The sequence below is a fragment of the Apium graveolens genome, chromosome 6 (genome assembly GCF_009905375.1).
Source record: "Apium graveolens cultivar Ventura chromosome 6, ASM990537v1, whole genome shotgun sequence".
Taxonomy (NCBI): Eukaryota; Viridiplantae; Streptophyta; class Magnoliopsida; order Apiales; family Apiaceae; genus Apium; species Apium graveolens.
Window position 1 is genome coordinate 22769437 of NC_133652.1, and position 72089 is coordinate 22841525.

The 72089-nt window shown below is 34.6% G+C and overlaps 4 protein-coding genes and 1 long non-coding RNA gene across 5 annotated transcripts; 2 read left to right on the forward strand and 3 right to left on the reverse strand.

Moving 5' to 3' along the window:
* The first annotated feature begins 25647 nt into the window (after positions 1-25647).
* Positions 25648-27207, forward strand: LOC141664760 (protein FAR1-RELATED SEQUENCE 4-like). The gene is made up of 3 exons (XM_074470715.1): positions 25648-26350; positions 26660-26901; positions 27109-27207. Exons 1-3 carry the CDS (start codon positions 25648-25650, stop codon positions 27205-27207), a joined length of 1044 nt encoding a protein of 347 aa, XP_074326816.1.
* Positions 27208-27258: 51 nt separating this feature from the next.
* Positions 27259-28282, forward strand: LOC141664761 (protein FAR-RED IMPAIRED RESPONSE 1-like). The gene is made up of 2 exons (XM_074470716.1): positions 27259-27672; positions 27944-28282. Exons 1-2 carry the CDS (start codon positions 27259-27261, stop codon positions 28280-28282), a joined length of 753 nt encoding a protein of 250 aa, XP_074326817.1.
* A 19942-nt stretch (positions 28283-48224) lies between these two features.
* On the reverse strand, positions 48225-49232 carry LOC141664762 (uncharacterized). The gene has a single exon (XM_074470717.1). It carries the CDS (start codon positions 49230-49232, stop codon positions 48225-48227), a length of 1008 nt encoding a protein of 335 aa, XP_074326818.1.
* Positions 49233-49468: 236 nt separating this feature from the next.
* On the reverse strand, positions 49469-49966 carry LOC141664763 (uncharacterized). Its single transcript, XM_074470718.1, has 2 exons — positions 49873-49966; positions 49469-49758 (listed from the first exon to the last, which is right to left on the reverse strand). The coding sequence occupies exons 1-2, from the start codon at positions 49964-49966 to the stop codon at positions 49469-49471; spliced, it is 384 nt and encodes a 127-aa protein (XP_074326819.1).
* Positions 49967-50031: 65 nt separating this feature from the next.
* LOC141663650 (uncharacterized) lies at positions 50032-51485 on the reverse strand. The gene is made up of 3 exons (XR_012551589.1): positions 51325-51485; positions 50988-51239; positions 50032-50891 (listed from the first exon to the last, which is right to left on the reverse strand). It is a non-coding gene; the product is annotated as an uncharacterized LOC141663650 (long non-coding RNA).
* Positions 51486-72089: the final 20604 nt, after the last annotated feature.

The window sequence follows — 72089 nt, forward strand, 5'->3', positions numbered from 1 at the left end:
GCTTATTCTTGATCTGATTGTACCTTTTAATATTCTTTTCACAATAAGCTTGAATCAAATCAGCAGCTTGAGTCTTCAACATGGATGAGTATCCAGCAGTTCTTAAATGATGTTCCATCCAGACCAGATGCTTAGCTGAGTAGTCTTTAAGAGATTGTACATCTAGCTGACAGATTTGAAGACAATCAGACTTAAAGAATCTCACCTGATGAGGATTGTTGACTACTTGAGGACTAGCCCTGCTGGCAAACTCTTTAAGCCTTTCTCAAAGAACTTCATTCAATTCTGAGCTTCTTTTTACCTTGTTGAGAAGAACCCAAATCTCTGACAAAGAACGATTCTCAAACAGATGAAGTGACATCTTGAAAGATCCTTCACTCTGACAATATACAAAAATGCTCATCTCATTTAAGGATCTATCAAAAGCAGCTGTGATCCTTGAGACTTCAGTCTTGATAGCATTCATGTACATGTCATTGTTAGGATTTGAGATTTCCAGCTTGTCAAGAAGATGTAGGAACTGTCTATCATTGTTAGTGCTCAGCTGAGGCATATCAAGTACTCTCCTAGCTTCATCCCATTTTTCACCAATCTTCAGTCTGACATCTCTTCTCCTTTCTTGAGCCTTAATGTCATGAAGACGTTGCTTTTGAAGAGTTTCTGTTCTTTGTATGTCTTTCCTCATGTCAATGATCTGGGAGACCTTTTTGAGTTCAGCTTCTTTTCTTTTCATCTCTGACTGCTGCTGCTGAAACTCTTTCTCAAAGATAGGATCCACTGTAGCTTCCTCTTCCCATTCTCCAAAATCACTTTCCTCTTCAGCTTCAAATAAACCATCTTTATCTTCCAAGACTGGTTCAGTGGGAATGTCAAAAATATCAAAGTCATCATGTTCTCCACTGTAATAGACATCATCAGCCTTTCCTTTGTCCCCAGCAGAGGTATCTTTTTCTTTCCCCTTTCCACTACTCCCTTTCTTCTCCCCCTTAGTTGAGGGATCCTCTACTGACTTTCCCTTAGATCCTCCATGACCTCCATCACCTCCCGAGCCTGAGCCTCCACCAGACGGCCCTTCAAAGTAAGTCCTTTGTTCTTCATTGGGACAGTGAGAATTTTTGATCATGTAGTACAGGTGCTTCATCCCTTCATTCAGATGTTCCATACCTGTCTCTATCTTCAGAAATCTAGAGGAATCCAGTGAATGATTCATTTCAACCAAATCTTCAAGAGAAGTCATCCTTGTATGTAGAGAGCAGAAGTCAGAAATGTCATCAGCTGATAAAGTTGGAGTTTCCTGAATGGAATTGAGCTTTGGTGTGACAGTGTTCTTAAGATCTGAGATATCATTCCTTATGAGTGCCAGCTGATTGTTGACAGAGGTGGAAGAAGAAGACCGTTCAACCACTTGTGTTTTGAATGCTTGAGCTTCAGCTTGGCATTTAGCAAGTTCTTCTTTTAGAGCAGCAATTTGAGCTAACAGGTTTACAGTATCAGTGTCTGTGTGTGCTCTCACCTGAATTTCACTCGTGTTTGGTTCACTCACCTCACGTGCTTGTGTTTCTCTCAATATAATTGCTCGTGAGGAGTCTTCTTGTTGCTGTTCTTCTGTACCTGCAGTTAAAATCACCCTAGCCTCTTCAAGAGAGGTCAGTGGTGGTGCAATGGGAATTCGCGAGTCCCGATCCTCAGTCAAACCTATCATTTCATGTGAAATAGATGTCTGAATTGCTTCAGGGATAGATTGACCGAGTTGCCCTCCACTTTCTCCAGATAAATCTGCGAGTGGAGAATCCCGTGAGGGAGCCAGAGGTGTTTGATCTGGGAGGGGAGAAAATGACTCTATTAAGGGTGGCTGAGAGTCAGATTTTCCCTCAGAAGCATGTGACTGCTCTTCTGCCGTAACTATGGCAGGCACTGTAACAGACTCTATGTGCACTCCTCGCTCTGTGTCCTGAGTATCATCTGTGGGTATGTATGGTTCCATTGTGAGTAATGGAATTGTTCTTGACTCAGTACAAGATGCCATGGCCCTATGGTGAATTTCAATAGATTCATCCTGTTGAGAGAATGTCTCTAGTAACTGTTCATTGGCCATTTCAAAGTCCATGTCCTGTTGGGAGGACAAAGATGGGCTTTCAGATGCCTCAGTATAAGTTCTTCTTTTTTTTGGAGGAGGCAGAGCTGAGGGTTCACTCACATTTAACAATGCACTACTTCCTATTAACCTTCTGGCTAACATTTTAGACAGTGGGGGAGTTTGAGATAGAATGTGACTCTGTGTTTGGCTCTATGACCTGGGATTGAAGCTGTGGTTCTACAACTTCATGGTCAGCCCTATCAACCACTGGGGGTCTTTCAACAGAAGTAGGAATGGAGTGAGAGTGAGGAATTACTACCTGTAAAGGAAGAGCATCTGATGTTGGAGGAGCCTGGGTGGCTTGAACCACTGGAGGTTGAAGTTGCTGTTCATGACCGGGAAGATTGAAAATAGGTAAAGGAATATAAGTGGCCATGAAAGCAGATACAAGTACTGGAACTTGCATGAATTTAAAGGTTGTGTCTTGGCGGGTGTAAATCTTTTTGCTTACTGGAGGGGGTTCGGTTACTGCAGAGTTAGCAAAAAGGGCTTTGTGTTCAGGTGTGAGAAGATGATCTGCTATAAGCATGAGAAAACGAGCATAGTAACATGATACCCTACGATTTGTAGAATGATCACGTAAAGCAGTAATGAGACGTCTCAAGAGAATGGGAAAAAGTAGTTTGCCAAAATTGATCCTTTGATTGAAAACAACCGCAAGACCAATATACTTCAGAGTGGAAGTGATGTTGTGAAAGTTGGATTTAGTGCAGTTGGCAAACACTTTAGAAAGTGTATCGAAGAAAATATCCCATTCAGACACCAAATTGGATTTTGAAAGTTTGGTTAAATTGATCACCCCCTGATAGTGAATAGCATGGAAAAAGTTTGTGATATCATTTTCAGAGGGTAAATTACAGAAATTGTCCAATGGAAAATTTAATGCCTGATTGATGACTGATTCATCAACTACATACTGTGTGTTTGCCACGGTGAATGAAAAAGATTTTGAATCATCGGCCACAGTAGAGGTTGTGCAAATCAGTCTTAGCAGACCGACATTTAAAATCATATTTGATTTAATAGCAGAGCTAACAATCGAATGGTCATTTAAAAATCTAATCCACGGCTTAAATTTTTCTACATCACATTTTTCTGGATTAAAATAACCAACCTGATTATGCGTGACAATTTGGAAATTGAGAGCCATTTAAAATAATAATAAGACACACACTTTCAGAATTTTAAGAATACTATTAAGAAAATTCGAATTAATTAAGTTAATTTAATAATTCAAATCAAATTAATTATAATCGAAAAATTTAGACAGAAATGTATCTCGTTAAAATTCTTAACTCACAAACGCAGATTTGACAAGCCAAAAGACACAAATCAGAAATTAAAAATAAAATAAAATAAAATACCCAAAATCAACAAACAGAAACTGATTTTTTTTTATTTTTTTTTATTTTTTTTAACAAAAATCCAACAACACTTGTGTATGTATATACTTGTATGTATATATCACAGGAGTGATGATTTTTGTATGCTGAGTAAAAACTCAAGCAAGGAAGATCAAATGGCGAATTGGGAGTAGCTGTTCGAAGAGAGAGAGAGAGAGAAAGAAGGAGAATGTTGAAATTTTGAAAGAAAATGAACTGATGAAGATTAAAACAACCACAAAAATGATTAAGTAGTATAACTGGTATGACAATCCGGGATTGTCATACCGATTGTCATACCAGCTTAAAAACAGAAAAAGAAAAAAATAAAAGCAATAAAAGTAATAAACACTAAATAAATATAACTGGTATGACAATCTGATAGTCATACCGATTGTCATACCAGTATAAAATAAAAGAAAATATATATATAATGTTTATAACTGGCAAGACAATTGATAGTCATACTGATTGTCTTGCCAGTATAAAACTATACTGAAAAACACTGAAATGACAATTATATACTGAAATGACTTTCAGCAAGACAATTTCAATTGTCTTGCCGATTGTCATTCTGGAAATAAAACGTTTACAAACAGAATTAATATGTATATATGTGAATATATATAAGTACTGAAATGATTTTCAGCAAGACAATTTTAATTGTCTTGCCGATTGTCATTTCAGTAGAAAGACAATCAAATATGTACAGAAAATATGGAAACCTGAAATAAAGTCTTATATAAATAGTAGAAATTCAGAAAATATTTACAAAATTAAAATAATTAAAATATTTCAGAGATAATAATATTTTCAGTCCAAAAATAGATTTCTTTTGAATTTTAACAAATTAAATTCATAGAAAAATATTTTTAGAGAAAATAAAATATTCTGAGACATTAAAATTAACAATTTGAGTAAATAAATAAGATAAGATAATAAAAAATTCCATAGAAATAAGCAAGACATGTGATAAAATGATAAAATAAATTTGCAAATGAATTTTTCATTTATGAAAAATTCATTTGTAAATTCATTCAAGAACAGATCTCAGATATTAACTAAATTAATCACTAAAACTATTCAACATGCCCAATTTACCAACTAATCTGGTAAATGTGGATTCATCAAGTGGTTTAGTGAAAATATCTGCTATTTGTTCTTCTGTTGGAACAAAAAATAGTTCAACAGTACCACTCATGACGTGCTCTCTAATAAAATGATACCTGATGTCAATGTACTTTGTCCTCGAGTGCTGCACAGGGTTGTTGGTGATGGCTATTGCACTTGTATTGTCACATAAAATAGGAATTTTGTTTAATACAGAGCCATAGTCTCGTAGCTGGTTCCTAATCCACAAGATCTGAGCACAGCAGCTTCCAGCATCAATATATTCAGCCTCAGCCGTTGAGTTGGAAACTGTTTGCTGTTTCTTGCTGTACCATGAGACTAGCCTGCTTCCTAGGAATTGACAACTCCCTGAGGTGCTTTTCCTATCAACAACACTTCCTGCGTAATCTGAATCTGTATATCCAACAAGATTAAAACCAGATTCTTTAGGGTACCAAATACCTAGATTTGGTGTTCCCTTAAGATATCTTAAGATTCGTTTAACAGCAACGAGATGAATATCTCTAGGATCCGCTTGGAACCTTGCACATAAGCATGTAGCATACATAATATCTGGTCTACTTGCAGTAAGATAGAGTAACGAGCCAATCATACCTCTGTAGCTTGTGACATCTACCTTAATGGAGTTTTCACATGGTCCAAGCTTGACAGCTGTAGTTGATGGAGTCCTTGCTGATGCAGAATCCTCTAGATTGTACTTTTTGAGGAGTTCCTTGAGATACTTGGATTGACAAATAAATATTCCATCTAACCTTTGATTTACTTGTAATCCAAGAAAGAACTTCAGCTCTCCCATCATGCTCATTTCAAACTTGTTGTACATTAACTTAGAAAATCTCTTACAGAGATTATCATTAGTAGACCCAAATATTATATCATCCACATAGACTTGGACTAATATAGTATCATTCTTATGTTTTTTAGAAAAGAGAGTTTTGTCTATGACACCTCTAATAAAGCTATTTTCAATAAGAAATTTAGAGAGAGTGTCATACCATTTTCTTGGAGACTGTTTGAGCCCATAGATAGCCTTGAAAAGAAAGAAGACAAAATCCAAATGATCTGGATCTTCAAAACCAGGAGGTTGCTCTACATATACCTCTTCATCCAACTTTCCATTCAGAAAGGCGCTCTTGACATCCATTCGATAAACTTTAAAGTTTGAGAATACTGCGAATGCCAGAAATATCCTGATGGCCTCAAGTCTAGCCACTGGAGCATAGGTTTCATCATAATCAATGCCTTCAGCTTGAGAATACCCTTTTGCTACCAGTCTTGCCTTATTTCTTGTAACTACACCATCTTCATCTAGTTTATTCCTGAATACCCACCTAGTACCAACAACTTTCTTGTGTGTAGGTCTAGGTACAAGTTTCCAGACTTGTTGACTTTCAAACTGATTGAGTTCATCTTGCATAGCAATCACCCAATCTGGATCAGTTAGTGCTTCTTCAATCTTCTTAGGTTCCATCTCAGAAAGAAATCCTGAGAACAGACACTCATTTTGAGTAGTACGTCTAGTTCTGACTCCAACATCTGGATCACCAATAATCAACTCAAAAGGATGAGCTTTATTCCAGACAGTCTGTCTTGGAAGATTTGATCTTGATGATTCGCCTTGAAACTCTTTTGGATGTTGTGTCCTACTAGATGATCCTTCAGCATCTCCCCCTGAGTTGTTGCCATGTTGACTTGAAGATTCTCCATCAATAGCAGTGGTATCTCCATTGTTGCCAAAGTTTCCATCACTATTACCTTGAGTATCATCATGATTAACAGGTTCTTCACCAGTAACAACCTCAGGTTCTTGACCATATTCTGATTCTGAATCTGACATATCATCAAACTTCAGTTTCTCAGAAGGATCTTCAGTTTGGATACTAGGGAGTTTAGTGTCATCAAATGTAACATTGACACTTTCAGTTACTTTGTGTTGATCAATGATATACACTCTGTATGATCTTCTTCCATATCCAACAAAAATACCCTCATATGCCTTTGCCTCGAATTTACCACGACGCTCATCTCCATCCTTGAGCACGAAGCATCTGGCACCAAATACATGAAAGTATTTGATAGAAGGTTTCTGTTCATTCAAAATATCATAAGGAGTTTTCATGAAGTCTTTGTTGATTATAGTTCGATTCTGAGTATAACATACAGTATTGACAGCTTCAGCCCAAAAGTACATTGGAAGACCTGATTCACTTAACATCGTTCTTGCAGCTTCAATCAATGTACAATTCTTCCTTTCTACCACTCCATTTTGCTGAGGGGTTCTAGGAGCTGAAAATTGTCTGGTAATCCCTTTATCTGTACAGAATCCATTGAGAAGTGAATTCTTGAATTCTGTTCCATTATCTGACCTTATTGCTCTAACAGGGACGTTAGAATCTAACTCAATCATCTTGATATGATCAATCACAACTTGTGGTATTTCATCCTTAGAGTGAAGAAATAAAACCCACGTATACTTGGAATAGTCATCAACTATCACAAGACAGTAATACTTCTTTGACATCGAAAGGACATTAACTGGTCCAAATAAATCCATGTGCAATAATTGCAGAACACCAGTTATGAAAGATGTGTCAGTGCCTCTGTGACTTGCTTTCCTTGACTTTCCTTTCTGGCAAGCCTCACATAGTCCTTTTGGAGAGAATTCCAGCTGAGGCAGACCTCTTACCAATTCTCTTTTTACAAGAGAATTCATTGTTTTGAAATTGAGATGAGAAAGTCTCTTGTGCCATAGCCAACTCTCATCTGATGATGCCTTTGCATAGAAGCAATTGACTTCAGGATTGCTTCCAGAGTTCATGTCAGCTACGAACAGATTTCCTTTCCGGATTCCCATTAAGAAGGGTTTTTCACTTTTCTTGTGCAGAATCTGACACTTCAGCTTGTCGAATAAAACATTGTAGCCGTTGTCACAGAACTGACTAATGCTAAGCAGATTGTGTTCAAGTCCTTGCACAACATACACATTTTCAATGATAACATTTCCAGCTAGCAAACAGCCATATCCCTCCGTTAAACCTTTGCTGTTATCTCCAAAGGTAACCACTGGGTCAGCTTTCTCAACCACATTTGATAGCAGGGCTCTATCTCCGGTCATATGTCTTGACGATCCGCTGTCAAGAATCCACACTACCGGTTGTACCTGTTTAATGCCCTCTTTTCTTGACGATGAGGTGTTTGCATCACTAGCCATGAGAGCAAGATTCCCAACTTCTTCATCTTCACTGTCAGTATCATCCCAACTTCTTCCCTTTGCCAGGTAAGCCCTTTCAGATTTACTCTTTTGATTAGAATCGTAAGAGTTCTTCCTTGCTTGTTTTGGCTTCCTGCATTCTGTGGCAAAGTGTCCCAACTCATTGCAGTTGAAGCATCGAATGGTGCTTCGATCAACCATCCCTGTTTTATACCCACCACTGCTGGTGTTAGAGGATGAAGATCCACCTTTCTGGAATCTGTTGTAGTTGGACTTGTACTTGAACTTGGGATTCCTTTTGAATCTGACATTTGAGAATCTCTTGACAATCAGGGTCATTGACTCATCCTCCAGTTGCTCCAGTTCTTCCAAGGAATAATAATCATCTCCTGATTGATTTGTAGTAGGAGGATCAAATTCTGCTACTATCACATTATCTTCAACCTTGGAAGACTGTATCATTCTTTCTGACTGTTGAGATTGTTGTTGATATTGTGGTTGTTGTTGTTGTTCATCAGCTACTAGAGCAGTAGACGTGCTGACCACTCTTCCTTTCCCGTAAACTTCCTTCTACTGAATCTGCTCCAACTCATAAGTCTTTAACACACCATAGAGCCTTTCCAAAGAAATCTCACTCAGATCTCTTGCTTCTCTTATGGCAGTGATTCTATGTTCGAGATGAGTTGGCAGTGTTAAAAGGAACTTTTTGTTGACCTCCCTGATGGAATAGTATTTACCATTAATGTTCAGGTTGTTGATCAATGCATTGTACCTCTCAAACACTTCAGTGATTCCTTCTCCTGGATTGGATTTAAAGTATTCATACTCAGAGGTTAGGATTTCTAGCTTGTTCTTCCTAACTTCCTCTGTGCCTTCATTAATAATCTCAATAGTTTCCCAGATATGTTTGGAATCTTTACAATTCATCACATGTCTATTCATCAAGGGATTAAGGGAATCTACTAAAATTAATTGAAGGCTAACATCCAGGGAGGCTTCTTCTATTTCAGTAGGAGAGAAATCCTCAGGATCTTCCACATAAGTTCTCGCTTTGGTGATCACCACATCATTTTCTATTACCTCTGGTTCAATAACCATAGGAATTTTTGGACCCTTCTTTAACACTTGCAAATATTTGGGATTAGCAACTTGTAAAAACAGTAGCATCTTCTTCTTCCACATAACATAATTTTCTTTATCGAAAAGTGGAATTTTAACGGTTCCAACTTTTTGTGTAGTCATTATGAATTTTTTTTAGTGAATAAAAAATTCAAGAAGTGAAAGAAACACAAAAGTCTAGGATCTAGATTTGTACGTTAATCAGAAGGCTCTGATACCAATTGTTAGGTCCCAATTTGTTTGTAGAAGGGGGGGGTTGAATGCAAACAATACCGTTTAATCGAATAAAATGCGGAATAAAAATGTGAAACAAAATTCAAGTTAAATAAAACTTTTATTAAACTTGAAAGGTGTTACAACTACGGTATCGGTTACAAGGGATTAATCTCAAATCAATTATTACAAATCTAGAATAAATTCGACATGAACTTTTTCTGTTTTTGCAATTAAAAGATCAAATTCTAAATGCTATTTGAGATTAAGTTCTAGGGATTTTAATCCGCTAGATTGATACACAAGAACAGGATAAATAATTCTAGTGGATTGGATTTAACTTTTCAATCTAGAATTTTGATCTTGAATAAAGCAGATGAAAAATAAAATGTTGTGCCTTTGTTTTCTGCTGTGCTCTTGACTTGTGTTTTCTGTTGAATTATTGCATGAATGTCTTCTGCTATGTTTTTGTTGTTTAAGTAAACAGAACAATCCAGTTTACTCAGCAAGACTTTCGGCAAGACAATCAAATGAACTGGTATGACAATCCATTTGAACTGGTAGGACTTTCGGTGAGACTATCCTCTTGAACTAGCAAGACAATCCCAATAGCTAGCAAGACAATCAGAATGAACTAGCAAGACTTTCGGTATGACTATCAATTGTCATACCGATTGTCATAGTAGTTCAAATCACATTGTCTTACTAAATTATTAATAGATTTTAATCTAATAATAATTCTGAAAATCCTTAATATTAATTCTGAATTAATTAATCAATTAATTCAATTAATCAATAAGTTAATCTTTGCAGATATAATTTATTTTCTTAATTAAATTATTTGACTTAATTAATTAATGGAGAATTAATACTAATCTTGAGCAGCAACCATTCTTCTGAAAATCTTCTGAAAATTACTATCAATTATGAATCAATTCCACCACTCCAATGTTGACACTCGATGTACTGTCTGGTTCATGAGTGACTAACTTCCGTGACGTTTCTTCAAGCCTTGACCTTGATACTCTTGATTTTCTTCAGATTAAATCCTTGTAATTAATTGATACCCTGACGAGATCTCTGTCACTTGATTAAATCCACAATCTTGATTTATATCACTGAGGCTTGACCAATTTCTTGAGCTTCTTCCAGTGAATTAAGTCTTCAAGTCTGTAGATGAATAATGTTTCTTAACCCTTTGACAGATGTTACTTTGTGAGATCTCTCTGATGATAGATCCACTATTTACTTATTACATTCTTATTTGAGTTGAGTTATATCCTCGAATATACAAATAGGCTATGCCATATGCCTTTCAGTCCAAGATCAATAATGTATCCGCAACAACAAAATGCCAGAATGCCTGCACCTATGACAATAACAAGGATTAACAATATCAACCTCTTTCTTTTTTTTCCTCTTTCATTCTTGCACTCTTTGTGCAATGACTTGCCATATAAGCTTCTGTTTTTTTCAAACATAGAAGGATCATTAAATATTATAGTCAATTTCCATAAAATTTCACCCTCGAGATTATTACTGGACGAACTTAAGTATATTTTTACGCTAGGAATGAGCAAAAGATCTGCTGGAATATTTCTGGTCAGATTGTTTGAAGAAAGATTTAGCTCTGTAAGGTTTAATAACCTTGACAATGAGTTGGTTATTTGACTAGAAATTAGGTTTCCATCCAAGCACATTGAACTAAGCAGCAAACAATTAGAAATATTTTCTAGGATCACACCGGTTAACCTATTTTGAGCCAAATCAAGATCCCTTAAATGATATAAATCATAGATGGCATCTGAAATGTGGCATGTTAAACTATTTTCATGTAGCTTTATTACTTCAAGAGTGGAACTATTACCCAGTTCTAATGGGAATTAAGCCATTAATATGATTATTAGACAAAGAAGCTAGGAAGTTCACCATTAAATTCATTAAGCGGAAGCGATAAAACTCTAAGTATAGACAACATTCCAATACCAAATGCTTCTACGGAACCCATAACGACAAAATATCATAAACATTAGAATTATATCCAAGCAGAACAAAAAACACACGAAATTCTAAAAAAAATCTAATATGGAACCGTTACACTACAAGAATTCTAAAAAATGCTAAAAATATAAGAATATATAATATACTATAGAAATTTTACAAGAAATCAAAAAGTAAAAAATAAAAAACCTTATTAATATACTTTTACTGTATAACACATTACAAAAGATGCCATAGCAGGAGGAGAAATAACGTTTCCACTATTAAACACAAAATCAGATTTATTATTTTATGGAACCAAGACAATACTTTTCTATATAAACATAAAAGAGCTTATATCATTTTAAAATTTAAACTATAATTGCTTTCTACTATATAATCTGTATCTACAAACAACAAACACACATTATTAAAAGTCAGATCTAGTTCGTATATGTTAAATACACATTTCAATCTCCTGTAGAAGATATATAAAAATTAAATATTCCTTTACAATAGTATCAAGAATCAAATAAAAAATACAAACCTAATTTCTATTCTACTATAGAATCAATATCTCTGTATCCAAAAATAAAACTGAAATGGACAAGCATGTGAATATATGTCAATTTTTAAAATACTTCTACTGTAGAAGCTATAAAACAAGCGCAAATACAATTCAACAACTATGAAAAATCACATTCTACTCTAGAAACTTAAAATATAGTGTAGAACAAAAAAAACCTTACCAATTCGATTAAACTTCATTTAAGATAAATATTGTTATTCCCAGTGGACTAACAATGAGATTTACAGAAGGGGGTTGAATGTAAATCTCAAAACTTTTTCAAGTTTTGAGCAGTTTCTAAGGCTAAGTGTTTTTGAGAACAAGTGTGTGAATTGCTTGAAGCTAATACAGATAGATATATATATTCAAACACAAATGTAAAGAACACAAAGAACTTAAAAACTTTTCTGGTGGATTTGTTGTTCCACCAGAGATGTGTTACTTCAGAAAATCTGTGATTCAAAGAATTAAATCACAGCTGCTTCCTAGTACAAACTAGATGATTTTCTCTCTGAATTTTTCTAAACAGCTCTGGAAAATTCATATCTAATTACTAGCTGCTACTTGGTTTATATATCACCAAGTTTACAAGTGAAGACAAAACTGTAAAATACAATTAAAAAGATTCTTCACATGTTTCTTCTTCATTTCTCTATCAAATGCAATTTAGGCTTGGCTGTAGATCTTTGAATACTTCCTTGTTTGCATCAGAATGAAAATGCTGCATTTTCTTGATTCCTCCTAGAGGCTTCCACATTCCAGTTTGTCTCTGTCAACCCATGTACCTCTGTCAGCTTGTGAATTGTCACTATCAACTGCTAATGAACTAAGCATCCGTTGAAGCTTTCATCCGTTGATGCATTATCAGTTGAAATCTTTATCTGTTGAAGCACTTATCCGTTGATGGATATTATCCGTTGAAGCATTAGAGACATCCGTTGAAGCTTTGTTTCTTATCCGTTGAAGGTCTTCAATATCCGTTGATACTTCTTCACTTATACAAAATTACAAGGCATGAAATATTTACAATTAGCCCTCCTATTTGCATATCCACTAGTAGTCAACATGACTAATAATTTCCTACAACATCTAAGAATTACAACTTGAATCCAGAGAATGAAATGTGCTACAATACTAAACTTATTGCTAAGTAAAGCTACTCCTTCAACGGATAGCCAAGATGGTCTTATCCGTTGAGGCTACAAACACTAGATTTCTACTTAAGTGTTTTGTTTAACTTATCATCAAACTAATACACATATTCCTAACAATCTCCCCCTATTTATGTCTACTAGAACTGTAGGCATAAATTTGGGTTTAGCTTGATGATAACAAAATACTTGACAAATATATAAACTGTAATAAAGCAGAAATTCAAAAGTGCTACAAAAATGTGTATGCTGAGATGGAATTGAAGAATTACATTGTTTCCAAGGGTGCTCCTTTAGCCTGAGCAGATTAGTTTCTTTTCCTTTGATTCCTTATTTTCTTTCCTAGCCTCCTGTCATTCTCCTCTATTTGAAGTTGAAGTTGTCTGTAGAATTCAGCTTCATCTTCTTCATTGATGTCCAACTTAGATTGCATATCCTTGAGAGTTTCATTACTGGCAATCTTGAGCTGATCTTCAATTCTGAAAAATCTTCTGACTCCTTTGTTGTCTCTGAACTCCATCAATAGATGAGGTGATTTGTGAACTGTAATTCCTCTTTCTTGAATGAGTAATGTTCTAGGCAAGGCATTGGGCTCCCTCCAATTTTTCCTTATGTTGGCAATCTTGTTGAGAATCTCAGTCTTGGCAGTCCTGGTAAAGCCAGAATCCCTTTGTATGGCTGAATAGACTCTAATCAAGGTAGAGTAGCCTTCATTCAGAATCCTGTAGAGAGGCCAAGTTCTTTCCCCACTTCCTTTGTATTTGAACACTAGTCTTTCTGGTAGCTGTCTGTAGGCAGCTATTCCCCTTACTTCCTCCAGCTCATCCAGATAGAGTTCAATGTCTGAAAATTCTTTTATGTCACAGATGTGAACATAATCATCCTTAGAGGCTTGAGGCTTAGGCTTAGGCTTCTGTGTGAATTTGATTGAGGCTTTAGAGGGTGTTGATTTGATTCTTCTTTTCTGCTTCTTTGATGGTGGAGAAGAGGTTAAGAAGGTGGGCAATTTGATGGTGTCCCAATCAATTGGTTCCTCCTTAGGAATGATTGTTTCACCATGAATGTTCATGAAGGGGTCAGGCACAATGGGTTCAGGAATAGAGGGTAGTGGTTTGGATATTGATTGGGTTTCTTCAGTCTCATCTACCATCTTTCTCTTTGCATTGGCCTTCTTTCTGTTCCCTTTCTGCCATTCTTCTCTTTCCTTACTTCTTTCCTCCATATCAGTATCAACCATGTCCCCCATAGCTTCATCTTCACTTTTGTCTTCAATTTCTTTCTGTTCTTCAGCCTGACTTGACTTTAGCTGTTTTTCAAGCTTTGCTTGTGCTCTTTTGTCAGCCTTTAGCTGTTTGGCTTCTTCCTTCAACCTTCTAGTTTCTTCCCTCTTGGCTATTGAGAATTTGGGATGTCCTTGCATCACACATATGCTCTTTCCCTCTCTGAAGATAATAGCCATGTTCCTCCTTACAGCCACATCCATGGTCTCTTTGAGCTTTGTGATACTTCTACCCAAAAGCTTGTCCTCATCAGACTTTGGAAGAGGAAAATCCACTTCTTTCAGAGGATTCTTTGTAGAGTCCTTAATGGATCTGTTGTTGGGCTTGAGAACCATAGGTTTCAGATCCTTGGAAGAAGTCTCTCCAACCTTATTCCTCCCTACTGGCTTGAGCTCCATAATAATTGATTTCACTTTTATGCTATGCTTCACAGATTGTGATTGAGAAGTTGTAGAACCAAAAATTTATTGCATCTTTTCATCAATCTTCTTCCTTTGCTCTTTGACTTGCAATTCAGCTGCTGCTATCTGGATTAGATCAATTCCATCAAGCTTTCCTTTGATTTGAATAATTGAAGAAGTGGTGATGGCAGGAACTAGCACTTGAGATATTTGAACTGTTGTTGATGGCTCTCCTTCCCCTTCCCCTTTATTCTCCCCCTTTTTATTATCATCAAGGGTAGGGGTCAAGCCTTGTGCTTTTGCCAGCTGCATGAGTAGATTTGTTTGAGTTTGTTGATTCTGAAGAATAGTGACCATAGAGTCTTCAATGATCTGAACTCTGGTTTCCAATCTGACCAGCCTCTTGTCAGTATCAGATTCTTTCCTCAGTCTCCCCAACAAATCTTGCATAGTACCATAAGGTATGACTGAATCCAACTTCTCAACATTGTAGGATTTCAGATCAGCAATGTCCTGCTTGAGCTCATCCACACTTAGATTCTGTCTGAAGTGCTGCAACTGCAAGAGATGCAGAGATTCCAGATGAGCTTGAAGAATTGCCTTGGTACCAGCATCTGTAGTCTCCTGAAGGGCCTTCTGAATTGTCATGACTTGTCTAACCAAAGTGACACCAAACTCTCCTGGTGTTGATGCTTTTGCCCATGCTCATTCAGGAAGATCTGGAACAGAACTTGGGCCTGCTACTCCCCCTAAGTTCATGCTCTCATTCAAAGAATCAGAGTCATCATCATTAGAATTTACTCCAAATTATTCAGATGGCTCACCAGCTTGAGAAGGCAGCCTGTTAACAGCAACTTTGTCTCTGAGAAGAGATTCTGAAGTGTGCACAATGTTTAAAGTCTGTTCTGCCTCCACATTGCCCTGAGCAGCCAATAATTGATAGGCTGAAACAGGATGAGTAAAAGTGTCAGCATCCAAGGAAATTTTATCAATTACAGCTTTGTAATGTTGCTGAAATTGTCTTTCCTTTTCTGCATCATCCACTTTCATTGACTCACTAGCAATGGATGGATGCACCCTTATAGCTTCTGTACCTGCCTTTCTCTCATTTTCTCTATGTTCTTGCATCAGGGGCTCCCCCTGGCTCACGCACACCCTCACACCCTCACCCTCACCTTCTAAGGTGGCACTCCTCTCACTCACTTTTGCCATGCTGGAAGAAATAGCATGCATATGGTGACTCTCAACCTCTCCTTTTGCCTGGGAGCAACCCAGCCTCTCACTCAAAAGATCACTCCCTTCCCTCAAACCTAAAAGTGATTGTACAGTAACCATGTCAACGGATAACTGATGTTAAGCTTATCCGTTGAAGAACAACCACTTGTCAACGGATGAGAGATATCCGTTGAAGAAAGAAAAGATGTAGATATAGAAAGTGACATAATTGTTGAATCTGTGTGAATTAATTTTAAGTGAGGTGACACAGATTCTTCAACCATATCTGAAAGAATTGGCTGATGATCCAACAAATCATCTAAAAGATGATGATCATCAGGTTTTGAGTGGGGCTCCTCCCTGAGTTTTAATGAGGGAGAATCAGGAATTGATGTGAATATCATATCCACATCCAGAGAGGATGATGGAGAGTTTGATGATTTGTGTGTTTCTATTATGAGAGAATGGGGCTGTGATTCCATATTTGCTGGAATCACATCAAGCTGAATTTGAGAAGGCTCAGATACAGGTGGATGTATCTGTGCTGTGTGTGCCCCTTGTGTGGAAACTAGGGTCTTGGCCTTCTTCTTCCTTGAAAAGGCTTTAATTGGTGAATGTGTGGCTTCAGTGTCCCTCCCCCTTTTGTTCTGTGTCCCTGGTTGGGGACTATTTTCGATAGTTACATCCTTTTGGGGGGATGCAACTAGGGATATGTTAGACTCCTTTTGAACCACCACAGTCTTTTGAGAGACTGTGGCTTGGCTGGCTTGGGTACCACTCACCTCTCCCACCTTATCCTGGGGGGTTTCTTGATGTTCACCCATCCCCTCACCACTCACACCCTGTTCACTCCCTTCAGGGTTTATGGTTGTTATTACAACTGTTGTCTTTTGAGAAACAACAGAGGTAGTTTTCTTTGACTTGAGTTTTGAAACTTTAGTTTTGGTGGCTTTGGTAGGAACCTGTTTGGACAAAGACACAGATTCCATTGCCACACTGGAAGACAAAGAAACAATGGGGTTGGAAATAGTAGGAGTTATAGAAGTGTTTACCTCACTTACCTGTGGTGCATTTATGATTGGCAAATATACCAATGGCACCTGGCTGTTGAGGTTCATTCTCAAAAGGTCTGCAAGGACCCTTTTCTCTTGTGCCCAGCATTTGAGTTTGTTATTCTCATTTGATATAACCAATCCTTCAGCAATATGGTTAGCCAATAACATAAAGAATCTAGCATAGTAGATGTTATGTGGTCTATTAGCTTTGTTACCTAATCTGGAACCTAATTCTAGCATAACACAGTTGCTAAAATTAAAGTACCTATCAGAAACTAGCATATTGAGCATATTAACAAGAGATGAAGTTATGGCATCAGAATTGCTAATCTTCCCAGAGAAAACCTTAATAAAGGCATCTCCAAGAAAACTCCATTCTTTCCTAAGGCCTTTCCTTCTAATGCTACCTAAACTAGCAGAATCAAAAGCATAGCCTATGGAATCTAACATAGCAGATACATCTTTATCAGTGTGTGGTATTATGGCATTATTCTCAGGCAACTTAAAGCAAGACTGTATATCATCACAGTTAATACAATAATCCTTACCTTTGAGAGAGAAGGCAATAGTCATATCTGTGGATTTGAACTCTGCAGTTGTCCAAATCTCCTCAATCACCTCACAGTAGATGGTTGGGGCTTCCAGCATTGCATAGCTCAGTTTGCAGTTTTTGATGAAGTCCATCATCTTGTGATAATCAGAATGGGCTTCATTCTTTTCAACCAAGGCTACGAAATTATTCTTTTCATAAACAAATCATGTTTGAGACATAATTTTGACTACTGGTGCCATTGTTGTGAGTAGAGGTTGCAGAGAAAAACTTGAGAATTTTGGGAGAGAAGGAGAATAAAAATTGCAAGAAAGTGTAAAGTGAAAATAAGAGTTCAATGGGCTTTTATACTTTCTTGAATTAAAATGTAAATAAAATGATACTTTTAAGTAAATTACAGCCGTTCAAGAATAAATAAAACTGTAGAAATTCTAAACTGCCTTTAAAACAAATACATACAACAGTGTATATCTGTATCAACGGTTAAGTAAAGAAATCAACGGCTGTGACTTACTGAAAGTAACTGATGTGACACTTCAACGGATAAGGTAAATAGTTATCCGTTGATGACCAACACTATTTTATCCATTGAGGGATAAAATTACCTGAAATGTATTTATCTTTCAACGGATAATGAACATCCGTTGATAGAACAATTTTGGCTTTCAACGGATAGGGAATATCCGTTGATAGGATAGGTTTTTCTTAAAGCCAACTTTGTTCTTGCAGCAAATTCATTTCAGGCTTCAAGGCAGATTATATGGATGACATAGATTATGAATAATTAAGCATACCTAGCTCACTTACTAATCTTGTGAATGTTGATTCATCAAGAGGCTTGGTAAATATGTCTGTAATCTGCTTTTCACTTGGAACAAAATGAAGTTCCACTGTACCTTTCATCACATGTTCCCTAATGAAGTGGTACTTGATATCAATGTGCTTGGTTCTTGAGTGCTGCAATGGATTTTCAGTAATGGCAATGGCACTTGTGTTGTCACAGAATATTGGAATTTTGTTAACAGTCAAACCATAGTCAAATAGTTGATTCCTCATCCATAGTATCTGTGCACAGCAACTACCAGCAGCAATGTACTCAGCTTCAGCTGTTGATGTAGAAACAGAATTTTGCTTCTTGCTGAACCATGACACAAGCTTGTTCCCTAGAAATTGACAGGTGCCAGTTGTGCTTTTCCTGTCTATTTTACAACCTGCATAATCTGCATCAGGCTCTAGGTGCTTGCTTTAGTCCATAGAGTGCTTTCAACAGATAATACACATAGTCTGGAAAGTTTGGATCTTCAAATCCTGGAGGTTGGCTTACATAAACTTCTTCCTCCAATTCCCCATTTAGAAATGCACTCCTGACATCCATTTGATAGACTTTGAAATTGGCATGGGCTGCATAGGCTAGAAAGATTCTGATGGCCTCAAGTCTGGCAACTGGAGCAAATGTTTCATCAAAATATATTCCTTCTTGTTGAGAATAGCCTTTAGCAACCAATCTGGCTTTATTCCTTATGACAATGCCATTTTCATCCATCTTGTTTCTGAATACCCATTTTATGTCAATAGAACTCTTGTTCTTTGGCTTGGGTACCAGCTTCCATACTTTGTTCCTTTCAAATTGGTTTAGCTCCTCTTGTATTGCTAAAATCCAATCTGGATCCAATAGAGCTTCTTCCACTCTCTTAGGTTCCTCCTGTGATAGAAAGCTACTATATAGACATTCATCTTGAGTAGCCCTTCTAGTTTGTACTTTAGATGTAGCATCACCAATGATCAGTTCAAAAGGGTGATTCTTGGTCCATTTCCTTTGAGGTGGTAGATTAGCTCTAGATGAGGTTGCCTCAGTATTTTCATGATGTGAGATAGAATGTTGATTGGTTGAAACTCCCCCTGAGTTGCTGATCCTTTGAAAGGAATTGGGAGCTCTATCAACTGATGAAGTGAATTGATTATCCGTTGACAGACTGTGATTAACGGATGCTTCATTATGAACTTCAACGGATGATGCACTTTGTCTTTCAACGGATGCTGCATTGCTTCTTTCAACGGAAGCTGAATTATGACTTTCAACGGATGCAACATTCTGTGCATTATCCAAAGGCAGATTCTGAATTCTTCTTGAGATGCCTTCTTCATCATTCTCATCTTCACTATCATCACAATATATCTCAATGTTGTCAAATTTGAGTCCTTCATGATGTCCCTCATCTGTTAGTCCATCAATCTTTTTATCAAACACAACATGCACAAATTCCATGACAATGTTGGTTCTTAGATTGTAGACCCTATAAGATTTTCCAGCAGAATAGCCAACAAATATTCCTTCATCAGCCTTTGCATCAAACTTCCCTTTGTGATCAGATTGATTCCTTAAGATGTAACATTTGCAACCAAAGACATGCAGAAAGTTTAAAGTTGGTTTTCTTCTCTTGAATAATTGATAGGGAGTCATGCCTTTTGCCTGATTGATTAGAGAAATATTCTGAGTGTAACATGCACAGTTAACAGCCTCAGCCCAAAAGTAAGTTGGGAGTTTTGACTCTTCAAGCATTGTCCTTGCAGCTTCAATTAGTGATCTGTTCTTCCTTTCCACCAAACCATTTTGTTGTGGAGTCCTTGGAGCTGAGAACTCATGCATGATCCCATTTTCTTCACAGAACAACTTCATGGTTGAATTCTTGAACTCAGTTCCATTGTCACTCCTAATATTCCTTACTTTAAAATCAGGATGATTGTTGACTTGCTTGATATGATTGATAATGATTTCACTAGCTTCATCCTTTGATCCAAGAAAATATACCCATGAAAACTTAGAGAAATCATCAACAATCACTAGGCAATATCTTTTCCTTGAAATTGACAATACATTGACTGGTCCAAAAAGATCTATGTGTACCAGTTGTAATGGTTCATCAATTGCAGATTCAAGCTTCTTACTGAATGATACTTTCTTTTGCTTTCCTTTCTGACAAGCATCACACAGTCCATCCCTTGTGAATTCCACTAGAGGCATTCCTCTAACTAAGTCCTTTTTGACTAGATCATTCATTGTCTTGAAATTCAAATGGGACAGCTTCTTGTGCCATAGCCAACTTTCAACTGCACTTGCTTTGCTGAAAAGACAAGTAATGGATTCTGCATCTGTAGAGTTGAAGTCAGCTAAGTACACATTTCCTTTTCTAACTCCAGTTAGAACCACTTTATTGTCCTTCTTACTTGTGACAATACAGGCTTCAGAATTGAAGGAAAAAGTATTCCCTCTGTCACATAGTTGACTGATGCTCAATAAGTTGTGTTTGAGACAATCAACCAATGCAACTTCATCAATGATGACATTTTCTTTTGAAATCAAGCCATATCCCATAGTGAATCCTTTGCTATCATCTCCAAAGGTTATGTTAGGGCCAGCTCTCTCCTTAAACTCTGTGAGCAGGGTGAAATCTCCTGTCATGTGTCTTGAACAACCACTGTCCAAGTACCATAGATTCCTTCTTTGTCCCTGCACACAACAAAATCAATCAAGTTGATTTTGGTACCCAAGTTTCCTTGGGTCCAGCCTTGTTAGTCTTTTTCCTAGACTTCATTCCTCCTGCATCTTTTAAGTTAGGTAACTTTGGGTCAGCCTTGATCTCAGATGTGGTTGGTTGAAGTGTAGGGTTAGTCACAGAGTCATTTAGCACATTTGATTGATAAGGCATAGATTGTGCAAACATGTTATTCCACATAGGCATATTGTATGGCATGTGAGGCATACTAAATGCAGTAAAATAAGGATTATTAATATATGACATGTTTGCAAAATGTGCATGAGGATTCTGATGAGACATAACAGGCATGGCATGCAGAGGTGACATAGACATGTTAGGCATGGAGGAATTTGAAGGCATGGGAGTATTTTTAACAGATTTGCAATTATCAGATAGGTGATTAACACTTTTACAATGCACACAGCTTTTTCTAGGAGCATACCTATCAGGTGTATAATTGTTATGTTTATTAATCCCTACCTTCCCATTTCTTTTAGATTTTCTTTTAGTTTCCTTCTTATCCTCAACCAACTTAAGCCTATTTTTCAGCTGATCTAAAGTCATGTGTCCTATATTCACCTTACTGACATCTTTGGATGTGCTAGCTCCTTCTTTGACAAAGTTCTTGAGAGTTGAATCATTCTTCTTATAGAGGTTTTTATTTTTAAAATTACTTGCCTGTTTTAATTGATGAGCCTTCAACGGATGCTCCTTTTCTTTCTTCAACGGATAACTTTTATCATCCGTTGATTCCACATCCGTTGACAATCCATCAATTAATTCTAACTCCTTTTTGTTTTTCTTCCAGGCATCCTCACAGAATGATTCAATTCCTTGAACCTTGGCAATCTGAACGCTAACATCCCTAGATGTTTTCCAGGCCTTGATTACCTCTTGCTCATTTTCTAACTGTTTAGAAAGAATTTCTACTTTCTTAACAGCTTCTTCTAGTTCACTTTCAACAGTCAAGCATTTAAGTTTAATCTTTTCAAGCTCAATTACCTGATTCTCTAACACAACATTCCTATCACTTAAAAACACATTATTCTCTTTGATCCTAGTGTTTTCTTTAGTTAGTGATTTAAGGGAAACACGCAAATGATATAATTCATTGGACATATCATTTATGGCTTCATTGTATTCATGTTTAGAAAGCTGAGAGAGATCAGTAGTAATTACCTGGTTTCTTGATGAACTAGTTTCATTTTCATCAGAATTAGCCATCAGGGCTAGGTTGACATATTCCATATCATCATCTTCATTGACCCCATCTGCTGCCCAATCATCTTGAGTGAGAAAAGCTCTTTCCTTTTATTTGAGCAAATCAAAATACTTCTTTTTGTAATCAACTTGCTCAAATTTCTTTTTATCAGAGGTTGGCTTCCTACACTCACTTGCAAAGTGTCCACTAATGCCACAGTTGTAACATTTGAACTTTGATTTGTCCACCATGTTTTTGTTTGGCTTAGTGAATTTTGTATTTTTCCTGAACTTCATATTTACAAACCTCCTGGACAGAAAAGCCAGATGTTCATCAATATCATCAGAGTCATCCTGACTGGAATTGTCTTCATCGTCAGCTATTTGCTCTTTACCCTTGCTTGATTCTGATTTGCTTGTGCCAATTTTGAGACTTGGCATTGTCTTTTCCTCATTCCTGGCTTCAACCTTCTCACTGTCAGCTACAAGTGCAACTGATCCTCCTTTTCTCTTTCCCTTTTCTAACAGCTCATCTTGCTCCATCTCAAGTTCATATGTCTTCAAAATTCCATATAATCTTTCAAGTGTGAAGTCCTTATAATCTTGAGAATTTCTTAGAGAAACAGTCATAGGCTTCCATTCCTTTGGTAGAGACCTTAGAAATTTTAAATTGGAGTCCTTGACTTGGTAAATTCTCCCATACAGCTTCAATCCATTCAACAGTTTCTGAAATTAGTTGAAGGTAGCATTCAATGATTCTCCTTCTTTAAAGTAAAAATATTCATATTGTTGAATGAGAAGCTGCATTTTGTTTTCTCTAACTTGCTCAGTGCCTTCACAGATAAGCTGCACAGTATCCCAAATTTCCTTAGCAGTTTGGCTGTTGATGACATTGTCAAACATATCTTGATCCAGGCCATTAAACAGAATGTTCATGGTTTTCTTGTCCTTGTGGACCTCTTCAATATCTTCAACAGTCCATTCTGCCTTTGGCTTGGGAATAGACTGTCCAACAACAACTGTTGCAGTAGCAGCTGTTGCCACCTTGTGTGGGATGTGAGGACCATTTTCAATGCAGTTGATGTAGCTTTCATCTTGAGAGAGAAGATGTAAATGCATCTTCACCTTCCAGTGATGATAGTTATCTCTTTCCAGGATTGGAATCTTTACACCAATATCCTTCTTACTCATGATGTTAGCAGAATAGATCTTTAAACTCTTTGTATATTGAGAGCTCGCTCTGATACCAATTGTTATTCCCAGTGGACTAACAATGAGATTTACAGAAGGGGTGTTGAACGTAAATCTCAAAACTTTTTCAAGTTTTGAGCAGTTTCTAAGGCTAAGTGTTTTTGAGAACAAGTGTGTGAATTGCTTGAAGCTAATACAGACAGATATATATTCAAACACAAATGTAAAGAACACAAAGAACTTAAAAACTTTTCTGGTGGATTTGTTGTTCCATCAGAGATGTGTTACTTCAGAAAATCTGTGATTCAAAGAATTAAATCACAGTTGCTTCCTAGTACAAACTAGATGATTTTCTCTCTGAATTTTTTTAAACAGCTCTGGAAAATTCATATCTAATTACTAGCTGCTACTTGGTTTATATATCACCAAGTTTACAAGTGAAGACAAAACTGTAAAATACAATTAAAAAGATTCTTCACATGTTTCTTCTTCATTTCTCTATCAAATGCAATTTAGGCTTGGTTGTAGATCTTTGAATACTTCCTTGTTTGCATCAGAATGGAAATGCTGCATTTTCTTGATTCCTCCTAGAGGCTTCCACATTCCAGTTTGTCTCTGTCAACCCATGTGCCTCTGTCAGCTTGTGAATTGTCACTATCAACTGCTAATAAACTAAGCATCCGTTGAAGCTTTCATCCGTTGATGCATTATCAGTTGAAGTCTTTATCCGTTGAAGCACTTATCCGTTGATGGATATTATCCGTTGAAGCATTAGAGACATCCGTTGAAGCTTTGTTTCTTATCCATTGAAGGTCTTCAATATCCGTTGATACTTCTTCACTTATACAAAATTACAAGGCATGAAATATTTACAATTAGCCCTCCTATTTGCATATCCACTAGTAGTCAACATGACTGATAATTTCCTACAACATCTAAGAATTACAACTTGAATCCAGAGAATGAAATGTGCTACAATACTAAACTTATTGCTAAGTAAAGCTACTCCTTCAACGGATAGCCAAGATGGTCTTATCCGTTGAGGCTACAAACACTAGATTTCTACTTAAGTGTTTTGTTTAACTTATCATCAAACTAATACACATATTCCTAACAAATATCTTCTTGGAATCAACCTGAAAAATGTTTAAAATATTGTAAACAGATCTATTTCATCTCGAAAACCTAAAATTTACGAATTAAAGATTAACAGACCTATTTATGAACCTCCTTTTGATGAAATCTTCGATTATCAAGCTCAAATCGGTGATTTCTACTGATTTTATGCGTTGAATCTATTATTCCTTCTCTTCTGCTCTCAATCTCTCGGTGATTGTAAAGTTTGGTCGTACTGACGGTTGTAAAATTGTAGGGGTATGTTTTTTTAAATTAGGCTTAAAGTTGCTTATAATTACAAAAATGTCACTGCATCTTGGCTGTTAAAAAAGTGGAGGGCTGGGATGATGGTTCTCTCTGGTTCTCTATATAAAAAGTTCTCTCTTGATTGGGACTCTCTATATATATAGGTAAATAACCGTTTTCACACAATAACCGTTTTCAGTTTCTCTCTCTCTCTCTCTCTCTCTCTCTCTCTCTCTCTCTTTCTCTCTCTCTCTCTCTCTCTCGTACATCTCTATCTCTCGAAGCTCTATTTGGATACAATCTCTCTCGAAGCAATCTTTGGATACTATCTCTATTTCTTCATCTCAATCGTATGCGCTTGGATCATTAATTAGCTTTTTCAAGATGATAACAGCAGATTTGTTAAAAATTAGTAATAATCAAGGTAAATATGTATTGTTTTGTTTATGTTACTATATTTGTTGATTAAATTTGTGGTTTTGTTGATTTAATACTTTAATTCGATATAATTTCCAGTCAATTATTTTTTTTAACTTTTTTAGTGATTGTTTGCTTTTTTAAACTGATTTAGTGATATTTTCTGTGAATACTTGATATTGCTATAATCGAAGTTATTTTAATGTTGAACTGATTTGAAAGTTGAATTAGATGAAAGTTATATTCATTGTTTTGTGTATTATTTTGAGTATTTTTACTGATTCATTGTTTAACTGTTTCAATGCTTGAGTTAGATTTAGCTGTTTAGATGATGAAAGTTATATTTTTGTTGAACTGATTCGAAAGTTAAATTAGATGAAAGTTATATTCATTAGTTAGATTGAGTATCTGAGTTGTTTATATTCATGTTTCATATGAAAGTATTTAAAGCGTTAATGAATTAGTTACAGATTATATGTTTTAGTTGAGTTTTTCACTTATTTTTCAGTTATTTATACTTTTTATACATTTTTAATCCATTTATAATTATGTTAATCAAGGATATGTTTCTATGCTTAGGTTCGAGTTGTGGCGACTCGTCTCGGATTAATTGTGGTGTAATTAGTAGTGGAGGTTCAGAAGTTAGTGAAAGTTCAGTAACAGATTATATTGTTTCACCTGGTAGTATGAAGTATTATTTGCCTAGTTATGTAGGTAATATTAGTGTGACATTCGAGAATCAGGTCTTTGACAGTTTAAATAAAGGTTATTGTTTTTACAAAGAATATGTTCGGTTGAGTGGTTTTGGTGTTCGCAAGACAACAAAGAAGAAAGGTGTTTATCGGACTATTACACTTAAACATTTTATTTGTAGTTGTGAAGGATTCAACGATCCTTACGAGGAAAAGAAAGCTCTTAAGAAAAGATGCACAATTTCTCAAAGGTGTGGATACAAAGCCAAAATGATCTTGAAGTACATGGGTGATAACAAGTATTTTATTAAAACTTTTGTTGAATTGCACAACCATCCATTAGCTAGTGAAACTAGTCTGCAGTTTTTGAAGGCTAATAGGGAGATGAATATTAGTCTTAGAACTATTTGTTTTGATGCTTCGAAAGTGAATATTGGTGTCAGCAAAAGTTTTTATTTTGCGAAGGAAATGACTGGTGGTTATGGGAATGTAGGTGCCAACTTACGTGATTTTAGAAATTTTAGTAGGGATGTTAAATCATTTGTTGGTGAAAGAGATGGCAAATGATCATTGACAAGTTTAAAGTCATTAAGGAAACTTCGGAATCTTTTTATTTTTCTTATGAGGTTGATTCTGATGGGCACTTAAAGAACTTTTTTTGGGCTAATAAAATTGGTCGACGAAATTTTGAGCTTTATGGTGACGCGGTATCTTTTAATGCGACTTTTGATACAAATAAGTAAGAAAAGTGTACATTTTATAGAATAACTAGTAAATTTTTCTATAGTATTTAGTGATTCTGTTAGTAATTATTATTGATTTTTATGATACAAGTACAATATGATATTTGCCCCTTTCACTGGTGTAGATAAACACGACAAGTGTGTTACTTTTGCTGCTTGCCTTTTGTCACATGAGAATATTGAGGATTATACTTGGGCTTTAGATCACTTTGTCAAAGCTATGGGAAGAAATTCAATTGTCATTCTTACTTACCAGTGTCCTACTATGAAGGTCGCTATACATAATTCATTTTCTGACAAAAATGGTTTAATTGCTAGTAAGCATCATCTATGCATGTGGCACATTATGCAAAAATTCCCTATCAAGGTATTGTTCATATAAAGATTAATTTTTTTATTAATCTTTGATACATTTCATAGTTAGATACTAAATATTAATTACTGTATTAATATTGTAGTGGAGCAACTTTTAAATTATATTTTACAAGCAATCGCTAATGCTCTCAAAGAAATGTCACCTTAAAATGATCATCTTATATTACTGATAGTATGTTTCTTGTGAAAAAAATTACAGCTTGGTAATCGTTTATGTAAAGAGACGGATTTTATGGAGAAAATGAAGACTTGCATATGGTCTTCAATTTTAGAGACTGATGAGTTTGAGAGAGGCTAGACGGAAGTTTTAAAGGATTTCAAATTAGACGAGCATAAGTGGCTTTCAGATATGTATTCTATCAGATCTTCTTGGATTCCATCATTTTTTAGAGATGAGCCTATATTTGGTCTAATGAGGACAACATCAAGATCAGAGAGTGAAAATTTCTTTTTTGGGCAGTTTCATAGGCAAGGAGATACTCTATGTGAATTTTGGTTGCGTTTCCAGAGTGCAATGGAACGGCAAAGGAATGAAACTGAAAGGCTGGATCATGAGTCAAAAACTTGTATTCCGGAGACATTATCAACATGGTTTATTGAAGATGATGTAGCAACTTTGTTCACTTGTGCAATAATTTATAAAGTTCAGGAAGAAATAATTTCTTCTTGTTTGGATATGCAAATAAAGCGGATGAGTGAGGAGATAAATGGGGTTACGCACTTGGAAATCAGGGATGTCAAAGTTAAAGATAAACTATTTAAGGTGATATTTTTTACTGGTTTTAAAAAGGTTGATGTTTTATAAATGACAGTAAGTGCTTATATGTTTAATGGTAGTAAGTTGATTTAATATTGCTTGGTTTTATCTGTTTGTAAATATCTTTTAGTTGCCCTAAATATTCTTGTATTCAATTAAAATTATTTAAGTATATTTTAGTTACAGGCTTTAATTAGTTGTCTTTTAAGATTTATAATTATTTTTAATGAGTTCTTAATTTAGTTTTTAACTTTTATATTTGAATTTTTTGACGCAGGTGTCTGTTAGTAAGGATCATGTTATTTGTTCATGTAAAAAAATTGTAATGTGTGGAATAGTTTGTAGACATGCTTTTTGTGGTTTGAAACAAATCGGAGTTACGAAGTTTCCTATGAGCCTTGCTCTAAATTGTTGGATGAAAATTGATAATTCAGGGACTATGTCTAATTCAGTTTCAGTATCAAATGATTACATAAAGATGCAACAAGCCTCTCTGAAATTGACAAATATCTGGTATGAGTTTCGTCAAGCTGTTAGCAAGATTGGGATGGTGTTTGAGAAGCTCGATTTTGTGCATCAAACTATAAAACAGTTGAATACTGATTTGGATGCTTAAGGTGGTTGTGATGTATTTACTAAGAGAGATCACATTGCTGCTGTGGTTGGGGAACAACCTAGCGAAGAAATTTTTGTACTCGTGCCAAATGTGTGCAAGAACAAAGGAAACTACTTTAAAAGACTGATTGGCGCGAGAAAGAAAGCTTTGAATAAATCCAAAAAAAGAAGTCGGCAATGTTCGTTGTGTAAGGCATATGCTCATGATGCGAGGAGATGTGTTAAGAGGAATAAAGTTGTGGCAGAGTAAATTGTTGAACTATATTAGTTAGATTACTCTGATATAATAAATTTAGTTTAGAATGTAGTACCATTACTTTAAATTTTTTGATACAATTTTAAACTAGTCATGTCTCATAATTTTCTCTTTTATTATTTTTGGTTTGTTACTGGAAATCAGTATATACTATTATTTTTGTTATTGATGGAAAATCTGATTGGATTTTAACAATTATTTTGGAAATCAGTTGTGAATGTGATATTTACAAGAAAGAGAGACTGATATAGGGAGACAGGGAGGGAGGGAGGGAGGGAGGGAGAGAGAGAGAGAGAGAGAGAGAGAGAGAGAGAGAGAGAGAGAGAGAGATTGGAACAATTTAACCTCAATATCAAAATGCTGTTAAAAAAGCTCTAACTGTATATGATTGTCAAATGATTAAAACTGATTTGTATGATATATTATACTGATTAAGACAATAGACAATACTGATTTGTTGTTTATGTATTAGTGATTAACAACAAATATATTGATTGGTCTTACATATTTATACTAACAAGCATAAATATAAAAGACTAAATACATAATAGACAAAAAAAATAAAAATCGAAGCACTATTTCAGTTTTAATATGGATTCATTCAATCATGAACGATAAAAATAATCATAAAATTACTAATTCATTGTACTGCAATATAATTTCATGCTTGATTAAAATCAAAATCATGTTAAAAAAGTTGTAACTGTATTTGATTGTCATATATTTGTTTTATTACTGATTTGTAGCATATGTTATAGTGATTAAATCAATAGACAATACTAATTTGTTGTTATGTATTAGTGATTAACAACTTTATACTGATTGGTCTTACATATTTATACTAACAAGTCTAAATATAAAAGACTAAGTACATAATTCATGTAGTAATCAATAGACAAAAAAACAAAATAATCGAAACATTAATTTCAGTTTTAAAATGGATTCAGTTCGATCATGAACAATAACAATGTCAATCATAATCTAAAAAGCAACATTTTTTGGGTGTTATGACAGACATCCTAAAAATTACTAAGTCATTGTATAATTACTAATTCAATGTATTGAAATACAATTTCAAGCTTGATCAAATTTCTCAGTGAGGTTAGATGCAAATGTAACCATCTTTTTTTTTACTTGGACCAGCACTGTGAAGTTCATTATTAGCCACCTTCATCATAGTCTTCTCAGCATCATCTTTGAACAATTTCTCTACTTCAAATATGATTGCACTGCTCTTTTCATTAATGTGAGATGTCAATATAGCAGTGCTGTATTTTGTTCAAAGCTTTACCATTTGTGTGAACTGACCACACTGCAATGAAAAATAAAAATAATATACACAAGTTAAAAATCAAAAACTAATGTAAACAAATATTGATTATATATTTATCAAAATAACAATACCAAAACAAAAATACTAATCAAACTAACATATTAAAATAGTAGTGTTTGATTTTTCTTACCCCTTCAGTCTTCAAATTACTTTTCCAACTCTGTGTGTTTCCCATAAATGTCTTCATGTGTCTCATTAAAAAAATAGCACAGTCATTTGCATTTTCTTGTGTTTGCCACGACATCCTCAAGTAAGAAATCTTTAACTTGTGAAGCGTCTGAGACATAACTTCAAGACCTTTCCCTTGCAAATATTTGATGAAGTGAGAGTGCTGCAATTTAAGCAACAGGTAAGCTTATTACATTCAGTATGAGTTCCTACTTCTAACGCTAATTATATCACCAAGGACTAATTATAATTTTATCATATATATGTGTTGTATGGGTGTGGTAAACGCTCATATCATACATGCACATGATTATTATCAATAATGAAGGCAACCCGACAGCTGGATATAGACATAAGCAATCTCATACTATATTATTAATTTAGTGCTACATTATCGATTAAAATGATTAAGATAATTAGGTTACCAGAATATTTGGTATTTTTCCATAGTACTTCTTTGGTTCTTCATCACGCTTTATGTTGTCAATGAAAATATAAGATGGGTTCTTCAAATTATAACATATCAAATAGTAGTGCTCATATGCATATAAAGGGAAGAACACCTGTAAAGATACGAAAAAAACTTGTCAATTATGTGTACAAACTCAGTAACTAATTAAAAAGATTTAATCAGTAATATACCATGTCTACATATTGAAGTTTTCATGTGGGGTATTTCTCTAGAATAGCATCCATATTATTCAAAAAGATAGGATACGTTTGAGCAACTTTCCTATTTGGATCAAGGCTCCAATTCTGTATGTGTAATATCCCGTAATTTTTAAAATTAGATTGTTAATAGAATAATAGAATAAAAAGGATTAAAATCATATAATGATTAGGATATTAAAATTTAATTAGACTAATGGGCCTAAAATTTGGATCAGATTCTAATATGGATAACTTGTATGTTAAGATATAGGATTTTGTATCGTTATAAATAGATCATATTCGTCCTCCTCCTTTTAATTATTAAAATTCGTAGGCCTTTATTCATAAAAATCAGAAGTCTTGTAAAATTCGTAGAAAATTCATCGTAAGTCGGAATTCAGTGATCAAGGACTTTTCGGAAAGGTCTTTTCATTCTCTACAACTTTCCTGTTTCGTGTTTTACGAGAAAACATTGTTTAGAGGGTCAAAAGGGGTAAATTCAGATCTGGTCATGTTTTGAGGTAAGTTTTCGATCGATTTTGCTAATGTTTTCTAAACTATATGTTATGTGTGTATATTTGATTATAAAAATTTGGGCCAAGTGATGATATATTTGAAAGTATTATGTGTTAAAATATACGTATTGTTATGCATGTGTGGTGTACCAACGATAATTTTGGATCTCTAATTTGTGTCATGGTTTGTGAAAATATCGAATAAGAACTTAGAACCGTAGTCACCGGATTGTAGTGACAGTTTTCCGAAAATTTAGGACCGTTATCACCGGGTTGTAGTGGTCGTGGCATGGATTATGGATTTTGAATTATTATTTTTTATGTGCTATGTGTATCGTATGTATCGAATAAGAATAAGAATATGTATCGAAAGTGTTTGTTTCGTATATCATATTATATAGATTATCGTATTTTATTATATGTGTGTGTGTTACTTGGCCAACTAGTTGGATCGATTGGTCTCTTGCTGGGCTTCGCCGCTCATTCTTTTAATATTTCAGGTTTCGCCCTAGAGTTCGAATTGGATAATATTGGAGTTTCGAGGACTTAGATTGACTTTTGGACTTCCGGTTTTAGCTGCGCGTTCGTATTACAATCTTTGTAATTGAATTTTGGATTAGTAATTGTATTTTGTATTAGTTTCAATTTAGAATTAATAGTCCGGAAGTGCGGGTTGTTACAGTATGTAAGAATAATGTTAATTTAATGAAAAATATTGGAAATATTTATTTAATAATCAAAATATAGTAAATTACCAAACCACCAATACTACAAAAAAAACGCAATGGCGATTCTTCTGCCTTGTAGTTCTCAGTATCATTCAGTATTGTAGACCATGTGTCGACTACAGAGTAGTACACTTTCGGATCAGATTTTAATGTATACAAATGCTCTCTTATGCATTTTATTCCATTCCAATCAAATACCTCTTCCCTATAAAACGGAACATAAATAAGAACAGATCAAAACTTAAGGAAATAATAAATAAAGCACCTTGTATTCCACATATTTAATATTCTACTAATTTTACAGTTAAAAAATAAATGAATTACTTACAGTCCATATCTATTTGTCATTGATATGTATCTCCACATTGTAATATCTTCAGAAGTATATTTTGCATTAATATAAATAATTTTATTGATATATGGAGACTTTGCATATGGACCCAACTTTATCACTCTTGTACTTTTCTCTTTAAGCATCTGTTTTGGGGTCACAAAATCTTCATTTCCAATATCATGTTCATGTTCTTTATTAATATCGTCACAGACTTGGTTCACGATATTATAATCCACTCCAAGTGCAAATGATGGAAGAAATGCAAGATCTTTCTTCTCACTCTCAGATAACTCGATGTTTGGTATGATCCGCTGTTCCAAATATAATATATCTATAATATCCATTCGACTTAGAGGATCTCGATCCAAATTAACTACACATCACTCTCAGATAACTCGATGTTTGGAGTACACACCTCTTTATCAGCTATTACTTCTGCCCCTTGTGTTCTTTCATCACTAAAACTTGCAGTTGCATTCTTTGTAGCAATTTCTGCATTTGGATTGCAAGGTTCTTCACCATTTCTTGCTTCTTCCTATTTATCCTCCTCATTTACACTTGCAGATCCACTTTTTCTAGCAACTTCAGCATTTGTTTTATCGAAAATTTCATTGAACATATCTCTAATAACTCTGAGTTCCATATTATCTGGATATTTTCCATAGCACTCAAAAGATTCTTTTCAAATTGAATTTTTGAATTAATAATATTTGTCGCTCTGTCACGCAACAAATCCACATAATCCTGACAATGAACATTGTATTAAAAATGAACATTCAAAAAGTTTTCTTATATATGTTACATATATCAATAAACATTACTAACAGAATCAATAAATTAATAAATTACAGTTTAATGATTAGTGAAATGTACTTCTGTGACCAGTTACTACTTGTAATTAGCTTGTTGGTTGAATTTTACACAGTTTTTAACTTAGCTAAAATATTGGTTGAATGAACATGATTTAGTATTATAAATCATACACAGTTAATGAAGATAAAGTCATCTTGAAACACTTGATTACAATTTCATTATTCAATCGTGTATTAATCTATAGTACGATTATTAATCTATTCTGATTTATACGTGTGTGGTTGTCGTTGGAAAAGAATTCATGGAAAAAATACATGGCTTTCAAGAACACAACAGAAGTAGAAATGCACCAGATTACATACCAGGGTTCTAGAGCACAAATTACAGATTGTCAAGTTAAATTACTGGTCTACGTATGATTTTGCATTATGAATTTTTTTTGTCTAATTGAAGACACAAATGCAAATTAACCAATGAGAAATCAACTAGTACTATAACACGGAAAAAAGAAATTCTTATTGAGAATAATAAGAAGTAATAAAATAAATCAAGAAGTGTATGCGAATAATCAAGAAGTGTATGCGACTAATCTACAATATTACCTGCTCTGTCATGTCACTAAATTGTCTTCTGATTTGTCATCTTCTTCATTTTCAATCGGTATAGATTCATTCCACTCCTGACCATCTTTTCCGTGTTCACCCATTTCATCAGTATTGCAATTCTGTTGCATAAAAATATAAAATACAATTAGTTCATTGATATGTAGTAATTTAATCAGATAGAGATATAGTTTTTGATGTTTTCCTACTTTAAATATTTGCATATTTCACACTAGTTCATTGTTTTTAATATCATACTTCTGATTTTACCTTAATTTGTGGCCAATCATTTTGTCTGTCATCAACATGTTCTTGACTAGGCAAATTATCATCATCAAGAGAAGTATATTGATCCTAAGTCTGCTGTAAATAAAATAAGAAAGTCTAAAAATTTATTTTAAAAAAATATGAGTAAAATCTTTAAATTATCCATGAACTATGTTACCTTTTTTGACATTTCAGTAATATTCTCTTCATTAGGCCATGAGCCGTCATTATTGTCGATATCATTTGTTACTTTTGGTTGTGTTGATTTCCCATCATCATTCAACTATTTATCATCTTTCTCTCCTTCACTCATATTGTCATTCAATAAATTCTTCTATATAGATAAACATAATATATTATAAATATTACGACTAACTGCACTATATATATTAATATTGTACAATATGTAACAAATGAACATATAAATTATGTTTTACCTTCTCCAGAGTTGGACTTTTTTGTGATTGTGAATCTTGTGAAAAGTACTCCTTTAGCGTAGATAGAATTCTTCCTTTCTCAAACTCTCCAGTATAAACCTCCATTGCTTGCCTTTCTTTCAGTTTTTCCTCTGTCTATCCTTTAAAAGTGGGAAATTTTCTCTCAACTAGCTGAACAGCCCTGTGCTTCACTCTGCCAACATAGAACAACTACAAATCACAAATAAAATAAATGTGATTAGTGAAGATTAATAGTAATATTTATCAGTAAGTAATTATTTTAACGGAATAAAAGAATTATCTTACAGTAAGAAATATTTATGAGCCTCTGAAGAATGTTGAAGCGGTATTATTTTAACTGTCTTTTTCCATTACTAGATATTGAATCAGAAAAGCAGCCCAGTTGTATGAAACACAACTATCCAAGCCATCAAATTTTACTAATTTTTTATCAACGTACGAATGAGTAGTTGTTCCTATGAGAACGTTTGATAGAACAACTAAAAAATTGATTTTAAACATCTCTGTCACATTCTTTTCTTCTCTAATCTTCTCAACAACTCGAGCTGCTATTATTTGCTCATCTCCAAATCAAAATCAAACAATTCACCAAATCCAGAATTTTCCACACATTTTTTTTATCATCGGACAGATGAAACACTACTTCGCTAAAAAGTCTTGGAGAGTTTCTAATTACAGCTTTTTTCTGATTGTCATTTTCCTAATAGAATTCAATCATCACAAAATTAATATTGCTAGCTAAAAAGTAATGTCTAGTCTCTTTACTATGAATATGATAATTATACAATGTTCTTTTTGTGATTTTTTTGTTATTAAATACTGATATATGACAATTAAAATACATATAATACAATTTAATACCTGATCATCCATATTTGATTTTCTTTTGTAGGTTTTTCTCTTCTTTTTTTGGGTTCTTGATCTTTATTCATCACTAATCTCTGAAAAACAGGAATATATATATAGGGGGCTACTCCAATAGAAACCAATTTAGAATAGAAACTAGAAACCAAATAATTTTTTTAAAAAAACTAATTCAAAATATAACACATATGGTATGCAAATCGATCGTTGAGAGATTTAGAAAAATATAGTTAAATCGGATTTAAAAAAAACTTACGCTTTGACGGGAAAAATCAAATTAAAAACGGAGGGGAAAAGCTGAAATTGGGTGTGGGAGGGTGGAGAGTAGTTGGGTGGGGTGATTTAGGGGGACCATTAGATTAGGTTGATCTAGTGGCTTAAAATTAGTTTCTAGTTTCTATTTTAATTTTAGTTTCTATTTGATCATCTCCCTATATATATATAAAGATTGTCATTTATTCAGTTATTGATTAGTACAATGAATAAAGAACTAAAAATAAAAAGGAATCAGTAAATATACTGATTGTATAGTTACTACTAATTAGTAATTTATTATTATTATTATTATACCTTTCGACAATTTGTTTTTATCTTCTCATGTGCTCCTTCTTCATCAACTGTTGTTTGCTCAGTAGTATTTTCATCTCTATTATCATCCATAGATTTGTCTTCAACCTGTTATATTAATGTCACAGAATATTTTATTGGTTTAAAATATTATTTGGGAATAAGGCATGCATAAAATTGTCAATTAGACTTTAGCTATATATATGAACCTTGCTGGAATCTTATGAATGAGTGTTAGGAAGAAAATATAACATTCTTCATTCAGATGAGGCAAGTCTAGAATGTAGGTACATGTGTTCTCTATACACAAACTAGGCTAAACAAGTTCACCAAATCATACAATAATTTTGTATTTCTCTAATTCGAGAAGGTACTTATATAATCTTTCATACTCAGCTAATAATCTGCCATCACTACTCACAAGTTAAATCCCCTGTACTACACTCACAAGCACTGAAAAAAAAGGTAAGATATTTTTGGCCTATATGTGTTTGTAGGAAGTGTACTTCCATTCTGCTTTTATTATTGGTTGACTCTTTATAGTACTTTGTACGATTAGTTAAACTTTAACATGTATGTTTGAATTCATTAGTGAAAGTTCTAATTAGCTTTTCTGATCAAAAATTATTTCCCTGTTTCTAGTTCTAAATAGGGTCGGCCTTGAAGTTTACATCGTTCAAGTCAAAATCAGTTTACGAGACCCTAACTTATATACAAGCTGCAGTTTTCATATAACTAGCATTTAAAAAGAACTCAGAAAATCACTAAAAAATTGATTATTTTCATGCGTTTACCAAAAAATACCTCACGAAAAGGACTTAGTTGAGGTCTTTTAGTTCTTGCTTTCTTCCATTTAACTGGTGGCATTGTAACATTTTCTTCCATACAAGAATCTTTGTCTCTCCTTTTATTGTTATGTTGATCCTCTATACATATTAAATAAATGATTAAATTATTTTATTAAAAAACACTAGATTCAAGTTATTAATTTAAAATTTTATATACCTTTGGGTACTTCTTTCATTATATCTTCATCTGTGCTTTCAGAGTCTGTATACGCAACCAACTCAACAACTTTTCCTTTTGATGACGATCTTAATATTTGAAGGCGTGGACTTCTGCGTGCTTCCATTTTTTTCCTGCAAAAAATGCCATTACATATTATCATACAACAAATAAACATATCTCAAAACATTGGTAACTGGAATCAAATTTCATTTTTACTGATTTTTTAAATAAACAAGCTTCAGATCTACGACACATACTTTTCTCATAGAAACATCTAATACAGCTCTACGTATTTCCATTCACCAAATAGAAAAATATAAAATTGCCCTATAAATGCATTCCACTAAAACATTTAGTCACAAAAACCGAGATTAATTGAATGTAACGTAACGTTCAAATAGCACTATCCAACTAATTATGTTCATTGTTCATAGATATCTCCCAGGCATCCATACACAAACTCACAACAGAATTAGTATAAACTCGAAGTCTATTCCAATTAAAAAGCTCAGCTCAACTTTTTATCCGGGCGTCCAAGCAAAATCCAGTCAATCCAAGCTCAAATTATCAATCCAAGTCTATTTCATTCCTTAAACAACCCTAATTTCTAATAAATATCTCAACAAGTAATGCATTCACCGTTTCAAAATATATCTTGAAAATCAGTATAATACAAACATCCAAACACATTAATCTAAGAAATAATATGAACCAAATCAGTAAAATACACAAAACTTTTTGTTCACATAATCAAATCAGTATGAACATAAAAATTAGAATCACAAATTTTGAATACATACTCTATTAGCAGTTAAATTAGTCTTAGATCAATGACTAAATACTAATTAACATGTATTTCAACAATACAATAACAACATCACTTGATAGTTTAAAGATAAAAATTAATTAAAAACCACAACAATAAAAAAAATAACACATATTGAGTAATAATCAAATAAGACAAGTGATAATCGATTGATGTAAACTGTCGATAAATTTTGCTCATGAAAACATCTGATGTTTCAAAATATATCTTGAAAATCAGTAAAATCAGTAAAACTCAAACATCCAAACATATTAATCTAAGAAATATTATAAACCTAACCTGTAAAATACATAACACTTTTTGTTCACATAAATACTGATTTTAGACACAAATTAGAAACACAGATTTTCAAAACATACTCTATTATTAATTAGATCAGTGATTAAATACTGATTAATATCTATTTCAACAAAACACAACATCAATCAGGAAGAGTATTAATCAGTAAGAGCATAAAAATTTAGTAACACAAATTATCAAAACATACTCTATTAGTAGCTAGATCAGTGATTAAATACTGATTAACATCTTTTCAACAACACAATAACAACATCAATCAATATTTTCATGACAAAAATTAATTAAAACCCACATAAACCACAAAAAAAACATGCATCTATGAATACAACTTTATATCAACTAATACAACACATATCAACTAATAATCTACTAATGCAAGTGATAATCGATTGATGTTTACCGTTGATAAGTTTTTACTGATTTTTTGAAGAACAAGCTTCAGATTCACAAATTTCGAGCGATTTGTTTGATATTTGAACAGCTTCCTTCAAATTTGTACTGCTAATCTCTGTATAAAATGATGAACGTGAATTTTTTGTTTGATTTTAGACTGTTTGTAGCGGTTGAATTGATAATAAATGACTTTTAAGTCTGTAACTGTTTTGTATGTATCGTGTGTGTATATGCGCCAAATATAATTTTGAATAATGGGTAACTGCTTTTTATTTTGGGCTGGTCTGGATGGTCTTATTTTTTGCCCAAGTTTGGGTTGGGCTGAGGTTTTTAGTTTTTATTTTAATTTGGTTTGTAGTTGAGTAGGACTTTATATATATATATATATATATATATGAATGATCAAATACAAATTAAAATTAAAATAGAATCTAGAAACTAATCTAAGTCATTAGAGCAAGTCCAACAGTGCCCTAAACTCTTGTCTTAAACTAGAATTTAAGGCATTTTGTTTAAATGAGTGTTTCAACAATGTCCTAATGGTGCCTTAAAATATTAGGACATTTATCAAATGACTCATTTTTAAGGCATCACTAGGCATGCCCTATTTAATTTATATCAATAAAAAATTTATTTCTCTCTTTTTACACATCTCTTCTCTCTCATTTTTTTTCTTTTTCCTCCAATTGTAATTCAAATTTAATTTTATACTAATAATAGGACACTATTATAAGACATATTGTTGGAGTTAATATGCAAAAATCATGACTTAAATTACTAGGACATTATATTTTATTAAATTTATAAGTCATCTATTAGGATATTGTTGGAACTGCTCTTAGATCAACTTAATTTAATGGTCTCCTTTAAATCATCTCACTCAACTACTCTGCACCCTCCCACACTCAATTTCAGTTTTCTACCTCCGTTTTTAATTAGATTTTTCCCGTCAAATCGTAAGTTTTTTTAATATTCGATTTTACTGTATTTTTCTACATTTCTCAACGGTCGATTTGCATATCATATGTGTTATATTTTGAAGTAATTTTTTTAAAAAAATATTTGGTTTCTAGTTTCCATTCTAATTTGGTTTCTATTGAAGTAGCCCATATATATACTAGTATGGTTGCCCGCGGTGTTGGGCGTATAATTATAATATAGAATATAAATAAAAAATATATTAGGAATACGAAAACTTCATATTACATAAATGGCATTTGTCTTTTGAATTTGACTTTAGAGTTACGTAAAGTTCTTTCAATTTGTATACAAAAGTCGAGAGAAAATTGTTTCATTGTGTTGTTTGATGCTTTTCTTGTTCTGCTTTTCATTGAAAGTGAAGTTCGGACATTCCATCAATGTGGTATGTTGAAGCCGTAGTCTGCGATAAAAGGATATTGTTAAGTTTGTGTTTTCATATGTTCATACAGCATGTCTACTTAGGATGGTAATATACATTACCTGGGAATTTGACTGTTGTATTGTTTGAGTTGATTGTTGATTTTCTTCCTCTGGGAAGTAGAAACCATGACAGATGGTTGTTGCCCAGTACAGTTTTGCATGAATTGCTACATTGACCTCCTTGATTATCAGCTTAAATGTTGCATCTATCCCTTCCAAACTTCGCAGCTGAATTGGGAATGTAGACTTTTATCGTTCTGCAGTAGTGTAATTAAGTAACATGTAAAACTAAGATTAGTTGTAAGTGGGTAATATTAGTTTCGTATATATGAAAGTTAACATTTGGTACAACCTCATCAAAAACTTCTTGTGCTCTTTTCCCCAGCAATGTGCACACTTCTCGATCTTCCAATAGGATCTCAAATTCTCCTGTATCATCAAACGCCAGAATAGTAATCCTAAACCTGAAGTTTTTTTGTAAATTTTAGATTTGTTAGGTTTAAAGGTAAATAATATCAGTAGTTGTATGTGTTTACTTTTTCTGAGGGTGTGGTATTCTTCTTTTGTAGGAGCTGCAACTGAAAACATTATCATCAGACAATAGTGTTCTTTTTCACCCCGTACAAATGTCATAGTACCACGGTTGAGGGTCTTCCACTTTCTTGATTCTTGCATGAAGAATAACCTGTCACTAAAGATGAAATTGGGTAACTAATAACTGACGGTTGTGTTATCTGAAATTTGAAGATGACAGTGGGAAGCGAATCAAGTATAAACAGATTTTACCTCAATGTAATCCGCTCCCAGTTTTGTAATTGCATCAATTTGGAGTACTTCAGTTTTCTTCTTCTTCTGGGTGGCCAAAATTTGTTTGGAATAGTTTGGTGTAGCTAGCCTATATTACCCTTTTTAATTAGTTATTTATATTCAGAACTCATAGTATAGCATGAAATTGTATACATTCTTACATCTTCCTAATCTCGTGTACGCTATGGTGATTATGATTGAGGTAGAATTCAGTTGTCCCCAGATTGGATATGTCAAGTTCATCTACATTGTTGTAAGTAAGGAATTAATATTTTAAACTTGTGTTACAAAAAATATTATGTAACCATAGATAAGCTTGAAAAGGAAATTTTTTTGCTAATGTTTAAGAAATTACCATTCCAAGAACCTGCCCTGCAACTTGTCAAGATAATAATGACTGAATCTTCTACTACCTCACTGAGCGCCTTGCATAACTTCTCCGCAAAAGCACCCCATAATGTCACATTAACCATGGAGCTTTTCATAACAAAAAATGTAATGCATCAACATATATTGGGTAGAAACAATGTGTTAATTGTTTACTCTAACTTCATTATACCTGCCATCGGTAATAGTGAGCTTCGTTTGTAATTGTTTATTTCCTAGCCGGTTTTGAATTTCTCGAAAAACAATGCTCTCCCGATTTTGTATGATTCCAACTAAATCTATTCAATAAATGACGATAATTAGAAAAAGTACTTCAATTGCATTGTGAAAAAGTAGGTACGTACCAATGAGGTACGTAGCATTTTTGCGTAGCTTATCGAGCTCGTTGTGATCATAAAAATCGAAAGCTTCATCTGGGAGCTCCATTATATTTGGCTGAACTTCTTTTATTTTGGTGTCTAGTGATAGAATGATCTGCTATTCTCTTGCTACTGGTCTGAACTTGTCATCTTCCTTGTATGGCTTGGCATTGAAATTTGTGATAATACATACCTTGTTAAGGGCTAATTTGAATTCATGTGTCGGAGCACATTTTGCAGGGATGAATGCATGCATCTTGTCACCCTGAATTGTTGCATACATTTTGTTAGTGATGTAATATGTAAATTTGAAATGGTTTACTTAGTATCAAACCTTTTGGTCGATGATTATGACATTAAAAGCTTTGAAAACCTCCCCTAAATTTGTAGATCCCCTCCAGAATCTGATAACTTTGACCTTAATTTTTTAGTTAGTTCTTGCCTGATTGAGCGATGAGAGTTCATCATATACCTTGTTAGACATTATGTTTTAGATTTTCCTAGATTTTGGCTTCTGTTGAAGTAGATATATGTTGATGTGGTTAGCTGTGAAATGTTGTAGTAGTTGTTTTTAACTTAAATGTAGATTTGAAGTTTAACTGGCTGCTCAACTTTAATTTAATGTCATATAGTTTTTGCAGTCTCAGAGAAATTAAAAAATAATAATAACTGTTGGTACAAAAAACATTTCCACAAACAAAACAGGAGGTGTTATAGTTCATTTCTACTTCTGATCGATATATTTTGCAATGTTGCCAAGCTAGAGGTTCCCAATTGGCATTACACCTGCAGAACATAGTATACTAAAGATTATAATTCGGCATTGTACAGGGAAAGAAATCATAGTTTGGAAATGACTCTCACCTTTTATTTTTTAACATTTTTCAACAGCTTTTGGGGTGCATTTTCTTCAGGTTCAAATGGAAAAGGTTCAGAGTTTTTGCGTGCACGATATTTGACATTGGTAGATTTAGCCGTGTTTGGAGTTTCACCCAGCTGCATATTGTTGTCGTCATTCTGTACAGTAAATAAATTAAGTTAATATATTATCATCAAAGTTCTGCTTTTGACATTTACACAAAGAGTTTTATACCTTGGATGTGGACATTTCTTCGGGTGGTAAATGTTTTTCTTTTGATGGGGAGAAAGTGGCAGAAATTTCTGGTGGATTATCCAAGTTGACAGCCTGATAGACCGTGCATGCATTCTTAATATTTTCTTCTGTTAGTTTAATGGTAACTTTGTACCGTTTGTGCATCGGTTGCTTTAATTCATCTGGAAATGGTTCAACCTTTGGTTCCTACTTACATACATTAATGAGTTATGAAGAAAAAACTTCATTAATGTAACGCGTATATATATATATATGGTTTACCTCATTGTATGCATCATGAATATCATAAACAGTCTTGTTTATATGCTTACGCACTTCAGAATCAGGTAATACAATGCCAATGCAACCGCTCTGGTCAGCGCAGTAAGTGAAAACCCTGAATCTGTATAATAGAAATGACATATAAATCATTTCCTCTTTACAAGAATAGAAGTTCATTATGGAACACAACTAAGTAATATCAGTTAATACCTCTTGTCAGGGTGAGGTAATATACGCTTACACGTCTCATACTTGTACCTTTCACACTGAAGCAGAACTTCAACATCGCATTTAGCACACCGACTGTAGTACCAAGGGCTTTTTTCATTGATCCTTTTAACAATAATATCCACTATGACACATTTCTGTACATCCAAAATGGTTAAAGCTATCGTATCAAAATGAAAGCAATACATAATGTAAATCAGTATATGATTTCAATGGACCTGGATGAATTCGATTCCCAGAGTTGAAATTTTTTCCACCGATACTTTTTCAATATTTTCCTCATTGTCGTCACTGGAAATATCAAACAATTCCCTATCCATGTAACTACAATGTAGAGCATTAGTTCTTTCTTCAAACATATTCCTGTAACAAATAATTAATTGAAAATAACGTACTTCCTTATCAATTCTTCAGTACTGTAGTGGTTTGGATTGACATAAACCCTGGTTGCTGGGAAATTTATGAGGTTCACCTTCCCTGTAAAGTTTTTTTGTTAAGTTGTTTAATGTTGCAGGAAATTTCTCTTTCAAAAGACATTTAAATGTTACCTTCAAATTTATGAATTTTTGCAGCAGCCATGACAACAACCAAGGGTTGATCATCTTTTCCTACCAAAACATTCCCATATTTCTCGGCCAATTCGTTGAACAAAGTGACTTTTACCGTTGTCCTTACAAAGAATACAATTTTAGTAACGATGTCTACTTATAAATTTAAATAAAAATTAGAATGCCTAACCTGCTATCTGTGAGTTCGAACATTAGGCGTTTGGTCTCTAAATTGTTCTTAACTGTAGTTATAACTGGACGTACATTGATTACAATTCCACCCACATCTACATAATGGTTTAAGTAAAAGCTAATCTAAGCTTATGTAATTGTTTACATAAATAATGATGCAATTTTATAGAACGGAAGTAATGTTTACCAATTAGGTAACGATTGTCCTCTGTACTTTGTTTTATTTCCTCCATTGCAAATAGATCAAATGCATAAGGTTCAATATGGAGGCCGGGAAGCTTGTCCTTCACACATGTTGTGTGCTCGGTGAAGTATATATGCTTGTCAACTCTGACTGCACGATAGGTTTCATGGCCCAAGTATTGTTTAACTTTAAAATTTGATAGAATATAAATTTCTCCTTCAACGATTTCTTCCTTCAGATTTGCAGCATTTTTGCGCTTATGAATGCATGTACTCTATCATTCTACATGTAAAAAGAGCAATAATTGTTGTTGACATAGTGGTTGCAGACATATTCTTACATATTAAAGTAGATATGAAGCAAGAATTACATACTGAGTCATCGAGAAATATGAAATTTATTCCCCAGTACTCCTGCGTATCTTTTTTCATTACTTTCCATTTTGTTTGAGTCCTAACTCGGCATCTCCACTCATAACTTGTGCAGTCTAAACTGCTTAATAAGTCATAGTTGTTTAGTGCCATCTTCATTAAAAGCTGAACAGAAAAATGAATCATGTAACTGAGCAATTGGATTGTATTGTATTTAATAATATTCATTAGGAAGAGTATATACCTACAGTTCAAAGAGATCAGATGTGGTTGTCGCCTTCAATTCTTCTTCCAGCTTTGTCCGAGTGAGATTTGTAAATCTACAATTATGTAGTTAGGTAGAAGCTTATTTATGAAGTTTGTTGTCAATGTGCTGTACCCAACTATATTGTGTACTGAGAGGTCAAGCCTATGTCGTAGATAGGCTACTTTCAGTAGTAATTTTAATAGTTTCGATAATTTTTTGATAAGGGAAATAAACTCAAATTTCCCAAAAATAAAACATATGGTCAATAAAGCAGTTAATATTCATATTGGTGAATGGATATATAAAATATATAATTAGTTTAGCTTTTCTCCATTCTTTTTATATGATATAATTTTTTTAAATTTACAATGTCTTATTATATTATAGTGAAATATAGGAATTTTGTCGTTGTGGAATACTAAGAATAAATTTAATTTGAAATTAAGATCAAGTTCTTTTAATTTTAAAGTGAAATATAGGCTTTAGTATCTTCAAATTTTAATTTACACCTCCATAAATATTTTTTTCAATTTTACTTTTTTGGTTAGATTGGCTTATATAAAAAATATTTGTATGTGAATAGTATTTGTCCTGTATTGTTTCGGTTCTTAGTCCTATAGTTATTGGTATATGGGTGGAGGCGTGAAAAAGAATTAATAGAAAATGTTTTTAATTGTTAGTATTAAAAATTGTGATATTTTGCTTTACTTGCATATCTTATTGATGTCTCGTATATCGTGAGGCTTTTCATTTACACGCCCAAGTTCAATGGTTGGTCATTAATACGGCCCAACCTCTCCTATATATATTTGGCTATATACCACCAAAGGTTTGTTTCATCTCTTCTTGTCATTTCATATTTAGTTTTGTGGTAGTATTTCATTATAAAGTTTAATGATATTCGTTTGTATTGTTACTTCTTCAAGCAACATCAACGTAAACTCGACTCAAAGCTTCAGCGAGGAGGAAGAGTTCAGCGATGAGTTCGCAGTGACTGTCAACGGCGACTTCGAGAAATACCTAACCAATCTCAATGTGCACATCTCAGCATTGGCACAACAGCATGAGGAGCTTACCCGCAGTCATCAGGAGTTCAGTGTAAATTTCACCAAGCAGCAGGAGATGTTCTGGGAGGAGATTGTGAAGACCCGTGCTGATGCTTACAAACTGACTAAGGCGGTGAACAAAGGAAAGGGTTTTTAAGCGGTGAATGCATGTTTCTTCAAGCTTTCTAATGCTAAGTTGTTTTAAGCTATCTTATTAAGTATGTTTATTTTTCATTCTGTTAAGACTTTTGTTAAAAATGTTTGTTAAGACTTTTATGCGTTGTACGCTGGTTATTTTGGTGGTTGTTTGGAATCCAGTATGAATATAAGTTATGGTATTGCATATTCGACAGATCTGTTATATAAGTCGGTTTGATTGAATGCATTTATGTTTCTATGATTTACGGTAATATATGTGTGTGTGGTTGACTATAACTGAAGCGTTTCGTAGTAAACTATTGGATCTTTTGATTTCATTCATGTCTGTTTGCATGCATCCAGTGTAGATGATCGAAAAAGTTAGTCTGTCTTAATTAATACAATTTTGTGTTTAGTCCATTCTTCCTGGCAATACAGTTCATTTTCCGGCAAGATATATGGGTTAAAATTGTTTTTGGGAAACAATTATCATTACGGAGAAGTAAATATTGATCTTTATATGTACGTCCATACGGTGATTGCAAGTTTGGAGTCTGAGATTTTGAAATTAGTCTTACTATTAATGATATAATGGACATGTTAGATATCTAACAATTTGAGGGAAAGTTGGTTCATGTTCCTTTTTTAGATTTGCAAATTGTTCCCTAAACTGAAAAATAAAGTATTGTTTCAAACAAATTAGTGTTTCCAAAAACGATTCAGAAGAAAATAAATAAGTAGTAATTAGGATGTAAAATGAATAGTCACACAAAATATTTTCAAGTTCGAATTAAGTTAAACAATAATTTATTCGACTTTCTTCATAACATCAGCAGAGAAGGTAATAATACAACCGGTAGGACAACCAGTTTGCTTGGGAAATTGTAAAATGTAATTATGTTGTTTATGTTGCGTCCAAGATATTACAGAAGAAGAACAAATTTGATTAACCAATTATGGAAGAACTTACTATTACCAATCTTGCACGTTTCGTATATATTATTGGAATTGATGAAATGTAATTATTGTTGCATGCAACTGTGTACAACTTGGTCATAAAGTTTGAGTATATGCATATAGGTACGTGGTTCTAAATTTAGCTATCACTCAAGTAACGCGGATGGTTATAGTAACTGGTAGTACTCCATTATGTATTGCCAAAATGAAAAACGCCAATTTTTATGTTATTCAGTGAGGTTCAGAATGGAAACAATTTTTAAAAAATGTAATAAAAATAAATTTTATTTTTGGGGTTGAAGGGGTTTTTTAAACTTTAAAAAATAAATTTCTATTTAGGTAGAAAATTAAAATTTCATAAATAAAGTTTTAATATTAATTTATTAGTGCAACGGTTTGATAAGTAGGTGTTAGTATAACTCTATAAAAAAAATACAACGTATTATTATACAAACATGTTGGTCTCGAATTGGGTATTGTCAAAATTCAATTTCAAAATTAAGATTTTTGGGGTTAAAATTTTTAAGGTTATTTAAATCAAGATTTTGTTGGTTAAGAATGGAAACATGTTTTCTTAGGTATAAAAAAATACGAATAAAATATACAACTTGAATATATGATAGTAACATTATATTTGTTATTTGTGTTGAATGGTTTATTAAAACGTATAAAGAAAATATTCTATTTAGTTTTAATGAAAAAACCTCTTCTCTAAAAATTTTTAAAAAAAATTGAAAAGAAAATGTATAGCTATATGTTCAAAGCATCAACATTTATGTGGTAAAATTAAAATTTTAAATATTTTAAAAATAGGGGATATGAAATGTTAATATTCTAGAAAAATATGTGCATGACATGGTATTTAAGCTACTAAATATATATTTTTTGTTTTCTTCTATAAAAAAAATCGGTAATTCTACAATATCTTGACTATTTACGCATAACTTTCAAAATGTTAAAGTACTCAAACTATAACATGACCGTAAATTTTTAAGTCCAACAATTACATTTATGTATTTTAGGGTTTAGGGTATGCCGCTTGTAAAGTGACTAAAGAATAGTAAACATTAGACCTGCATTGTAAAGTGACTAAAGAAGCATACGTTTCACCTAAAAAGCAGAAGAGAAATGTATACCAAAATTTGTAAAACTACAGTGGTATGCCGCTTTAGGAGGGGATGGAACAAATTTATGGCGGACAGCATATTCTAAATTGGCAGCAAGTTAACTTTCAACTACCTTGGACATAAAACTTGCCTAAGTTATGTATGCGTAACTCTGTGGCAATTCAGAAATGTACATGTAGGAGAACAATATAACTGTGTTTAATGGATTTGCTTGTTGTTCAGATTACAACTACTATGATTCTAATGTTTGTTTTACTGCTTTCTATATAATTACTTGCAAGAAAGATAAAATTCAACAAAGCTTAAGAAGAAGGAACCTCAAATAATTAGGATTATAGTTACAAAGTTGAATAGCTTATATGAATAATAGGGTACTACATACATGGATTACAAAAGCATGAGTACAATTCAAAAAGTAGCCTGGGGTAAAGCATAGAAAATCTCTCAGTAAACAACATTTTGTGTAACATCTGTGGGTTGTCCACCTTCATCGTCAAAAAAAATCTTTAAACCTCTTGGAGAAGTAACAACTTATGGCAACGTAAAACGGTCCATGGATAAAAACTGATTTTGGAAGATAAAGACCTACATTTCCTAGTGACTGTCCCTGTGCTTTGTTTATTGTCATGGCATAATAAATTTGAAGCGGCATTTGCTTCCTAACCAACTTAAAAGGCAACCGAGTTTCACTTGGACATAATTCCATTCGTGGAATAAAATGACTGGTTCCAACAAAAGAACCATAAATCACTTCGTACTCAACACAAAATTTTAGGCATTTTGTAACTATCATCCGAGTACCATTGCACAAACCAAGAGTTTGGTTCAAGTTTCTCATAAGCATAACAGCAGCTCCAACTTTCAACTTCAACTCATGAGGAGGCATACCAGCAAGGTTTATGGAGTTGAGATATTCCACTGGGAAGGCATTATTCAAATCTGCTTCTGTACCGCCAAAATCCTCTACACTATCTACACTAAAATATGAAACCAACTCCCCGGGTAATTTCTTAACAATTAGAGAATTAAGATGGGACACGGTTTGATTTGTAGGTGTTAGTATAGCCCTTTCACTCAAATAATGTGGTTTGTTGCAATTTTCAGAAAAATCAGGGTATGTGGCCTTGATCATGTTCTCTACAGAGTTTTCATTCTGCAGATCACAAAACTGGGGTGGAATGATTATATCATCTTCAACACAACGCGCACTGTCAACTGTATTGGGGAACACTTTGCCATCACCAATGTCCAAAATCCACTTGGCAAAATTCTTTAGTTCTTCGATCTCAATATCATCACCGCCTTTGGTAAGTCTCATATTTTGCGTAAGAACAAAGACCTTACAAATGGACCAAAGCCTACATCGAGTAATGCACGAAGACACAATTTCACCTCTTTCGCCATGAGTAATGACAGGAAGAATTTGGCGGAAATCTCCTCCAAGCAAAATAGTTATACCTCCAAAAGGCATATCACCACGTGTCGGGTCAACTGACTTCATGATATCTTTTAGAGAACGATCTAAACACTCAAATGCATCCCATATGATTAGCTAGGTCTGTCTATTGAGTGCGGCAATGTCAGAAGTGAGACCTATATTACAAAGGGAGATTTTATCAAGTACAATTGGGATCTTAAAACGTGAGTGTGCAGTTCTACCACCGGGCAACAGTGTTGCTACAATACCAGAGCTAGCAACTGGAAGTACTATATCACCTTGAGATCTAAGTTTGCAGATCAACGTTTTCCACAAAAACATCTTCCCACAACCGTCACTGCCATAAACAAAAAAAGGCCACCCTCACCCTTAACAACTGATTCCAAAATTGTGTCATATACAAAACGCTGATCGTCGTTACAGTTTGATAACAAATTCTTGTATTCTATCTCCATCTCATCAATGTTGTAGTTAGTTTCTTCAAGAATAAGATTATTCAATCCTTGCTTAAGATAACTTTGTGGAGGCTGTGGTAATTGAGGATAATTCTTCAAGCATTTCCCAAAAGAGTGGAGCAGATCATCAATTTCTGGAAGTTGAACGTATTTTATAAATTTTATAAATAATGAACCATAGCGAGAATAATAGAGGACAAAACGAAATATATACATTAAGGGTCTGATAATTGAGATTGTTAACTAACCTGCAAGAGCATAAAACTGAAGTTGCATATCATTAAGAATAAGACGCTGATCATGTGTTAGCTGGCGTCTTTTCAGAAAAATATCATCAACCATATCTTTCTAGTGTGAATTCCACAAAAGTGACAAATCAGTTACTTTGCAATTCACTATAATGTGTACAAAAAGCTGGCGTATTTGAGGAGGAAGTCCACCATCAGCGCACTGATGAAGTCTTTCATGCCATTCACTATCATCATCAAGTAAACCATACTCCTTACATGCATCTCTAAAAGTACTGTAACAAATACCATTAACAGTCCTGACTGATTCAAATGAATTAGGGCCTCGAACTTTAGTTAGCAAGAGGCGCAAAAACCAAACCTCACCACTACTATGATGCGTATAAGATAAATGTCCTATTTGAAAGCCTCGTTTCCTTCTGTTCCATTTTCTACCAGCATCATCACAAACATAGTGTTGAGGAATTTCCTCATAAGTGTACTGATTGGCTTCAATATTAGCAACATTCAAGGCAAAGAAGGCTTCCAACTTACTCATTCGTTATTTTTCTCTCTCGACAACTTTCTGTAGAGAATCATTCGAACGGAAAGTCCAGTTTCTTTGACCTGGTAAATGAAATGATAAGCGCTTAACAGATACAGTACGATGGTGTATAGGAAATCCAAATATAAGCCAAACTGCTTCAGCACCACATACATATCTACCATCGAAGTAAGCGTTTATTTCATCAATTGGCTGGTCATTAGCTTCAACATTTCTACGCCTATTCCTCCCGGTTATCTGTACAGTTGCGGTGTCATGTCATTTCAAGCAATATTTAAATAAATACTTGATACTTCTCGCATGACAGCATATCTCAATGTTCATATGACATTGATATTTTACCAACAAATCTCTATTATAAGGAACCACCCATTGGTTGTCCAATTCTGCATTCCCTTTTTTAACAGTTATATTTTGACGACGGCGCTTGTATACCGGAAAGCCACTTTCATCAAAAACAGTGTGTGGACAATACCTACAACATTGCAACAATACAATAATTCAGTGCATTGTAAGATGGTCAGTATTAAACAAATAAATGACAATCTGTAATTGTTAATACATGACTTACTTTTTTGGGAAATGGCGTATGCACTTGAAACCTTTCATACATGGGGATTTTGGATTTTCTAGTCCACACGGCCCATGAATCATAAATGCTTTAACAGCAGCATAACCAACGGGATCTTGTTCAGGGTCTGGTATTTCTGCAGAAACAAATTTGTCAACATTTTTTTTAGATACTGTTTGGAAGCACCATCGAGCCATATGAGCATGTGCACGTGCGGGAGTCCTCGTTTCTGAAATTCAACTACATACATTACTGCAAGATAATAACATATATCAGTAGGAAGAAGACAAAGATGTATTCATACGTCAAAGGTAATTGAATAAATAAAGTAACTTACTTCCAATACATTGTCAGAAGTATGATTTCTTCTTAATATCAGTGGTTAATTGTTCAAGTTTTAATCGAAAAACTCTAGAAATTATGTCTAGACAATTTGGGGTTTGACAACCAGGCAACAACTCCATCATATGCTGGATTTCATCCCACAAAGAATTAGAAGTCATAGTAAGGAAGACGTCAGGATGACCTATGTTATTCCTAGTGGACTAACAATGAGATTTACAGAAGGGGGGTTGAATGTAAATCTCAAAACTTTTTCAAGTTTTGAGCAGTTTATGAAAGTTGTGTGTTCAAAAACAACAAGTGTGTGAATTGCTTTAAGCTAATACAGACAGATATAAATTCAAGCACAAATGTAAAGAACACAACAGAACTTAAAAACTTTTCTGGTGGATTCGTTGTTCCACCAGAGATGGTATTTTAGAAAATCTGTGATTAAACAATGTTGATCACAGCTGCATCCTAGTACAAACTAGATGAATTTTCTCTCAATATTTTTCTAAACAGCTCTGGAAAATCTCACATCTAATTACTAGCTTCTACTTGGTTTATATATTACCAAGTGTACAAGTTAAGAACAATATAAAATACAGTAATAAAATAAGTTCTTCACTTGCTTCTTTTCCTGTTCACTCCAGTACTTTGTTGACTATTGCATCTTTGTACTAAAGAAGAACGGCTGCTTTTTCTGTTGTTCCTGAAATTCGGCTACCACATCTCAGTTGTCTCTATCAACCCATATGCCTCTGTTTGTACGTACAACTACCCCTTATCAACGGCTAATCATCAGAACATCCGTTGAAGCTTTCATCCGTTGATGCACTTATCCGTTGAAGGATGTTATCCGTTGAAGCTTTCATCCGTTGATGCACTCATCCGTTGAAGGATGTTATCCGTTGATGACTTTATCCGTTGAAGCTTCAGAGACATCCGTTGAAGCTTAGCTTCTTATCCGTTGAAGGTCTTTAAGTCATCCGTTGATACCACTTCACTTATACAAAATTACAAGGCATGAAGTATTTACAATTGGCCTTCCTATCTGCATATCATCTAGTAGTCAACATGACTCATAGTTTCTCTCAACTTCCAAGAATTACATTTTAAATACAGAGACTGAAATATGCTACAACACTAGACTTATTTCTAAGTAAAGCTACACCATCAACGGATAGCCAAAGTGGTCTTATCCGTTGAGGCTACAGACACTAAATTTCTACTTAAGTATTTTGTTAAACATATCATCAAACTAATGCACATGCATTCCTAACAATCTCCCCCTATTTATGTCTATAAGAATTGTAGGCATAAATTCAGGGTTAACTTGATGATAACAAAACACTTAACAGATATATGAATTGAAACTAAGTAGAAATTTAAAAATGCTGCAAAAGTGTATGTACTAGGAGGTAATTGAAGATTTACAGTGTTTCCAAGGACACTCCTTTAGTCTGAGCAAATCATCTTTTTCTTCTTTGTTCCCTGGTTTTCTTTCCTAGCCTTTTGTCATTTTCCTCAATTTGGAGTTGGAGTTGTCTGAAGAATTCAGCTTCATCTTCAACACTGACATCCAACTTAGATTGCATTTCTTTGAGAGTTTCATTGCTGGCAATCTTGAGTTGGTCTTCAAGTCTGAAAAATCTTCTGACTCCTTTATCATCTCTAAATTCCATCAACCAATGAGGTGATTTGTGAATTTTCATTTCCCTTTCTTGAATGAGTAAAGTCCTGGGTAAAGCATTGGGCTCCCTCCAAGTTTTCCTTATATTGGCTATCTTGTTGAGAATTTCAGTCTTGGCAGTTCTGGTAAAGCCAGAATCCTTTTGTATAGCTGAAAAGACTCTAATCAAGGTAGAGTAGCCTTCATCCAGAATCCTGTGGAGAGGCCATGTTCTTTCCCCAGCTCCTTTATATCTGAACACTAATCTCTCTGGTAGCTGTCTGTAGGCAGCTATTCCCCTTACATCCTCCAGCTCATCCAGATAGAGTTCAATGTCTGAAATTTCTTTTATGTCACAGATGTGAACATAATCATCTTTAGAAATGGGTGATTTAGGCTTAGGTTTCTGTTTTTGAGTGAATTTCTTAGAGGTTATTGTAATAACCCCAATTTTTGGAAATTTTTGAAACCCTTATGAATAGTGTTTTTGCTGAATGAGAAAACTTTTCATGCCACGCTATGTAGGGGTTCTGTTATTGATCTTATGGGATATTATTAGTACTCTATGTGGTATATAAGTGTATGTAAAGATCGTCAGAATCCAATTCCGAACACTTTGGTTTTTCCCGGAAATCCACAAGATACGGAGAGAATTGAGTATAAGGTAACAGGATAAAAAGGATTTAAATTAAAGGATTATAAGAGAGGATCATAAAAGGAATACAATGTATTGAGAAAGGTTAAGGGAACCTAAGTAATAAGATCCCGGGTATGATCCTTCAAACGATAAATGAAAGCGAAAGTTAAGCGAACCGTATAACAGATCAGCGGTCATTAGGCAACGATTAGGAAGTTAATCAAAGGGATTAATGGGAATGATGTCATCCAACCAATAGAAAGAAGACAAGGAAGGAAGGATGACATCATGAGGATGAGGTAAGCATGACATGGGAAGGAAGGAGGTGTGGTTGAATAAGAACCACACAAATTCAAGGGCAAGGTAGTAATTTGCTAAATCAAATACAAATCAAGTCAACCAAGCCAAGTAAAAATCATTTCCATCAAAAAATCAAAACAACCAAGGCATGAGTTCATCTTGCTCACGGCTTTTTAGCATTTTCAAGGCATAGATTTTTCAAAATCAAAGATCAAAGCTTCCTAAATTGGTAAGAAAATTCCCTAATCATCTTCATGCTTAGTTATGGCTATATCATGAGTTTAAGCCATTAATTCTTTCTCTAACTTCTTCATTTAATCAATGAAGAAGACAATGAATAGTGTTTTCAAGATTTTTAACTTGAAGTTTGTCTTGTTTTCTTGAAGATCCAAGCTTTCTTAAAACTTCTCCAAGCTTCTTAAGGCTTCCTAGCTCCACCCACCACTTCAAGGAAGGTATACCATTTCCAAACCCTAGCTTTAGTTTTGAGTAATTAGGATTGAATGTGTTTGATATAGCATATGTGAGGCATGATGCTTGATTGGTTGAAGTTTGGTTGAGTTTGTAGAGATTAGTTGGTTTTGTTGTATTGTTGGAGTTGTAAATCTTGGTAATTAGTTAAAGAACCTAAGTAAAGCTTTTAGTTCATGTGAGGAATAAGTATAAATGGTTAATATGGATTTGTTGGGGTTGTTATGATGTGATAAGGATGGAGGATGGTTGTATGTTGGATTTGAGGTTGATTTGGGTTGTTTGTGAATGGGTTAAAATTTGGAAATCACGTAAACATAGCCGTCGTAACGTCCGATTTTCTTTGGACTGTTTTTGTGCATAGCATTAGGACCCGAGAACCCCCTGCTAGATTGTGACCACTGCCATGTTTAGATAGCTCATGTTACGAGCTTCGTTTTGATATGTAGTTCGTTCGATTCCGATTTACGGTTTAGGAGAAACGACCGTTTCAAGTAACGGCGTTTCGCGAGCGAAACTTTTTCCCTCGCCTTACTTTGAAATATAGGTTAAAGACCAAAAAAGGGTTAATTAATGCATGAAACATTTATGGTAAGTGTGTTAGGCAGTTGGTAAGTCATTCGCGAAGGAATCGCTTTAAAACTCGTAAAGGTTAAATTATTAAAAATGATGGAGCCGAGGGTACCCGAGTGACTTAAGTGAATCGGTGAGCGCAAAACAAGCGTTAGAGTCTAAGTTAGTTAAAGTATAGAATTACAAGTGATTTTGGTTTAATTCCAACTTACTTGTTGATTATAGGTTATCAGACTCGTCCCGAGCCTTTCTCACCCCCAAGTCGCTCAGGCAAGTATTCTATCCGATACACTGTTGTTGTGATGTAAATGTATGCATATGCATTATCTTGTGATATTGCATGATTGTTATTAGCAAATTTTTGCGATATATTGTAGCATGTGATATGGTATATATGCATGCCTGTTTTATATTCTTGAAATATACATCTGTTGGTTATTTGATAATACCTATGCTAGAGGATAGTTGTATCTTGCATATACCCTTAGTATAGGGACCCAAGGGTGAATATTTTCTAAAACCGGGAGTCGAGGATCCCGAGTAGATTTTATATATATGGTTATATATATATATATTTATATATATATATGGTTATAGTTTTCAAAACTATTAATCGAATAAGGTTTATTCGATAACTTTATTTTATCAATGAATATTATCTTGAATATTCATTCGAGGGCTTATGACTCCTGTTATTTTATTAATTGAATATTATTTGAATATTCATTTGAGGATGTATGACTCCTTTTATTTATTTATTTGAATATTATTTGAATATTCATTCGAGGGCTTATGACTCTTTTATATTATTTATTGAATATTATTTGAATATTCATTCAAGGGCTTATGACTCTTTTATATTATTTATTGAATATTATTTGAATATTCATTCGAGGGCTTATGACTCAGATTATATTATTTAATGAATATTATTTGAATATTCATTTGAGGATCTATGACTCCGATTATTTGCTGAGATATATTCTTTATTTTATTAAAGAATAAGGTGTAAATAATCAAACTTATTTTCGATTATTCAAATAAAGATAATACTTTCATATAAGTATATCTTTGGTTATTTAATACTCGTTTCAAGTATAAATTTTAATACTTCTACTTCAATTATTTTTATAAAGATTATTCTTTATGGGAATATTATTTAATTAATAATATTCAGATATTTCCTAATATTCTGGGGACTGATTCACTTCATTAAATCAGCCTTACTCCAAACACTCTTTAAAGTGTTTTCGAGTCTTCAAAATGATTTTTAAAAGTCAGAGCGGATCCCAAAACTCATTTTTATATTTAAGATCTTCCTTTTTAAAGGGGATTTAAATACTCGCTCAAAAACCTGGGGAATCCGGCTCTGTGGTGTATTTTATATTCGCAACAAGGTTGCAGATTTGGTAAATGAATTGATTACTTGCCCAACGTTCGGGAAGTAAGCCCCTCTCATTGAGTCGGCATAAGCGACAGGCCGAGGTACGGTCTATTATTGTGTAAGTGGCTCAGTGGGAGTCCATCAAATGCATAGGTGGCTGAGTGGCAGTCCAGCATAGGTCTTAATTATGACCAGGGTGATGACCAGTGGGGAATTCGTCCATCTACTAGTAGAAAAGGTTACTTATTGGTATCTGTGCCTGATCAGCAAGATATCGGGTTTATGCCAAAATTCTTTTCCTTTCCAAAATTCATTGGATGTTTCAAACTCTGTTCATACTTTACATAACAGAGGTTTCAGGAAATGTTGAAAGGGGTATATATATGTGGTTATATATATATCGGGACTAAATAAAGTATCTCGCAACTTTTTCATTCAATAATCTTTCAAAGATTGAATCTATTCAAATCTTGTCTTGTAGTCTCATCTATGTGATGAACTTTTGAAACTGATTATAACTTGAACGGTGGTAGTTCAAGTAGTATTTGGGAAAGATATAAGTATATTGGGGTATGTGGTAACCTCATCTTTTAAACTTATATCTAATTAATAATTGTCTTATGAATGACAAAGATTTTCAGAAAAACGTTGAGACAAGGTTAGATATATGAGATCACCTTGCAACGATATTTTTTTATACAGTTATACACTGGGACTTTGTGTATATTATGCATGGAAGAGGACTTCCAATATTTTGAAAAGTATATATGTATATATACTGAATATTTTGCGACTTCATCGCATTAAGATATCAAACTTGGTTCATTTCTTTTGACCAAGACTTTCATGAGTATTATGAGTAGGCTCATATATTGTAAATCATTATACATATTATTTTGGTGGGCTTGCTGCTCACCCTTGCTTTATTTCTTCATCACACAACAACAGTTAGGAAAGATGGCCAGACTCCAGCAGACCCAGCGCAAGCGCGTGGGAAGCGTCCCGCGTCTTCCCGTTGATGTTGTAGCTGCTATAGCTGCAGAGGTAGATCTATTGTAGATCAGACCTTCTACTTTTGAGAATCAATTATGTATAATTATAACTTGTGGCAGATAATGGCAATTAACTGTAAATTTATCAAGTAATCATTTTGGGTTGTAATAACTTTTAAATTGTGGATTCAAAGACTTGTACTTATTTGAATTTCATCTCTGAGACTATAACGGGTTGTGGTGTATGTTAGTGTGGGGTCACAGCATAAGGTTATTTATTATTAATTAAGTGAAGTGATATTGTGGAAAGAAAGACCGTGACGACCCGGATCCCCGACCCCGGATCTGGGGGTGTTACAGTTATGGGAGGTGTAGATTTTGGTTTTCTTTTCTGTTTCTTTGGTAGTGGAAGAGTGGTTAGAAAGGTAGGCAATTTGATAGTGTCCCAATCAATAGGTTCCTCTTTTGGAATGATTGGTTCACCATGGATGTTTATTGTGGGATCAGCAACAAGGGGTTCAGGTATGGAAGGTAGTGGTTCAGATATAGATTTGGTTACTTCAGTGTTATCTCCACTCCTTCTATGAGCCTTGGCCTTTCTTCTGTTTCCCTTCTGCCATTCCTCTCTTTCTTCCACACTTTCACCAAATATACTCCCTAAAACCTCATCTAGGTTTGTAGTCTTGTCTTCACCCCTGACTTCAATCCCTTTTTCTTTTTCAACTAGACTTGACTTCAGCTGTTGTTCAAGCTTTGCTTGTGCTCTTTTGTCAGCCTGTAATTGCTTGGCTTCTTCCTTCTTGGCTATTGAGAATTTGGGATGTCCTTGCATCACACATATGCTCTTTCCCTCTCTAATGATAATAGCTCTATTTCTCCTTACAGCCTCATCCATTGTAATAATCCCAATTTTTGGGAAATTTTTAAAACCCTTATGAATAGTGTTTTTGCTGAATGAGAAAACTTTTCATGCCACACTATGTAGGGGTTCTGATATGGATATTCTGAGATTTTATTAGTACTTTATATGGGATATAAGTGTATGTAAAGATCGTCAGAATCCAAATCCGAACACTTTGATTTTTCCCGGAAATTCACAAGATACGGAGAGAATTGAGTATAAGGTAACAGGATAAAAAGGATTTAAATTAAAGGATTATAGGAGAGGATCATAAAAGGAATATAATATATTGAGAAAGGTTAAGGGAACCTAAGTAATAAGATCCCGGGTATGATCCCTCAAACGATAAACGAGAACGAAAGATAAGCGAACCGTAAAACAAATAAGTGATCAAGAGACAAGCTTGTACAAGAAGCCAGGGATTGTGACATCATCAAACCACAAGGTGTGGACAAGTGGGAGCATTATGACATGTGCAAGGTGACATAAGCATGACATGGGAAGGAAGGAGGTGTGGTGGCTTTGTAACCACACAAATTCAAGGGCAAGAAGGTAATTGACTAAAGCAAGCACAAAAACCAAGCAACCAAGCCAAGCAAATCATTTTTCATCAAAATCAAAAAGAAACCAAGGCATTGTTCTTCATGCTCTCGGCCAAAACAGAATCAGAACACTAAAACTGCTGTATCTCCTTCATTTCTCACTCAAATATTGTGTTCTATAGCTCATTGGAAAGGTATTGAGATGGCCTACAACTCTTGTTCACAAGTCTCGTCCAAATAATCATGGTAAGACCCTCATTTTTACAGTTCTTTAAATCGGACTTTTAGAAACTTCAAAGCCTAACTTTGTGTTCTTGATTTCTTTGGAAAGATCAAGCTTGTAGGAGGCTCCCTAAGGCTTGCTAGCAACTTAAAACCTCCCAAGGAAGGTATAAACTTCAAATCCTAGCCTTTACTTTATTTGTTAGTAAGTTTAATGGTTGGTGTTGTGAAATGAGAAGCATGGATTGTGATTATTAGTAGTTTGGTTTGATTTGGAAGTGTTTTGGTAATTGAAGCTTGATTATAGTTCATAGGTCTTGATTGTGGTTGTTTGAGTTGAAAAACTTGGAGATTATGGACTGATGTGGTATGGTTTAGGTGAAGTTTTGTTGTATTGATGGTTATGAGTTGGTTGGTGGTTAATTGGAGTAGTTTAAACATTGGTAATCGCGTAAACATAGCCGTCGTAACGTCCGATTTTCTTTGGACTGTTTTTGTGCATAACATTAGGACCCGAGAACCCCCTGCTAGATTATGACCACTGCCATGATTAGATAGCTCATGTTACGAGCTTCGTTTTGATATGTAGTTCGTTCGATTCCGATGCACGGTTTAGGAGAAACGACCGTTTCAAGTAACGGCGTTTCGCGAACGAAACTTTTCCCCTCGCCTTACTTTGAAACATAGGTTAAAGACCAAAAATGGTTAATTAATGTATGAAACATTTATGGTAAGTGTGTTAGGCAGTTGGTAAGACACTCGCGAAGGAATCGCTTTAAAACTCGTAAAGGTTAAATTATTAAAAATGGTGGAGCCGAGGGTACCCGAGTGGCTTAAGCGAATCAGTGAGCGCAAAACAAGCGTTAGAGTCTAAGTTAGTTAAAGTATAGATTTACAAGTGATTTTGGTTTAATTCCAACTTACTTGTTGTTTATAGGTTACCAGACTCGTCCCGAGCCATTCGTAACCCCAGTCGCTCAGGCAAGTTTTCTACCCGTTATACTGTTGTTGTGATGTAAATATATGTATATGCATTATCTTGTGATATTGCATGATTGTTATTAGCAAATTTTGCGATATATTGGAGCATGCTAATATGGTATATATGCATGTCTGTTTCGTAATCTGGTTATCTATCTGTTGATTTCAATGCTTATAGTTGCATAATACCTATGCTAGAAATAAGCAAGTAGTTGCGTATACCCTTAGTATAGGGGATAAAAGGTGAACATATTTCTAAACCGGGAGTCGATGTTCCCGAGTATATATATATATATATATTTATATATATATATATATATATGGATATAGTTTTTAAAACTATTAATCGAATAAGGTTTATTCGATAACTTTAACTTTATTTTATTATTGAATATTATTTCAAATATTATTCGAAGGCGTATGACTCCTTTACATTATTTATTGAATATTATTTGAATATTCATTTGAGGATGTATGACTCCTTTATTTTATTTAATGAATATTATTTATAATATTCATTCGAGATATTATGACTCAGCTTATTTTATTTATTGAATATTATTTGAATATTCATTTGAGGATCTATGACTCCGATTATTTGCTGAGATATATTCTTTATTTTATTAAAGAATAAGGTGTCGATAATCAAACTTATTTTTGATTATTCAAATAAAGATATTACTTTCGTATAAGTATATCTTTGATTATTTGCTATTCATTTCAAGTATAAGTTTTAATACTTCTACTTCAATTATTTTATAAAGATTATCTTTTATGGGAATATTATTTAAATAATAATATTCAGACATTTTCTAAATATTCTGGGGACTGATTTACTTCATTAAATCAGTTTTACTCCAAACACTCTTTAAAGTGTTTTCGAGTCTTTAAAATGATTTTCAAAAGTTAGAGCGGATCCCAAAACTATTTTTATATTTAAGATCTTCCTTTTAAAAAGGGGATTTAAATACTCGCTCAAAACCTGGGGGATCCTGCTCGATGGTGTGTTTTATATTCGCAAAAAGGTTGCTGTCTTGGTAAAAGAGTTTTTGATTACTTACCCAATATTCGGGAAGTAAAATTCTTGGAACAAGTTAATCCATTAACAGGCATCGCCTGGGAAATATCGGTGAGTTTTCCTTTCCAACTAGGTACGACTTCTTGGTGGAGCCGTATCAACAAGTTTCTACTTGGGGAAAGGGGGAAACGAGCTTTACGTTTCAGAGTCATGGATTTCATCTGAACTAGGAGTGGCGTAAGTGGTCGAGTAGCGCCGGCCCAGCCTTATTATATTGGCCCAAATGGCCTGGAAGTTCCGCTAAGGCGGTCCATTCCTTAGGAGTTCAGTGTTCGGTTGACAAGTAAATCCGACAGGTTCTCCTCTACATGTAGAAAATGGTGGGGTTGTACTACTACGACTGATCATCGTAAGTGGTCTTCCTGGCGCGGTAAACTCCCGTAATGAGTTCATCATCCAATTGGATATTTCTGCAACACTACCCAAAGCACTTCGATAGAAAGGCTACGGTTGGGCGATTGTTGAGTGTTGGCAGGGTCAAGTTTTCAAAATAATGTTTGCATCAAATGAAGTATCTCATAACTTCATTTTATTTTGATGATATTTTAAAGGTTGAATCTATTCAAGTATTATCTTGTAGTCTCGTCTATGTGATGAACTTTTGAAACTGATTATAACTTGAACGGTGGTAGTTCAAGTAGTATTGGGAAAGATATAAGTATATTGGGGTATTTGGTAACCTCATCTTTTAAAACTTATATCTAATTAATAATTGTCTTATGTATGACAAAGATTTTCAGAAAAACGTTGAGACAAGGTTAGATATATGAGATCACCTTGCAACGATATTTTTTTCATACAGTTACACACTAGGACTTTGTGTATATTATGCATGGAAGAGGACTTCCAATATTTTGAAAAGTATATATGTGTATATACTGAATATTTTGCGACTTCATCGCATTAAGTTATCAACTTGGTTCATTTCTTTTGACCAAGACTTTCATGAGTATTATGAGTAGGCTCATATATTGTAAATCATTATACATATTATTTTGGTGGGCTTGCTGCTCACCCTTGCTTTCTTCTTTCATCACACAACAACAGTTAGGAAAGATGGCCAGACTCCAGCAGACCCAGCGCAAGCGCGTGGGAAGCGTCATGTGTCTTCCCGTTGATGTTGTAGCTGCTATAGCTGCAGAGGTAGATCTATTGTAGATCAGACCATCTACTTTTGAGAATCAATTATGTATAATTATAACTTGTGGCAGATAATGGCAATTAACTGTAAATTTATCAAGTAATCATTTTGGGTTGTAATAACTTTTAAATTGTGGATTCAAAGACTTGTACTTATTTAAATTTCATCTCTGAGACTATAACGGGTTGTGGTGTGTGTTAGTGTGGGGTCACAGCATAAGGTTATTTATTAATTAAGTGAAGTGATATTGTGGAAAGAAAGACCGTGACGACCCGGATCCCCGACCCCGGATCTGGGGGTGTTACAGAAATGGTATCAGAGCCAAGCGTTATAAACCTCAGAGATGATGGGACGTTAAGATAATAAGTTCACTAAGATAATAAGAACTCTTGCCAAGTTCATAGTCGGACTACCTAACGTAGTACTGACAGTTCAAACCCTTATGGGAACCCTTATAAATGTAGCGATAGAAGCGTAGTTCGTTATCGTATATGGTAGCGAGACTCCGAACCCTGAAGTTGAGGAACATCAACGCGATGATGTTTTATTACTAATTGGAGATCAGATTGTGGATCCAATAGAGCGTCCTAACGCAGGACCGGATGATGTTGATATTGAGGATGTAGCGGTTGAGGATGTTGTCCTAGAAGGGATAGTTGCTGAGGAGGATCCCATGGAGGATTCTGACGAGATTGGATAAAGGACCACTGATGAATTGATGACCCTGGTTGGGTCGACTACCAGAGGTAGGATTGGCCGGTCACTACCAGAGGTTCGTTCAAGTTTGTAAAGATAGTAGCCCCTTTAACGTGGCTTACTCATAAGACTGAGAAGTTCGAATAGACAGAGAAATGCGAGAACAGCTTTTAAGAACTGAAGCAAAGGTTGGTGACGGCCCCTATGTTGGCGTTGCCGGATGGAAAAAGGAGATTTTGTGATTTGTAAGTGACGCTTCGCATAAGGAATTAGGGTGCTTCTTAGCACAGCAAGATAATCACGTCTGCGTCAAGACAATTAAGGTAATATGAAATTTGATATCACCGCCCATGAGCTTAGGCTCGTGGCAATAGTTTTACCCTAAAGATTGGAGGCACTACTTGTATGGAGAGAAGTGCGAGAATTACCTAAGCCATAAGTGCTCTAGTACATTCTTACGTAGAAAGAGCTTAACATACGCCAGAGGAGGCGGTTAGAGCTAATCAAGAATTATGATTGGCAGATTCTTTATCATTCGGGGTAAGCCAATATGGTGGCTGATGCCCTTAGTAAAAAGGAGAGACTCAAGATGATAATGTCTTTTGGAGAGTTTATAAGAGATTTTGAGAAAATGGAAATAGTAGTGAAGGTAACTGGAGCCGGTACCGAAAAGCTGTTTGAGATAGCAATACAGCCCGAATTATTGGAAAAGATCATATTGTGCCAGAAAAAGTTATGAATGAAGGCAGAGAGCCAACAAATAGATAAGAGGTTAATATCGAGAAAGATGATAAGGGAATAATGAGGTATTCCTATAGAATTTGGGTTCCGAAAGTTCAAGAGCGTAAGGATGAGATCTTAAACGAAAGCTAGTTTGAGGAATAAGATTTAGAGCAAACCCTGAACGTGATAGTCAGGGAGGTCGCCATCAAGATAGAAGGAACCCATGACATAATGGAGTGGAAAATGAGGATTTTAAATTAAAAGATGACCCCAATTATGGGGAGTAGGATGAAACATTTCATACTAAGGAAATAGAAAGTCGAGTAAGGAAAGGAGACCCGAGACGGTACTCCTATACGGCAATTCATGGACCTGTCTAAAAAGAACTTAGACTATTATCCCCAACCACCACCCTGAGGAGACAGTGCGGTGGGAAATTCTTTCATGACCTTTAAGTCGCTAAGCTCTCAGAGTTCCAAGGAACAAGCTGACCCAGTCGAGGCAAGAGCCTGGCTAAAGGAAATAGATGAATCATTTGAGATTCTAAATGATTGACGAACCACAAAAGACTGTTTTGTCACTTACCCTCCTAAGAGAGAGACCACCCGCTGGTGAAAGGCCAAGGAAGGCACGGAGCAAGAGATTATAATAAACTGATTTAAGTTCAGTCAATTGTTTTCAGGAAAGTACTTCCCAAGGTTATGGAGATAGTGTAAAAGCTTAAGAGCCAGAACAAAGGCAGACGAGTATGATGAATTATGAATCTAAGTTGTAAAAGTTATCAAGATTCGTTCTGAAGACATGAATCCAGAATGACGGGATGTTTGAAATCAATGCTTATGTTGTGTTGGTTCATGAAATAACGATAAGAGAAAGGAATATAAAGGCAAGAGAGTTTGAGGAATGATAAGGGAGTTGGGTATGAGGAAACCCTAAAGACTCGTAGAAATAGAAATAGAAAAGTAGGTAATCGTCCGGATGAGAGTGATTTACCATGAGTTAAATTGATGGTTGAAGGTATAAGAGATACATATATTTTATCCCCTGTAAGTTGGGAAGATTCGAGGAAACCTTGAGATAATTCGAAGGATAAATAATGAGACGCGGATAGACTGAGGAGACAAGAAAGTAAGAAATTAAGAAAATTGGGTGAAGGAAGTGACCTTCAAGAAGGTAAAGTGTAAGACCGGTGGCATGATACCCAGAAAGGGAGACGCCAGATATGAAAGATATCCCAACATTGAGATGACTGTTGAGATAAACAACAAAAGTAAATAAGGAATTATTAAGAAGAAGTTCACGTTGAACATGACCAATATCTTCCAGAACATCCATGTTATCATTACCAAATCAAGAAAGAAAAGTGGATGACCATTGTTAACTTTTGGAGGCCATATGGATTGACCTCAATTTGAATAAGGATGCTATTATGAAGTTAGGTATAGACTATCGAGGTGGGAATGATTGAATAAGACACCCTTATCAGGGATATATGACTTGATTTATCCATGGAAGGATGCAGGTACCTTTTAAAGGTGGAATTAAGGATAGAACATCGGTAACTTAAAATGAATCCTAGGGGAATGCATAAAGGTTGGAATTTCACCCTTAATAGGGACAGTATGAGTTTTGACAGTATGATTTGGAAAGGGTTAATGTAGCAACAACCTTTAAGAATCAGTGGAGAAATTTTTCAGAAGTATATAGACAATGGTTCTAGTAATAGTAAATGGTATTTTAATATGCCCTGTATCTAGGGAATACAGGAGGAACGATTGAAGGATAACCTTAGAGGTTTTACAAGGAGAAAGGTAATATTCAAAATTCTCAAGAATAAAAATGTTGATAAAGGAAATATGACGTAATTATAATGATGCCAAGTGGGGCACGTGTTAAACCACGAGAAAGTATGGATCGAACCAGTAATGGTCGAAATTGTTCAGGGCAATTAGGACTTAAGATAAAAGATGTTCTAAGTATGATTGAGAGTCAGTCGTGACAGTGATTAACCTCTAAAGACTGAGGCAATAACTTATGGAAAAATGGTGATTTTTTTTTTACTCATCAGATTTTAAGGAAAGCATTTTCACATAAGCTGTGATTGAAATAAGGTAGAAAATTTATTTGGAGGTGGTTAAAATGACATTGACTATAAGGAAATTTTAATATCAGGAAAGGCCAAAGAGGTGGCCGACACTTTAAAGGTAAGAGGATAATTATAGGCGCTTGTGCCAGAGGAATACAGTGATGATGGTTAAAACTGTGAAGGTTGTATTATGGTTTGGAAGATTGACATTCTTTCTGATGACTGTGCAATACCCAACCGTAATAGTAGTTGGTAAAAGTTTAATTCGTGTAATCGCCATGAACGGGCTATCTATCTTAGGAGGTCCTATCTTGGGATAAGCCAGGACCATGTTTCCAAAAGGACTAGACGAACCTTTGAGTTAAGTCTTCTATTTAAGGCATATGATTAAGAATGGTATTAACCTGCTATCGTTGCTTTGATTGAAACTCTTCTGCAATTTTATCTGCTTCACGTCATGAATGTACGTCAGGATCAGGAGTGTTCTTCATGAATCAAGAACGGTGATCATGTTACCTCCTTAGAAGAATTTGATATAATATGAATGGACTCCGTATGGTTAGCTATTAAAACTTCATGGAAAATGAATGACTACAGTGGGTCAGTGGTGGACCATAGTAAGGCAGCAATGATTCTGCGAGTAGTGAGCTGATTACAACCGTGAGAGTTGTATTGGAATGGGTGTTGAGATTGAGTACCACTAATCGGGTCGTGGTAGTGTATAAGTTATCATTGATAGACTAATTAAGTAGAGTATCTACCTAGTGAATAATTATTCTTTCTTATCAATAGAGAGTCGTATTATTATACGAGGAAGGTTACGGTGCAAGCATAGAATTCTAGTAACGATGATGTATAGAATGAGATCCCAGATTTGATTTTCGATGTCGAGGGAGTTTCAAAGGTGATTATGTATAAGCTCGAGGAAGAGTGTGGGTCCATAGAATGATGGACGGGATAGCGAAAATATTTAGGCATGGGAAATACGATGCTATAATACTTGATGCTGATATAAATACGTTTATGTTTTGTTCTCCTATGACAAACCTCTATAGTTCAGAGGTAGGTTCCAAGCCAGATATTTTGTGGCAGTATATTTTTTTCATATATACAATTCTCTTCAGTTCGTTCTTTTCTCTTCTTTTCATTTAATGTAAGCTGAGAAGAACAACCCTTCCAAAAGGGGAGGTATTGCCGAATGACTATCTATCTGTGTGATAGAAGCCGAGTAGGATACCAGCTATTGTTTAATTGTTTGTCAAGTACTAAAGGCTGGCCACCTTCTGTACTAACTATGCAATATAACAAGTGTTCATGATCATAGTGATCTCTCAACAAATTCATTTACTTCTATATGAGTATTGATCAAACTTTGGGAAATAGAAACAACTGAAAAAGAAGTAATAAAGTGGTGGTAGTATGCGGAATGGGAACACATTCGTGATACTAAGGTTGACGTGGTTATTAAAAGGTTATAGAACGCTAACGAGCAAAAGTATAACCAGTATAATATTAGGAACGGAAGGTAGTAGCGATTACGAACTGGAAAAGAATGGGTTTTGAGAAGCAGAAGCTCTAATGTTAAAAGCAATAATGAGAGTCTGTGCAATAGACTTGAAAGAATTTGGAATGATCACTTAATTCGGATTGAGTTATCTTACGACAATAGATCATATATCATTATCGAGATGTCGCCTTATGAGATCATTGAGGGAAGACAATGTCGATCTCCCTTATGTTAGGATGAAGTTGTAGAGCGCAAGATGCTCGGACCCGCAGTAGTCCAAAGGACCAAGGATATGATAGATCTAATCAGAGGACGGCTGGTAGTAGCCCAAGATGGTCATGATAAGTATGTTGATTTGACACGAAAGGATAAAGAGTATGAAATAGGGGACCTAGTAATGTTATAGGTATCCCTTGGAAAGGATTGATGAGGTTCGGAAAGAAAGGAAAGCTAAGTCTACAATTTGTTGGACCCTTGGATATATTAAGACGTTTGGGAAGTTAGCATATGAGCTAGCCCTACCCCCGAACCTGTAGCAAGTTCATAACGTGTTCCACGTATCAATGTTATGGAAGTGTAATTCGGATGCCAGACAAATAGGGGCATATGAGCGCATAGACATGCAACCAGACGTAACCTATATGGAGCAACCAGGAAGGGTATAGAGTAAAAAGGAACGAGTGCTTAGGAGAAGGGTTATCAAACTAGTAAGAGTTTGATGGTAGAACCACAATGTGGGAAAATTTACTCGAGAGTTAGAAAGTGCAATGCTAAGAGAGTATCCCTATTCACTTTCTATCTGATTCCGGGACGGAATCCTTTTAAGGAGGGGAGACTGTAATAATCCCAATTTTTGGGAAATTTTTGAAACCCTTATGAATAGTGTTTTTGCTGAATGAGAAAACTTTTCATGCCACACTATGTAGGGGTTCTGATATGGATATTCTGAGATTTTATTAGTACTTTATATGGGATATAAGTGTATGTAAAGATCGTCAGAATCCAAATCCGAACACTTTGATTTTTCCCGGAAATTCACAAGATACGGAGAGAATTGAGTATAAGGTAACAGGATAAAAAGGATTTAAATTAAAGGATTATAGGAGAGGATCATAAAAGGAATATAATATATTGAGAAAGGTTAAGGGAACCTAAGTAATAAGATCCCGGGTATGATCCCTCAAACGATAAACGAGAACGAAAGATAAGCGAACCGTAAAACAAATAAGTGATCAAGAGACAAGCTTGTACAAGAAGCCAGGGATTGTGACATCATCAAACCACAAGGTGTGGACAAGTGGGAGCATTATGACATGTGCAAGGTGACATAAGCATGACATGGGAAGGAAGGAGGTGTGGTGGCTTTGTAACCACACAAATTCAAGGGCAAGAAGGTAATTGACTAAAGCAAGCACAAAAACCAAGCAACCAAGCCAAGCAAATCATTTTTCATCAAAATCAAAAAGAAACCAAGGCATTGTTCTTCATGCTCTCGGCCAAAACAGAATCAGAACACTAAAACTGCTGTATCTCCTTCATTTCTCACTCAAATATTGTGTTCTATAGCTCATTGGAAAGGTATTGAGATGGCCTACAACTCTTGTTCACAAGTCTCGTCCAAATAATCATGGTAAGACCCTCATTTTTACAGTTCTTTAAATCGGACTTTTAGAAACTTCAAAGCCTAACTTTGTGTTCTTGATTTCTTTGGAAAGATCAAGCTTGTAGGAGGCTCCCTAAGGCTTGCTAGCAACTTAAAACCTCCCAAGGAAGGTATAAACTTCAAATCCTAGCCTTTACTTTATTTGTTAGTAAGTTTAATGGTTGGTGTTGTGAAATGAGAAGCATGGATTGTGATTATTAGTAGTTTGGTTTGATTTGGAAGTGTTTTGGTAATTGAAGCTTGATTATAGTTCATAGGTCTTGATTGTGGTTGTTTGAGTTGAAAAACTTGGAGATTATGGACTGATGTGGTATGGTTTAGGTGAAGTTTTGTTGTATTGATGGTTATGAGTTGGTTGGTGGTTAATTGGAGTAGTTTAAACATTGGTAATCGCGTAAACATAGCCGTCGTAACGTCCGATTTTCTTTGGACTGTTTTTGTGCATAACATTAGGACCCGAGAACCCCCTGCTAGATTATGACCACTGCCATGATTAGATAGCTCATGTTACGAGCTTCGTTTTGATATGTAGTTCGTTCGATTCCGATGCACGGTTTAGGAGAAACGACCGTTTCAAGTAACGGCGTTTCGCGAACGAAACTTTTCCCCTCGCCTTACTTTGAAACATAGGTTAAAGACCAAAAATGGTTAATTAATGTATGAAACATTTATGGTAAGTGTGTTAGGCAGTTGGTAAGACACTCGCGAAGGAATCGCTTTAAAACTCGTAAAGGTTAAATTATTAAAAATGGTGGAGCCGAGGGTACCCGAGTGGCTTAAGCGAATCAGTGAGCGCAAAACAAGCGTTAGAGTCTAAGTTAGTTAAAGTATAGATTTACAAGTGATTTTGGTTTAATTCCAACTTACTTGTTGTTTATAGGTTACCAGACTCGTCCCGAGCCATTCGTAACCCCAGTCGCTCAGGCAAGTTTTCTACCCGTTATACTGTTGTTGTGATGTAAATATATGTATATGCATTATCTTGTGATATTGCATGATTGTTATTAGCAAATTTTGCGATATATTGGAGCATGCTAATATGGTATATATGCATGTCTGTTTCGTAATCTGGTTATCTATCTGTTGATTTCAATGCTTATAGTTGCATAATACCTATGCTAGAAATAAGCAAGTAGTTGCGTATACCCTTAGTATAGGGGATAAAAGGTGAACATATTTCTAAACCGGGAGTCGATGTTCCCGAGTATATATATATATATATATATTTATATTATATATATATATATATAGGGATATAGTTTTTAAAACTATTAATCGAATAAGGTTTATTCGATAACTTTAACTTTATTTTATTATTGAATATTATTTCAAATATTATTCGAAGGCGTATGACTCCTTTACATTATTTATTGAATATTATTTGAATATTCATTTGAGGATGTATGACTCCTTTATTTTATTTAATGAATATTATTTATAATATTCATTCGAGATATTATGACTCAGCTTATTTTATTTATTGAATATTATTTGAATATTCATTTGAGGATCTATGACTCCGATTATTTGCTGAGATATATTCTTTATTTTATTAAAGAATAAGGTGTCGATAATCAAACTTATTTTGATTATTCAAATAAAGATATTACTTTCGTATAAGTATATCTTTGATTATTTGCTATTCATTTCAAGTATAAGTTTTAATACTTCTACTTCAATTATTTTATAAAGATTATCTTTTATGGGAATATTATTTAAATAATAATATTCAGACATTTTCTAAATATTCTGGGGACTGATTTACTTCATTAAATCAGTTTTTACTCCAACACTCTTTAAAGTGTTTTCGAGTCTTTAAAATGATTTTCAAAAGTTAGAGCGGATCCCAAAACTATTTTTATATTTAAGATCTTCCTTTTAAAAAGGGGATTTAAATACTCGCTCAAACCTGGGGGATCCTGCTCGATGGTGTGTTTTATATTCGCAAAAAGGTTGCTGTCTTGGTAAAAGAGTTTTGATTACTTACCCAATATTCGGAAGTAAAATTCTTGGAACAAGTTAATCCATTAACAGGCACGCCTGGGAAATATCGGTGAGTTTTCCTTTTCCAACTAGGTACGACTTCTTGGTGGAGCCGTATCAACAAGTTTCTACTTGGGGAAAGGGGGAAACGAGCTTTACGTTTCAGAGTCATGGATTTCATCTGAACTAGGAGTGGCGTAAGTGGTCGAGTAGCGTCGGCCCAGCCTTATTATATTGGCCCAAATGGCCTGGAAGTTCCGCTAAGGCGGTCCATTCCTTAGGAGTTCAGTGTGTCGGTTGACAAGTAAATCCGACGGTTCTCCTCTACATGTAGAAAATGGTGGGGTTGTACTACTACGACTGATCATCGTAAGTGGTCTTCCTGGCGCGGTAAACTCCCCGTAATGAGTTCATCATCCAATTGGATATTTCTGCAACACTACCCAAAGCACTTCGATAGAAAGGCTACGTTGGGCGATTGTTGAGTGTTGGCAGGGTCAAGTTTTCAAAATAATGTTTGCATCAAATGAAGTATCTCATAACTTCATTTTATTTTGATGATATTTTAAAGGTTGAATCTATTCAAGTATTATCTTGTAGTCTCGTCTATGTGATGAACTTTTGAAACTGATTATAACTTGAACGGTGGTAGTTCAAGTAGTATTGGGAAAGATATAAGTATATTGGGGTATTTGGTAACCTCATCTTTTAAAAACTTATATCTAATTAATAATTGTCTTATGTATGACAAAGATTTTCAGAAAAACGTTGAGACAAGGTTAGATATATGAGATCACCTTGCAACGATATTTTTTTCATACAGTTACACACTAGGACTTTGTGTATATTATGCATGGAAGAGGACTTCCAATATTTTGAAAGTATATATGTGTATATACTGAATAGTTTTGCGACTTCATCGCATTAAGTTATCAACTTGGTTCATTTCTTTTGACCAAGACTTTCATGAGTATTATGAGTAGGCTCATATATTGTAAATCATTATACATATTATTTGGTGGGCTTGCTGCTCACCCTTGCTTTCTTCTTTCATCACACAACAACAGTTAGGAAAGATGGCCAGACTCCAGCAGACCCAGCGCAAGCGCGTGGGAAGCGTCATGTGTCTTCCCGTTGATGTATAGCTGCTATAGCTGCAGAGGTAGATCTATTGTAGATCAGACCATCTACTTTTTGAGAATCAATTATGTATAATTATAACTTGT

What these genes read in the sequence shown, in the direction of transcription:
- LOC141664760 (XM_074470715.1), top strand. Translation starts at nt 25,648, where the DNA reads ATGTTAATCAAGGATATGTTTCTATGCTTAGGTTCGAGTTGTGGCGAC. An exon ending in ATTTGTTGGTGAAAGAGATG is followed by an intron (nt 26,351 to 26,659) that starts GCAAATGATCAT and finishes TCACTGGTGTAG; the next exon opens with ATAAACACGACAAGTGTGTT. An exon ending in TGCAAAAATTCCCTATCAAG is followed by an intron (nt 26,902 to 27,108) that starts GTATTGTTCATA and finishes AAAAAATTACAG; the next exon opens with CTTGGTAATCGTTTATGTAA.
- LOC141664761 (XM_074470716.1), top strand. Translation starts at nt 27,259, where the DNA reads ATGTATTCTATCAGATCTTCTTGGATTCCATCATTTTTTAGAGATGAG. An exon ending in TTAAAGATAAACTATTTAAG is followed by an intron (nt 27,673 to 27,943) that starts GTGATATTTTTT and finishes TTTTTGACGCAG; the next exon opens with GTGTCTGTTAGTAAGGATCA.
- LOC141664762 (XM_074470717.1), bottom strand. Translation starts at nt 49,232, where the DNA reads ATGAAGTCAGTTGACCCGACACGTGGTGATATGCCTTTTGGAGGTATA.
- LOC141664763 (XM_074470718.1), bottom strand. Translation starts at nt 49,966, where the DNA reads ATGGTTGATGATATTTTTCTGAAAAGACGCCAGCTAACACATGATCAG. An exon ending in TCAGTTTTATGCTCTTGCAG is followed by an intron (nt 49,759 to 49,872) that starts GTTAGTTAACAA and finishes TTCAACTTCCAG; the next exon opens with AAATTGATGATCTGCTCCAC.